We start from the raw sequence: 71,778 nt of genomic DNA, 5'->3' as shown, positions 1-71,778 counted from the left end.
TTCTCCACTTCCTTGCTGTGAGCTATCTTCGATCTCTTCATCATCATCTTCCTCATCCACAAAACCTGCTTCCCTATTGCGTGATTCTCCATTGACAGAGTCAAAGCACAGGGTTGGGGTAGTGGTGGCTGTGCCCCCTAGCATGGCATGCAGCTCAACATAGAAGCGGCATGTTTGGGGCTCTGATCCAGAGCAGCTGTTTGCCTCTCTGGTTTTTACGTAGGCTTGCCTTAGCTCCTTAATTTTCATGCGGCACTGCTGTGCGTCCCTGTTATGGCCTCCATCCTTCATGCCCTTTGAAACTTTTTCTAATGTTTTGGCATTTCGTTTACTGGAATGGAGTTCAGTTAGCAAAGATTCGTCTCCCCATATGGTGAGCAGATCCTGTACCTCCTGTTTGGTCCATGCTGGAGCTCTTTTGTGATCCTGGGACTCCATCATGGTCACCTTTGCTGATAAGATCTGCACTCACCTGCACCTTGCCACGTTGGCCAAACAGGAAATGAGATTCAAAAGTTTGCCAGCCTTTTCTTGTCTTCCTGGCCAGTGCATCTGAGCTGAGAGCGCTGTCCAGAGCGGTCATAATGGAGCACTCTGGGATAGCTCCCGGAGGCCAATACCATCGAATTGCGTCCACACTACCCCAAATTCACCCGGGAAGGCCGATTTCAGCGCTAATCCCCTTGTCGGAGGTGGAATAAAGAAATTGATTTAAAGAGCCCTTTAAGTCGAAAAAAAGGATTTCGTCGTGTGGACGGGTCCAGGCTTAAATCGAGGTAACGCTGCTAAATTCAACCTAAAGTCGCAGTGTAGACCAGGCCTCAGAAAGTAAGATGTCGAAATTACATCAGTTGACCTACAGTGATTTGCACCTATAGTCAGGGAGACCTGATTAAGGCTGGGCTGAAAAGCAAACCTGATGGGCCAGATCCCCAATACATGTAAATCATCATAACACCATTGAAAGATGGTTCATCTCAGCAGTGGATCTGGTCCGCTGTGTATACTTTCTGTGCATCTGTTTGTTGTTTCCTTTTCTTTCAGCTATGTGCAGTGTGCATATGTTTGCATTTATTTTGTGTTTATCCTCATCACCAGTGGTGTTCTGATCTCACTAGCCCATCTCATGGTTTTGTGTCATTCATATTAAGAATCACTAAGCAAGCCTTTAATTTAAGGAATTTAATAATAAAGACATGCCCTAGTGGTTTATAATTTCAAGTCACCAAAGGTTAACTTCTCTGTGTCTGACAGGGTAGAACCTGCCCTGCTTCTGTTTAAAACTATGGATTATTTTATTCACTAATTCATTGTGTGTCTATTTCTTATAGAACATAGGTTGCATGTTACAGATTAAAATGCTATCAGACATTAAATCAAACCATCCCCAATAGCCAAGGTAAGCAGTCCTCTTTTCTGTATCCCTATCTATCTACCTACCATGAGGCTGTTCAAAAGAGTTGCATAGCTGTGGCTGCCATGGCAAAGGGGACCAAATTTTCAGTGTCGAGCTGGGCATGGCAAATTTAAGACACACTAGTAATATCTAGAGGTGGGATCCACAAAGGGACTTAGGAGTTGCAAATCTGAGCATCACAGAGCCTAACTTCCAGTCCCCTAGAAAATCACAGGAACAGTTCTGAGATTCACACCTATACAATCAATGGGGAGAGATAGGGGAAATGTGTTCCACAAAACCAGCACATGAAGTGGGGAGCTGCCTAAGCTAGCCAATGGGAAAGGCCAACAAGGGGCAGGGTGTGCTTAATCCAGCCATATAGTTGGATCTGTAGATTATAGATATATCGATTACTTAAGAACCCCAGTTATCACTTTGAGGGTTGACAGGTTCTTGTCCCAAGATCAGGCCCAGTATTATTTAAATTATTATATAGTTGGGAACCCCAGTGTGCCCAGTTGCAACACTCACACTATAGGAGCTCTTCTATCTTTACAAATAGTTTATTAACACATTTAGCATAGTCACAAACATCCCAGCTCAGGAAGGTAGATAGTGTGACACCGTGACAGCCCAATATTCACCACTGTCATGTAATTAGGATATGTTTTGTACAAAGTATGTCTGAAGAGGTATCATTCTAAAAGTCTTTATCTGTTGAACATTAATATCTCATTGGATTGTATGTGCTATTGGTGTGTGTGAAGTTATGAAATTTGGCTATGTGTGTTAAGCTCAGTTTGCAGTTTTGTTTATTTACTAAGGTAATCTGCTTTGATCTGTTTGCTATCCCTTATAATCACTTAGTTATCTGTTGTAGTTAATAAACTTGTTTTGTTTTGGCTAAAACCAGTGTGTGGAAATTATAACTTGGGGCAGAAAGCCATTGCATATCTCTCTCCACAATAAGGGAAGGGGCGATCTTTATGAGCTTACACTGCACAGTTCTCTGTGCAGCGCACAAGACAGTATAATTTAGGGTTTACACTCCAGAAGGAGGTGTGTACTTAAGTATTAGGCAGTTCCTTAGCTGAGCCTTCCCATGCAGAGCTGATCTCAGCATCTGTGTGTATAGCTGCAGCTGGGTGTGTTTCCACCTGTATGCATGCTGGTTAAGTGCAGTCTGAAGCCTGAGGGGGACTTGGCTGGCTTGCCTCAGCAATACGGTGTAAAAAGAGACCAGGGTGGTGGGTTAGGCATGCTCAGTGGTACCCCAGTTCCAAGTGGCACCCTGGAGGGATCCCATCACAGATAATACAAAATGTATATCTGAACATCTATATACTCACACCATCCCTTGTAGAATAACCTGAAATGTTAGCCATCATGTTCCTCATCACCATTACCTTCTCCCTCATCACCAGTGGCCATCATTCTAGCACCTCCCAATGACTACATCTCCTTCTACCCCGCCCCTAGGCTGGGATGCAACTTTTATAATATGTTCCATTGAGCTATGTTTGATGCATATTCAGTAGGGGATTTTCCCCTTTTCCTTATTTGTATTTCCTCACCTTACTAATGTTGGAGTGTCTTTCTTCTATAGGTTAGTATATCAGTGATCTCAACTTATTATCATATACGTCCAGCTCATGAGCCGCATGTGACTCTGTATCTATTGGGTTCCTGGGAAGTGGGCGGGCTTCCACTGCTAAAGGATCCCCCCCAGCCTAAGGGGAGGACCCACAGGACCGCAGAAGCCCACTGATTACGGGGGACAACTAATAAAAGAACAGGGACGGGAGTGTGGTCAGAGGGTCATAAGAAGGGACCCTGACGGGGACACCGAGCAGAGAACCCCGGACAGTGCCCACTGCTCCTCAAAGGCGTCAAGGGAGCCAGTGGACGCCGCCCAGAGGAACTCTGCCTGGATACGTGAACGGACCATGGACCGGAAACAAGCCCCACAGTCACCGGAGTCTCCATTGGCCAACCTCCTCTCCCTCATGTGACTCTGTAGCAGGGTGAGCACCTGCTCCAGCCCTGAAGGGGTTGGAAAAGCCCTGCAGAGGGCTGGGGAAGAGAGCAAAACCCCAGCTGATTGGCGGAAGTGGTTGCAGCTGGGGCCACGCCCCAAACAGATCAACCAGGCCTTATAAGAAGGCCAGGGCAGCCAAAAGCTTGGGAGTCTCTCTCTGCTTGTAGAGGGAGAAGGTCCTGGCTCCTAGGGAGCTGAGCAGGGTACTGGGAGTTGAGCAGCGCTGGGGGAAGGCTAAGGGAGCTGGGGAGCTCCAGCCTGGAAAACCCCCAGGCTGTGGGCCTAGCTGAGAGCCTAAGACCAGTACCGGGACTGCAGAGGGGCAGCCCAGCTATAGTGAGAGATCCAGCAAGTCCAACCCAACCTTGCCTATGATGAATGGCATATACTGCAGTCTGCCCCAGGGAGTGGGCTAGATGGTGACCGGCAGTAGGCTTACACTGAGGTGAGGTGGGGGTTCCCCTAGGAGGGGGAGACCCAGAACTGTGGGGGTACTGCTGGGGGGCAGCACCCAGTTAAAGGGGCACTGGGGTCCTGGGAGGGACATGGGGGGCAAGCTGTGGCAGATCACTGGCCTACAGAGGGTGCTCTGGGCTGGAAATCAAGCTAATTCCTTGAGAGACCAGCAGGAGGGGCTGCAGGGGTGAGTCCACACCCTTACAGGCTCTTTTACAGTTAAAGTGTAGTTCACAGAGCTCCCTACACTCCCCCGGCTCCATTCTACACCTACCAGACAATGTGGGGGGAACTTGAGTCTTCTACCCTGTGGCAGGGTAGTGGGCTAGGGGCTTCTGACTGGTGCCTGCTGGGGGAAGGCACAATTTAAAGGTTTGCCCCATCAACAGCTTGAGTCATGCCCCCCCCCCCTTGTCCTTAGTGGCCCTTGCCTACAGCTCCCAGCTCTCAGCTCCATGTAGAGAGGCAGTGGCAAACAGCTGGGAGCTGCAGGGAGGGGTCTGCTGCTTTAGCGCCACAAGGAGAGGCAAAAGCAGCGGCTCTCCATGCTGTTCCAAGCTCTTTGCCATTGCCTCTCCCCCTGGCCACAGCTCCCAGCTTGCTGGCTCCAGCAGCTGCTGTGCAGGGAGGAGGCCCCAACACCATCATATGACCAAGCGGGCCCAGCAAACCCTGGCAAAAATCTGGGGGTGGACCTTTGACTCCATGTGACCTACACACATGTTGCCTCTGGCTCCTGCCCAGTGGGGGGAAAAGTCTCAGTCTTTCAGCCACATAAGGTGCATCTGCCAGGGCTTTGAGCTTCAGCAGGAGTGGGGCTGAAGCCCTGAGCCCCGCAGGCACGCCCCAGCTCTTGAACTTTTGAAGATTCTTGTATGCAGCTCAGAGGGTCAGTAAGCTTGGCCACCCTGATATACGTCAAGCCCTTTTGTGGTTGGGTATCTGCAGATGTAGCTCATGTACTTGTTTATATGCATCAATTCATTGCCATGACACTCTTGTGGTGGGGCATGTTGCTGTGGTCAGAACTTCCCTTTACATGTTCTATTTTCAGTTCTTCCTTACTTAGGGTTTCTGATGTCTATTTATCTGTCTGTTCAATGGTTATAGGTAGAGCCCTGCAACGGATATACAAATGTATATCTGCAGTCGATCTGCTACCTGCAAAAATTATCTGCGGATGTGGAAATCCGCAGATATCTGCGGATTTGCAGGGCTCTACACTGGTGGCTGGGCTGAGGCTCCGAAGCATCCCCCTGCTGGAGCCCGATCGGGGAGAGCCATGGGCAGTTGTGGGGAGCCCGCATGAAGTCACGGACCCTCCACCTGCCCTCAGCCAGGCTGCTCTCACCCTCCCCACCCCCTGCACCGTGGGCAGATGGAGGGTCCGCTGTGGCTCCCCACAGCTGCCCGCCCAGCTCTTACCGTGGCCAGGCTGTAGGTCCCAGCTACCCCCCTCCCCAGCTAGAGTAGGATTGTGGAGAGCTATGCTGGCAGCTGTGGGGAGCCCCAGAGGATCCTCCATCTGCCCTGGGCAGGGGATCCAAGCAGTCCCTGCCCAGTGTCCCTGCTCCCCAGCCTCCCACCAAATGTCTCAGCCCCCCGCAGTGTCCTACCCCCCAGCCTGCCACCAAATGTTTCAGTCCCTCTGCCCAGTGTCCCTTCCCCCCCAGCCCCTCCACCCAGGCCAGTTGGAGGGACCCAGACTCCCCATAGCTGCCAGCTCCCCGACCCGGCTTTGGAGGAGGGGGTAGCTCAGAGCTGCAGCCTAGCCATGGTACGGTCCAGGTGGGCTGCTGTGGGAGCTGCGGTGGACCCTCCACCTGCCCTAGGTGTGGGGCCCAAGCAGCACCCCGCCCTCACCCAGTGTCCCTGCCCCTCAGGCCCCCTGCCCAGGTGTCATAAGTAGATAGGTAAGGTAAGGGTTAAGTTTCTTTTACCTGGAAAGGGTAACCAAACACCTGACCAGAGGACCAATCAGAGAACTGGATTGTTTAAAGTCAGGGGCGGGAATTTGTATAACTAGGGTCCTTTGCGTGTTTCCTCGCTATGGTAAACAATTCCTTCTATTCCTCTATTCTCAAATATTCAACTAAACATCTGGAAGTACAGAAGAAAGCAAAGTAATCGGCTATGAAGAGCTTTTGTGTTGTATTTACAGATGTGGATTGCCTGTGTCTGGTGTTTCCTCGGGCATGTAGGACAAGCTTCTCTCCTACTCCATCTTATCTCAACGGTTCTCCTAAACTTCTGTGAGACACAAAGAAAGCAAAGTAATTCAGCTAGAGTGAGCTTTGTGTTGTATTTACAGGTATGTTAATTTGTTGACTGGTTTAACGGGCTAACCTTGCTAATCCAGACGTTTATTCATATTTCTTATCAGCAAAGCCTGTATTGAGTTTCTTAATGCAAGATTGTTGTTTTAATATGTTCTTCTTTTCTAATAAATTTTCTTTTTAAACTGGTTGAAGTTCCCCCCCCCCCCCTTGTTCCCTAGTGAGGCAGAGTGGGGAGGAAAAGCCCAAACTCTGGTCTCACCTTCCTATTGTCCCAGGGCGGATATATGGCTGCAGGGACAAAGGAAGGGGGAATCTCTGGTGAGCTACTAGGTGAATGCTAGCTGGGGAAGCTAGATTGCCTCTCCGGTGATTCAAGAGTGAATATAGCATTGCACTGTAACCCAGAAGGGGAACTGGGAGAGGAGAGAGATATGAGACCCAGGGGTCTGTCTGGGTCCCCCATGAGATCTGCCACGTATTCGCAGGCAAAAAAAATGCAGGCCTGTTATTTACCAGGCTGCCGTGCAACGGACTATAAGTAAGAGATGCCAAGGAAGTATGGGTCACGAGCAGACTGCAGATCACCACACACAAACTAAAATCACATCAATTAAAAATTTATGAGATAGTTACAAGGGAGGGAGCAGCTATGATTATCTATTAGAGTTAACAAAACGCTAAAAACACAATGCAAAATATCTACTAACAAATTAAACAAAATGCAGGCAGTTGTAATTAACTGATACTTACAAATACAACACACATCACGATCGCGCAAAACGTAGAAGCTCGATTTGAGAACAACGTGAGCTGAGAGAGAGGCTTCGAGCCGATCAAGCTCGGGTTACGCATACACGGCATACACGGGATACACGGGACACGTTTATTCCTCCTCTCTTCGGCCGGCACATGGCAGGCGAAGCCCTAAAGTACCCTACTAGACTCCAGATATCATAGTGGACAACCCCAAAACCTGTGGGTCGCCTCTGATTGGCACAAGCATGTTTACACCAAATAGCGGAGCAGGTGCCAAAATCCTGCTTCGCCCCAAAAGGGAGGTAATGCCATATGTTGTAGAATGCGTTCAACACGGAATGACAAAGGAAGAAGCCAGGCAATGCGCGTATGAAGTGATAACAGACAGACAGGAAACCCATTCGAACACGTCCAAGGAAGGGTTGGGGACACCAGAGAGAGGAAAGGGGGGTCAGGCCCTATAATTCCTGACCTGGTGGCAGCAAGAATATCCAAGCTGGTAGTGAGCTTGGGGGAGTTTCAGGTAAGCACCCAGGTCTTGGACGCTAAAGTCCAGATCTGGGGCAGGAGGCTATTACCACACCAGGGCATGTGGAGAATCTGTGCTGTGGTTCTTCACAGCTGGCTACCCGGCTGTTACTGTCAGAGCTCTGCGCAGATACAAATTTATATCCGTATCCGCACTGCTGTCCGCAGAAATGGTCTATAGATGCAGATATCTGTGACTATAAAGCAGATACCCATGGATTTGCAGGGCTCTAGTTATAGGCCTCAAGCATTATGCTAACTTGCTGCAGCTAATGTCTTACTGGATATAGACCTGTGGCTATGGGTTCCTTGCATTCAGGGCCAGCTCCAGGCACCAGTGCAGCAAGCAGGTGCCTGGGACAGCTAACGGAAAGGGGTGGCACGTCTTCGGCAGCAATTTGGCAGCAGGTCCTTCAGTCCCTCTTGGAGGGAAGGACCTGCCGCCGAAGAATGAAACGGCGGCAGTAGAAGTGCTGCCAATCATGGCTTTTTTTTTTTTGGGGGCCACTTGGGGAGGCAAAAATGCTGGAGCCAGCCCTGCTTGCCTTACTGCTGAATATAATGCAAAGCAGTGAATATAATGAAGGCACGCTAGCCTACTGGGCTACAGCCCCTCTTTCCAAGATAGATGCTTAAGCCTGGGCTGCAAGGAGGCAACTGTCTCTGCTGAGAGATCCACAAACAGGAACCAGCAGCCTGGAGTCAGGGGGTTCAGGTATCTCTTGAAGGAATAAGTTAGGTGCCTGCCTCATCACACAAAGCAGTGGGAAAAGGTGGAGGAGCCCATTTTATAACTTTTACCCCAATGGTTAGAGTGCTTACCCACCTGGCCCTGTACCTGAGGGCTGCCACCTTGACTCCGGGCACTAGGCCTCGCTGCCCTGAACTTAAGGGAAGCTGTATTGACCTTGATCTTTGGACCTCACCATGTAAACAGTAAGTGCAGTGTCCACACACCCACTATTCTTTCCTCTCCCTGTAGTGAGGCGGCCTGGCTCCCAGCCACCCCAGAGGACGAAGAGCCCAGCCGGACTAGGCGGAGCTAAAGAGCTCTGACCCCGCCCCGCAAAGGCTCAGGTGGCGACCCAGAACTATAAAGGCGGGCTCTCAGAGCTCAGTCAAGCCCCAGCAGCTGGAGTGAGCAGACATCGCTCCGGGAGCTCGGGACTGGGAGACTCCTGTGACCCAGGGTAGCTGCCCAGAGTGGCCCAAACTCCCCCACGCCTGCTACCTGGAAGAGCCACCGGAGCTACCTTGGGCTGGCTTTCTGGAGGAATTGCCGGACCTACCACCCAGCCCCAGCCGGGATGAACCCATGCACCTGGACCCTGCGGAGGACGACCCCAGGATCCAGGTAAGCCCCGAGGGGGAGTCTGGAAGTAGCCTGGGGGCAGCTGACCCTAGTCTGGCTGCAGCACTACCAGAGCCAATGTCAGGGTGTTGCGGCCAGGATTCCCCACTGACACAGCAGCAGGCTGCCTGCTGCTCTTAGGGCCCTGGGCTGGGACGCAGAGGAGTGGGTGGGCCTGCATCCCCCCGCCACCGCACTCACGGGTGGCAGTCTCCCCCTTGCCCCAACACTCAGGCCTAGGAGCCTGGGCTTCTTACCTTGCAGAACTGTTTGCTCAGCCCCTGCCTGAGGGTCTGAGCCCCTGAACTATTGTCGGTTGCCCCGTCCTGACCCAGGGCCTGGGCTTAATAAACTGCACTGTTTGCTCAGTCCCTGCCTGAGGGTCTGAGCCCTGCATTGTTGTTTGCAGCCCCGTCCTGACCGAGGGCCTGGACCTAATAGACTGAACTGGTTGCTCAGCCCCTGTCTGAGGGTCGTAGCCCTGAGCTGTCGTCGTTGCCCCAGGTAGTGAGACGGCCTGGCTCCCAGTCGCCCCAGAGGGAAGTGAACCCCAACAGTGGATGTCTACACTCCCACACCTGCCTCCTCCCCCCAGACGGGAGAGCGGATGTGCATACACCCCAATACCATACAATTTTTGTACAAGATCTGGTAATCTGGATGGCTGCTTCATATCAATGGCACCCAATATATTTCCTTTATCTTGTAATAGCCATAATTACTGTGCTTCTAAACATTTTTTTCTTTATAGTCCTACTATAGGTGTCAAAGTTCACAATAAGGCTAGATGCCTTCTAAGTAGGGATTCCTTCTGGGACCTTATTTACTCAGGATTATGTCAGGGTGGCTTCTGAGACCTCATCCACTTGGTTCTCAAGAACTCAGCTCAACTTCAGACTGATCACTGAGGTTTCTGTATTGGCACACAATCAAACTACACTTGAGTTGATCAGGCTTAAGTATAGGAATTGGGAACAGGGCACACCATACCTCCAAAATTCAGGGCCACTCAGAGGATTCAGGGGGCCTGGGGTCTTCAGCAGCAGGGGGCCTCCACTTTGGTGGTAATTCGGCAGCAGGGGGGGTCCTTCCACCCCAGGACCGCTGCCAAAGTGCCCCGAAGACCCGTGGCAGGGGGCCCCCACCGCCGAATTGCCGCTGAAGACCCAGCACTTTGGTGGCGGGTCCCAGGGCGGAAGGACTCCTGCTGTGGGTCTTCAGGGCACTTTGGCGGCAGGTCCCAGAGCAGAAGGACTCCCCGCCACCGAATTGCTGCCGAAGACCCAGAGCAGAAGAAGCTCCGAGGGCTCAGGCCCTGCAAGAGTTTTCCGGGGCCCCTGGAGTGAGTGAAGGACCCCGCTCCAGGGGCCCTGAAAAACTCTCGTGGGGGCCCCTGCAGGGCCCAGGGCCTGGGGCAAATTGCCCCACTTGCCCCCCCTCTGGGCGACCCTGCCAAAATTACACAGCAAACATCTTCCTTTATATACATTTACACATTACGTTGCATTTACTATACATTGCATCACACGTTTCAGGATTGGTTTGGTCATTTTGTAGGAACCAATCCCTATCCAGCATGCTTTGTCCATGCATGATTTACTCTTTACATTATCTTGTGTTCCAGGCTTATTTTATCAGTTGGTATCTTGTCCCCCTTTATTTTAGCTAGTACACTCATTCCATTTCCAGCCTGCTGATCCATTTAACTCCCTATTCCTGTCTCCCAAGAAACGAGACCTCACCCATGTCCAATTATTCTTGTCAAAGCAAGCCTACAGTAGATAGCTAATCTAATCCAATACATACAGCTAATTTTTCTAGGGTTTGCAAGATTAATTGCACAGAAATGCTGCAGAAGGAAGTTTGCAGGTAACAAATTGAGCTATTAGGAAACAGGTGAATTTAGCCAGCTTCAGTTCACATTGGTTTCTACAATCTTCCTTTATTTTTGCTTCCAGCCTCTGGAATATTTTTCCCCAGTTCAACTTCTTGATTCATTCAAACCCAATATGCTGGGAACTCTAGAGTGGCTTATGTGGTGCCTAGCCCTTACTGTTAGGCCTTTGCATGGGAGGAAATTGCACCCTTCCATTCCTACCAGGTGTATAAGTGGTACTATTCAGAAGGAGAGGAGTCTGTGCCCCAGAGTTATCAGTTAAAAATGGGTAACCACTGTAGGGACCAGCAAATGCCACTTGACTGGCAGAAACAATCTTTAAATAAAAAGGCTAAAATTGGACTTGAAACTCTGGGAATATTTTAAAGTGCTCACGTAAGAGGGGACTGGCTAGTGATCCTTAGTGCAACTTTCATTGCATTAGAGAATTTCATATTCAGCACTCTTTATCTTACACAGTTTTGAACAATGGATGAAACATCTAAATCAGAGCAGGTCTGTATAGCTCTGGCAACCTTGCACTGTAGCCCTTTATCAAAATCCAAGCTGTAGCAAACTTTTCCCAGAATCTCATATCAGAGATTCAGTAGCAGCTGAGTGCAAAGTTCACCTCAGTGCAGAGCACCAGCTCATGGCCTAGCACCACAAAAGGGTTACTTATTATGGATGTAAATAGTGCATGGGGATTCTACAGATAGGGAAATATCACACTGAAAACTCTGCAAAAGTGGCAATCCGCTGATTCTCTATACATAGTGGTCTGGTAGATTGAGTCCCCAAATCTTGACAGAGTGACTTGCCCTTTAACAGACCTGATAAGAATATTTCTTGAAAGGTAACTTGAAATACTGCTTCTCCTCTCACTAATATTAGTATTTACTCTGCAACATAAATGTGCAGAAAAGGACATAATCAATGCCACAAAATATTTAGCAGACTAAATATTTAAATCTTCTGTCCTGACTGGCTGGAAAGCAGCTTGTGATATTGACCATCATTCAGGGGTGAAAGTGGGCCGTTTCAGCGCCCGGCGGTCCTGCTGGTAGGGACCCTACTGCCAGGGCCTCTGACTGGGGGCGGTGGGGGAGTGTAAAAGAAGCAGCTGTCCTGGGGCCCAGCCATTTAAAAGGGCCCAGGACTCCCGGCCGCTGCTACTGCGGCAGCAGCTGGAGCTCTGGGCCCTTCTAAATTGCTGCCGGAGCCCCAGGCAGGGTGCACCAGGCAGTGCAGATGGGCTGGCTGGGACAGGCTGATCCCCCCCGTCTTGCCTCTTCCACCTGAGGTCCCGCCCCTTCTGGGGGCCCAGAGCTGGGCCCCGTACCAGGAACTCTTCTGTGTTACTTTCACCCCTGCCATCATTACACGAAAAAAAAAAAAGATCCTTTAGCTTTGAAAAGCCATGCAAAAGTGGAAAAAATCATAAGTGCTGATTTAGATCAATGAGCTGGTTTCATTGATGCTGGCACTCAACTCAAGCTTTCAGGAATTTCAGGTGTACTCTGACTCTTCAAAACAGGTTTATTGATTGCCATGACCACTGTAATGACTGGGAGAGTGAGGAACCTTAAGGAATAGTACCTTTCTCCTGGCATGTCGTCGTCTTTCCTACCTCCTTGTAATAAGCCTCCTGTCCCAAATCTGGACCTTAGCGTCCAAAATCTGGGTGCTTAGCATGAACCTCCAAGCTTAATTACCAGCTTGGATCTTATCTCGCTGCCACCAATCAGGATTCTGAGTACTGAAAACTCTCCCGGTCTCCCCAAACCTTCCCTGGGGACCCCCAAGACCAAAGCTCTGAGTCTTACCAGCAAGGGAATACTCACTTCCCTTCCCCTCCTTCTCACCGACTTTCCTCTCTGGGCTACCTGAGAGTATTAGCAATCTCTTTACATCCAATACCCAGAAGCATGTCTCCTTTATTCCAAACGAGCAACCCAAATACAAGAAACAGAGCATCCTATCTCTTCCCCTCCCACAACTCTCTGGTGCGCAGTTTACCCTCCGTGATCTAACACAAAGAGAATCCCCTCGCCCTTGTTACTTGACCTACCCAGAGAGAAACTCAAACAAGTCTTAAAAGAAAACTTATATAAAAGAAAAAATACATAAGAATAAAACTCTGCATTCAAGAGACATAACAGGCTATTGCTTATAGAAAATAGGATAAACAGTCTGATTCAAAAGATATCCAATTAAAATTCAGCAAATTCCACACATGTAATACAAACAAACATATAAAAGCTATTGTTTTGCTCCTTTGTACTTACAACTGGAACAGAAGGGTAGAAAAAGCTTGGAGATAGAAAAAAAAAAACTCTTCCTCATAGCGAGAGAAAACAAACAGAGCGAACAAAGCCAAACACACCCAGAAGTTCCCTCCCTCACTTTGAAAAATCCGGTTTCCTAATTGGTCCTCTGGTCAGGTGTTTGGTTCCCTTTGTTAACCCTTTACAGGTAAAAGAAACATTAACCCTTAGCTATCTATTATGACACTCCCAATCTCCTGTCTTGCATATTTTGAATGCCTTTGGCCAACATCAGTGTTCTATTAGCAAACTATGTGAACCTCTGGTTAACATTTTGATACCCAACTAAAGGGAAAATTGGAATGATTGAACTGTCTTGGATGTTTGCCTACTTAGATTATTGTTTGAATTACAGTAGCACTTGCCTCTCTCCATGTGTGCTGAGGCTCCGCATGGCTTCCAGAAGCAGTGCCATGTCCCCACTCCGGCTCCTACATGTAGGGGCAGCCAGGGGAATCTGCATGCTCCCCCGTCCCAAGCATGGCCCCCACAGCTCCCATTGGCCAGGAACCATGGCCAATGGGAGCTGGAGGGGTGGTGCCTGCAGATGGGGCAGTGCGCAGAGCCCCCTGGCCATGCCTCTGCGTAGGTGTCACAGAGGGGACATGCTGCTGCTTCTGGGAGCTGCTTGAGGTAAGTGCTGCCTGGAGCCTGCACCTCTGACACCCTCCCGCACCCCTGCCCCAGCCCTGATCCCCCTCCCGCCCTCCAAACCCCTTGGTCCCAGCCCAGAGCACCCTTCTGCACCCACAACCGCTCATCCCCAGAGCCCGCACCCCCAGCCAGAGCCCTCACCCCCTTCCACACCAGAACCCCCCAATTTCGTAAGCATTCATGTCCCACCAGACAATTTCCATACCCAGATGTGGCACTCGGGCCAAAAAGTTTGCCCGCCCCTGACTTAGGGTATGTCTACACTGGAATAAAAGACCCGCACCACAACCACAACTGGCATTGGTCAGCTGACTTGGGCTCACGGGACTCAGGCTACAGGGCTAAAAATTGCTATGTAGACATTCGAGCTTAGACTTGAGACCTGAGTTCTGGGAATGTCCTCCCTCATAAAGTCCCATAGTCTGAGCTCCAGCCCAAGCCTGAATGTCTACATGGCAATTTTACAGCCCTGCAACCGGGCCAGCTGCAGGTGTTTAATTGCTGTGTAGACATAGCTTTAGTGTATCTACACAGCCTGTCCAGGCCAACAGACTCAGGCTAGTGGGGCTCCTGTCCAGGCCAACAGACTCAGGCTAGTGGGGCTCATGCTCAAAAAGTAGCTGTGTATACAAAGTTTTGAAGTTGTGATTCAGGTTCTGAAGCCTCTAGGGGTGGGCTTCAAAGCTGCAACTTCAAAGCACTGTCTGCATAGCTAGCACAAGCCCCACTGACCTGTGTCTGTTGACCCAGACTGGGAGGCTCACTGCTACAGGCTCTGCAGATATACCTTTAGAGGCTTCAGAGCTGCACTGTAATGAGTGTTGTGTATATGTGTAAAGACAGTCCCTGCTTGCAATGCAAAGAGATCAGACAAAAGATGAGGGAACAAAGAATATTATTTCTGTTCAATAGATGTGAAAATGAGGGACAGACTCTGGGTACATCTATATTGCAAATAAAAAAATTCACAGCACTGAGTCTCAGAGCTCTCAATTGACTTGGTGTCCCATAGCTAGGCTAAAAATAGCAGTGCAGACATTCAGGCTCAGGCTGGAGCCTGATCTCTGAGACCCACCCTCCTTGCAGGGCCCTTCACTGCAGCATAGATGTAGTCTGAATGACTTGCCCAAGGTTATTAGAGAGACAAGGTGGGTGAGGGAATATCTTTTATTGGACCAATTTCTGATGATGAGAGACAAGCTCTCGAGCCACACACAGCTGCTGCTGCTTCAGGTCTGGGAAAGTTACTCCCATCATCATGGCAAAATGGCAGGTATGCTGCTGGGAGCACCTTTCCCAGACCTGAAGATGAGCTCGGTGTAGCTCAAGATCTTATCTCTCTCACCAGCAGAAGTTGGTTCAATAAAAGAGATTCCCTCACCCACCTTGTCTCTCTCATATCCTGGGACCAACAGGGCTACAACTACATTGCCCAAGGTTACATAGGTAGTCTGTGGAAGAGCTGGGAAGTGAATGCAGACCACCTAAATCCCAGATCAATCCCTTAACCCACAAGATCCTGCTTGGATACTACTAATTCACCTCTTCCAGAGATCACACATCTCTGGGTTCTGAGGAATCTTTTTTTGCTTCTTCTGAATACTCTGAAACTTGGTACAATCTAATCATCTATATCAGGGGTCAGCAACCTTTCAGAAGTGCTGTGCCGAGTCTTCATTTATTCACTTTAATTTAAAGTTTTGCGTGCCAGTAATACATTTTAACGTTTTTAGAAGGTCTCTTCCTAGAAGTCTATAATATATAACTAAACTATTGTTGTATGTAAAGTTAATAAGGTTTCAAAATGTATAAGAAGCTTCATTTAAAATTAAATTAAAATGCAGAGGCCCCCAGACCAGTGGCCAGGACCCAGGCAGTGTTAGTGCCATTGAAAATCAGCTCGCGTGCCGCCTTTGGCACCTATGCCATAGGTTGCCTACCCCTGATTTATATATATATATATATATCACACCCCTGAATCCCTTTCAAGATCTTTATGTCCATTTCATGTTACATGACCTGAAAACTGCTCAATCAATATTCTTTTTTTCCTTCCTTTTCTGTTGTTCCTAAAAAGAATTTCCAATTAAGCCTTTTTTAACCCATGTCTGCCCAGTGATATTGCTCCCTCCTCTATCATGGTTCTAAGGAAGCAGTTGGCTGTGTGTAAACGAGAAACTGAATGAATAGATTCCCCCAGACCATCACTCTGCCCTCCTGTGAGCACAGGTGCTCAGGACTTATCACAAGTTAACTGGGGGAGAATTTGACGGAGCCCCTTAAGAAAATATTGGCAGCCCATTATGAGCTGAACTATGACCTGAAACATCTGATCTGCTGGGCGGGGGTTGGGTCCCAGAATAGCAATGTATTTTCAGATGCCTCTTTGTTTGTGAGGGACTCCAACCCTTGGAATCCTACCCTTTTTGGATTAGTGTTGGGATGCAATAATCTTTACATAGCAAGCGGGGAGGGCTAAACACTGGGTATAGGCTGTTCCTCCCACTGCAGTTCAGGAGGGAAACTTTGTAAGATGAACATTTTCACATTTAACCCTCTTGTGACACTTCATTTCCTTGACTCATTATGAAACAGTACACAAGATTTATCAACACCCTACCCGGTGGTGCAAGTAGAAATCATTTCTTACTGGTACTGCACTCATGGTAGGGACACAAGAGGGGGCCCAGGACCTCCCCACGTGACCTTCCATGTGACTCCTCCCTGCCCCCAACCCAGGACCCCCACACTCTCCTCATCCCCTCTGACACTCCTTCTTACCTGTGTTTCTTAGCTGCTTCTAGAAGTTTTGTAGCTTCAGTGGGAGCAGCTGAATTTTTGTGTTCGTTAATGTTTTTCAAAGTGATGTGAGCTGTGTTTTTCTGTTTTCCGCAAAAGATGAGATCTGATATTCAGCCCACTGAGAAGCGATATTCATGCATCAAGCTGAGAAAAGCTTTAAATTGGAAATGTGCCTACATGTTCTACACCCTAGCTTTCCACTGGACACAAACAACCAATCATTTTTTCCTTTGGAATTCATCAAATGGAGCCCTCGACTACACAGTTGGATATTGCTTTTCATCAGTAGGGTTATCCCGCGAATTATGCTGTAGATTTGGCCTGTCTATGGCTTTGTGCGGTGTTGGTGACTCATTTGTCATCTTTTTAGAGGCCATACGTTCTCCATATCCATCCTCTGCTTTACGCTTGAACATTTTTATTAACGTTTGTTGCACTGACATTGTGATCAACCCATACTAACCCAACAACCACTTAATAAAAACCTAACTAGCTAGCTAAGTTTGGTTTCTCAATTTGACTGTCATCAATTTCACTATCTGCCCAAATTTTTTATTTTTGTGCCATGCAACAGCAGCATATGACTGAAGTTTAGTTTCGTAGGTTTAGAGTGATATTTGTTGCAGAGCTACCTAGTGGAAATGCAGTTGCTTTATCTTTCTGGAGGCAGGCTTAGAGTTCAAGTCCTGGAATTATGAATTCAGTTCTTGGATCAGGTTTGTAGCAGTGATGGCTTAACTCAAGTCTTCGGTTGCTTCCAAATCATTAGCAACTACTCAGTTCCTTAGTTAGAATGCTCCCATTAGGGTATATTCATAGTCCAGAGGCAGGAGCAGGAAAGAGGCAAAATGGAGGTGTTTCCAGGCCAGTGCCTTTTAGCTTGTGCCAAGTGAAGGGAAATCTGTTCTCACTGGGAAAGATGGTATTTGGAGTCACATGGGAAAGTTACATGTCCATCACCTCCACTCATCTTCTGGTTAGAATGTTTATAGGAAAAATCCATTAAGTGTAGACAGGCATTTTCCAGGGTCCATTGTGAGCTAAGTGTTCCTTAATGGGCCATTCAACTTGACTTGACCCTTCATGTGCTGGCTAAATACCTTGTGGGCATTACCACAGAAGCAAACATGCAGTAAGCATACCAAGATACCAAGATGAATATACATAGAATATGCATAGAAATAGCATAATCATAAGTACCAACTATTTCACCTACATGACTATTCCCAAAAGAGATTCTGAAAACTCACACCACATACCTGAGACCCTATGTGCCAGCACCATGCACCACTGGAGTTTTGTTATCTGTTATGTAACAACAGAGATGGAGCCAGTGACATGACTCTGTTTAACCTAAAAGGGCAAAGTTAATTTTTAATTGTTCAGGTGTGTAGTGGGGTGTGACTTACTGCCACTGCGCCTCCTGCTGGTCTTTCAGGGAATTAGCTTTTCCAGCCTCCAGAGCACCCTCTGCAGGCTGATGCCCTGCTTGCCGCTGGCCCCCATGTCCGTCCTGGACCCCAGTACCCCTTACTCTGGGGTTCTGCCCCCGGGTAGTACCCCCATACTCTGGGTCTCCCCTCCATGGGGCACCCCCAACCCTCTATCCCCATCTTGCCTCAGGCTAGGTCTACATTGGGGGGGTGGGGGTGTTGACCTAAGATATGCAACTTCAGCTACGCATAGCTTAGGTTGATTTACCTGGCCGTGAGTTCCCCGGGGCAGACTGCAGTGTAAAAGCACTCATCATTGGCAAGGGGGGGTGGGGGAGGGTTGAACCTGCTGCCTTTGCCTAAACTCTGGAGTGCACCTCTGCAGCCCCAGTGCCGCCTTTAGGCCCTGCTCAAGGCCTGGAGCCTGGGAAGTTGCCAAGCTGGAGCTCCCCAGCCCCTCTTGCCTTTCCCCAACCCTGCTTTGTGTCCTGCACCCTTAGTTCCCAGGCAGCTAGGTCCTTCTCCCTCTTAAGCTGGAGAGAGACTTTGACCCAGCTCCTCCCTAAGCCCTGATAACAGGGCCAGGTGTGGCTGCTTCCCCAATCAGCCTATTCTTACTGGCTCTTAGCCCCAGCCCTTCCGAAGGGCTGGTTTTTAACCTTTTCAGGACAAGAGAAGGGTGACCCCCCCGCTACCAGGTGTAACTGCGCCTTTAGTCAGTGAGGCCATATTGGCTGGCACACATTCAGGTTAATGGGCTTCAGTGTTTCTTTGTAGTTACCAGGTTTATGAACATTAAAAAGTTATGTGCTGAGGTGGCTAAAAGCATAACACGGGTTTTTAGGTTTGCAAACCTGTGAACCTCTGCTTCTTTGAGATTTTATTATTATTTTACTTATTGCTGGTTATAATGTGGGAGGGTATCCTCTCCATCCTCTGCTCATGATATTATGTATGTGTCTTGTAGCACTATTCTGAATACCAGTTGGAAGGAATTTTTTTTTTTTCCAGTAAGTGTGGACTGATTCTTTTCTCTTAGAAGGCCTGTAATTTTTTCAGGTACACACTGATTTACACAAAATAATTGGGGCTGTTAAACTTTCTTCAAATTTTATAGAACTATATTTTCCAGTACAGTGATGAAATGGGTGTTTGTATATACTTTCCCCCCAAATATGTAGTATTTCAGTCTGTTTATATGGGAGTTGGGTGAGGAGCCATTTCAACATATATATTTAAAAGACAACTTTTAAGTAGACCTGTATCTTAAATTGCATTATGGTATTGTACCCAAATATTGCATTTCATTCAACTTCCTTTATAGGAATAGACTCCTGAAACGCTTACCACGAAAGTGGTCCATTGTCATGCAAATAGTCCCATTGTCTTCAACAGGATCGATAAAATGATTACAGGGATTAGGTTCCAAGTTTGTAAATTGTTCTGGATGAAAATTGACAATGCCTGAGCTGACATCAGAATCCAAACATCCTCTGGTCAGTGCAAGCAGAGGCATTCCTCTAATGATTTGGACTTGATGTGATGTAGTATGAATGTCATGGATAATTCAGACCAATGGGGAGAAATAGAATTAAACCACTGTTTTGAAATACCTTCCGTCCCCTCCCCCCGTTTCTCCCCTCTTGAGGACTCCAGTCCTGACCAATGTAAAACAGCACAATACATATGATAACAAACTTAAGCAAAGCCTCCTTAGCCATGTTCTGCTCCTTTAAGGAGCAGAGCACAGCTCCATCGCCAATGGGATGGGGCCCTAGCCCCACGTCTTTCTGGTACCCCATACCAGCTAGAAAATCTTGCTAGTACTGGGGAGTACGACCCTACTTTCACTCCTGACCCTACCCCAACTTGGATGTCTATGGACTTGGTGTCTTTGAGCCATTATGGCAGTGTAACATAATTATCTGCTGTTTGGCTTATGTTGTCATTTACCATCACGTAGCTAGCCAACGTTCCCCAGGGGAAATGACAAGTGGCCAGAAAAAGCTGCCGATGAAGAAAAGACTCTTCCAATGGTCCATTTAGTCTGAGGGGGTGGGAGTGGGGGAATGATCTAAGAGGCAAAACTCAAGCCATGTGGGAGGAGTGGCTAAAGTGGCTTTAAGCCATTTTGGCACCTTCCTGATTCTGGGCTGCTGTTGGAGCTGGTGTGGCCTCTGGAGTAATTGAGGAAGCCTGTCCCAGCAGCACCCCTGGCATGCCAACTGTGCCAGTGCTCGCAGTGCAGGGCTCACAAGGAAGTGTAAGGTACTTTGTGCAAACCCTGCACTAGGGGAATACTCCTCTGGTCAGCTGTGGGACTCTAAGAGCAGCTACACAAGAGAGCTATGGTGGAGAAGAATATCCCTCCCCTGGAATCTATTTTCAATTTACTTCATGTAGGCCAAAATTCTGTTCTTAAGACTCAGAATTTGGATTAAAAATCATGATTTCTGAGGACTTCACAGGACTTTTTTAAATGTTTGGGGCTGCCAATAGTATTTAAATATGTGCTCAACTTTAAATGTTCCACTACCTTCAGCAGAACTAAAGTTGAAACATATTTAAGCATGTGTTTAAGTGTGTAAGTCAAAGCTTTGGAGACAAAAACACTTGTAGGAATCTCTCCAGTCAAATCCCTCAGAAGTTTTGATCCTGCACCATGCAGAGTGTGAATAAACACAAAGTAAAATGGGATGAGGTAGACAGAAAATGCAGGTGAGGCCAATCTGGCATTAACAGCAGTACACACTGATACCGCCACATTACCCTGCTGAATGGTCAGTTTCCATTGCATGATAAGTAAACTTGGAAGGATTAGGCTTTGTCTGTAAATGTTTGTTCCACCATTAGAACACAAACAGACAAAAGCATATTTCTATCAATAAAAAAGTACAGATAGGCAAAGTAAGAAAAATGCTGCTTGAGAACTTAGTTTGATTTAAGGACCTTTATTCCTTATATTTTGACATGTGATCTTGACAATTTGTTTTTTAATGATCACAAAGCTTTAACTTTTTGAATTCAACATCTACTGTCATTAAATAATTAAACATTTAAAAAGTGTAGCTATACTTTTGTAACTGCATGAGGGAGTAAAATAAAGACCAGCCCTTTTTACCCTTGTTATCTGAAGAAACATATCCCATTTTTTATTTAACCTCCCCTCCACCAGCATTGATCATCAATGAGTGAGATGAAAACACAGTAACATAAAAAGACCTGTCTTTACAGTCTAGTAGATGTTTTGTAGAGCTTTAGTGAAATAAAAATGTTTAAGATGCACTGCCCTATCCTTTCAAAAATAGCGTTAGCTTATTTTGAAAGTAATGACTACAGAAATTCTTAACCTAACAAAAACTGTTCTTATGCACTGTAAAGAAAGCTTTACATGACAGCGTATACTATAAAAATCCTCAGCTGAGGGGGCTTCCAAAAATTTTTACTTAACACAGTGGAAAATGTCACTATAGATAACCCATATGTAAATGTGTGTTTCAATTAAAAACATAAAGCTTAAAAAAGACAAAAGCCATACGTCAACATGAATGATTGTGTAACTACTAAGGAGAGAAACGAGCATGTGGCATATTTCAATCAGCATGTTTCCCCACATCCCTTTTTTGCTTTTTAAAATACTGCTAACTTTTCCAGTGAAAGAATTTTTCACCACTGGATTAAAAACTAATAAAATGAGTATTGAAATAAAGTGAAAAGCTATATTGTCAAATTTTAAAAAATAATGTAAGCATGCTTTGACATCTGAAAGAAATTCCAAGAGCAGGAAAAGATAAAGCTCACTTAATTTCCATAACTAAATATCTAAGTTGGGTCACAGGGATTATAAAGATTTTTAGTAATTTTTTTTGTCAAAATGACTTGCATAGTAAGAAAAAAAATGCTGTAAAAATAGTTTGCAAGAATGTAAACTGTGAAGAAAAGTTCCTGGAGAAAAAGCAATATTATACAAAATCCTCACGTAAACCAGAGTTTTTAAAATTAAAGATAAAAGTAAAAAGACATGTCATAGCTTTCTAAATGTTTAAAAGGTAGCACTAGTTTGCTTTTTAGAGTTTTGCCTAAGTGAATTGACCAGAACATGAGAAAAGCTAATCAAACAAAAACTGCTCTAAAGACTAATCATTTGTAAAGAAAGCTTTAAAAATTAGGGTACAGTATAAAATCCACAATTGATAATATAATATACACCTCATAGAACTGGAAGGGACCCCAGAAGGTCATCGAGTCCAGCCCCCTGGCTTCACTAGAGGACCAAGTACTGATTTTTGCCCCAGATCCCTAAGTGGCCCCCTCAAGGATTCAACTCACAACGCTGGGTTTAGCAGGCCAATGCTCAAACCACTGAACGAGTTTTTACAATAAAAAAAATTAAGACAAAAGCCATAGCTTTGTGATCACACAAAATTCAGAGCTAAGGCTATACAGCTGTGAAAGTAAAATTAATTATATTGTAAAAATAAGAATGGATTAAAGAAATGTTGTATGTACCTTTAAGCAGAAATAAGATATGTTGAAATACAGGTGTGAGGAAAAGAAACATTAGGCATAAACAAGGGTGCTAATGGCGAAACATTAACAGAAGATCAGTAAACATTAGTAAGGAAATAAGATATGCATGCCTAGCCCAGATAAACTTATCAGATTCTGCTTCCTCTGTTGTCTTGTTAAGTGCTCACCCTTTTATCTGTATAAATAAGATTGTTTCTGTCTTGCATGGGGCTCACATTTGTATATTGCCACATATTCGCAAGGGCGAAAGGAAATGCAGGCCTGTTATTTACCAGGCTGCACGTGGCAACAGACTATATAGGTAAGGGATGCAAGGAGAGTATGGGTCACGATGCAAATGCGGGACACAACACACACAACTAAAGATTAATCAATTCTAAAAGGTTTATTGGGATAGTTACAAGCGGTTAAAGGAGCAAGCATATATTAGCTAATAGGGTTATAAACTTAATACACAATGACTAAAATATCTTACTAACAATATATAATGAAACAAAGAGCAGCATTTAGTAATAAACTGATACTCTACAATAACAAGACCAACGCTAACGACCGGCAAACGTAGAGACTCTGTTTGAAACACGTGAGCTGAGAGAAAGGCTTTGAGGTGATCAGGCTCCGGTTTAGTGTACACAGGATACACAGGATTCTTTTTTCTTTCTCCTCTCCCTGCCTGCCATTTGGCAGGCGACCTAAAGTACCCTTATTGACATCACAGAAGTTCATAGGGATTGGAGACCAAAACCTTGTGTGTTCGTTTACTGATTGGCACAAGCAAAGTTTACACCAAGTGAGGGAGAGGTGCTAAAAGTCGGGATTCGCCCAAAAGGGAGGTGATGCGTATTGTTTAGAATGCGTTCAACACTGGAATGACCAAAAGAAGAGGCCAGGGCAATACCGGTATGGCAAGTTCTACAGGATGCAGACAGGAACTCATCTTAACGCATATCTGGTGTATTAGCAAGCGTTGTGCTAAATAAAACAGAGTGGTCTGACAAACTGTGAGTCCTGAGTCTAACTTTGACAATTTGGAGTTCCACCAAAATGGCAACCGTCTTCACTGGGGCTGTGTGATTCCTGACCATTTTTGTAGGATGACCGTTGGCAGCCCACGGTCTCCACTAGAACGGAAGGCGCCACAACCACAGTGAAGTCGACGCCACCGAACCTGTTGGTTCCACTCTGTTCTGTAGGGATCCCAGGATCTGACATGCAGGAATCTGGCAGGTAATTATTTCTGTGTTTTGTCCGGACTGAGCGACTGTCCTGTCTCTGTGTCTATCCTCCTTTGTGGGTGTTTGAGTCTGGGTGCCGTCTCCATCTGGGGAGGAGGTCAACCAAGGGTTCTTGTGCCCCCGGTCCAGGTATGGGTGAATCTGCCACAATAGCAGCCGCCGCACTTGGGGTAAAACCCCGGGGGTGTAAAGCAAGCGCGATTAAGGTCCAGCCTAGCGGCCCGTGTGCACTGCAGGCATCGCTTTCTGACGAACACCCATTCCTTTCTTGTGTGACTGGTGGTGAAGTCCTCCTGTAGGGAGTAACCAGACGTCTAAGTCGGGACAGTTCCCTAATGAACGCCGTCTTTTTTATGTATTGGATGGGTCCGGACTCCTTGAAAAGGGTCCAGGACTTCCCGTAAATTTCTGGAAAAATGTCGTAGGCTTAACCCAGGGGGATCCAAAACTCAGTGGCACTGTTAAATTCTTGGGAACCAAGACGATGGACGTTCTAAAGGACAAACGCGGCCAACCTAAAACTAAATTTGGCTAGAGAGTAACTGTTTTCATGCAGTGTGGAAGATGCAAATCCGTATGCTGGACAAAATCAAAACTTGCCTCTCTCAATTATTTAATAATGTAAGTTAAAAGTTATTAAAAGCCTCCTCTCCACCACCAGACTGAGGGCTCCCCTTTACTCCGTTCTCCAAACCCCGGATCGATCCAACCCTTCATACTCCCATCTATTGTAAAAAGACAAAAAGCCCCTTGTTCTTTCCCCTTTGTCTGTCTGCCTCCAAAAAACTGATCTTAGTGTTTCACTACCATTCAGCAGGGGAGGGTGGGCTCTTCAACTAGCCCCACCCTTCCTGTCCCTTTCCTTTGAAATTCTTTCAAAATGTTGAAGTGACCAAAGCACTCACAAACGATTCTTGGAAAAAAGCAGGATTTGGGCCCAGCACAAGCAGGAAAGCAACAGATAAAGAAACTGAAAACGGACACTAGGGAATAGTGTCAGGAGTAAGAAAAGCAGTAAGTGCAGGCAGAACCCCTGGAACAATCTTAAAATGTGAAATCTGAGGTGATAAAGGTGTCATTTTGGCAAAACAAGTGATTTAAAGAAAAGAAAATGTATATGTATCTATTTGTCTTGTGAAATTGTTAAGTTCTAAAGAACTTAAAACCAACACATCTGGTTTTGTAAACTCCTGTTTTCTAGGTGTGAGATAAATTGGTTTGTTTTTGTTTTAATTGCCACTAAAAATTCATTTACTCTTTAATTGCAAAGTTGCAAAACTGACAGACCTTTTGCAAGACACATGTAATTAGTTGCTGTTTGGCTTGGGAATTTAGCCATTTACCTTAAGGGGGTAACTGGATTCTTTAAAAAATTAAAATGTTTTTAAAGAAAGACCAATCATGGCTGCATGGGCAGTCAAAATCAGGAGAATAGGGTAGAGGATTCTGGAGTCGTGTTTGTTTAACCAGTTCCCTTTGTTTCCCTTCCACCATCCTGTGGAGTTAGACTCAATCCCTTGGATTCCAAAACAAGGAAAAATCAATCAGGTTCTTAAAAAGAAAGCTTTTAATTAAAGAAAGAAAAAGTAAAAATTATCTCTGTAAAATCAGGATGGTAAATGCTTACAGGGTACTCAGATTCATAGAGACTAGAGGGACTCCCCTCCCCCCTCAGCCTGAGATTCAAAGTTACAGCAAACAGAGGTAAAAACCCTTCCAGCAAAATACACATTCACGTGTTAAGAAAACAAACATAAGACTAATCCGCCTTTCCTGGCTAGTACTTACTATTTTGAAACATGAGAGACTGATTCAGAAAGATTCTCGTAGCTGAAATTGCGTATCTAAAATTGATTTTCGCGCGTAGTGTAGACGTGGCCTAAATAAGATAATGTGAGCCCCATGCAAGACACAAACTATCTGGGTGTATTAGCAGAGCGCTGTGCTAATAAAACAGAGTGGTCTGACAAACTGAGTCCTGAGTCTAACTTTGACAATCACACAAAATTCAGAGCTAAGGCTATACAGCCTATGACTCCGTTATCTGAAGTAACCGCCCCACCATACCTACCCACTCTCTGCTTCTTTTTTATAATTTAAAACTGTCATCTGTTCATGTTCTTTTGCTAAACGTAGAGTTTATAATCATATCAAAGTTTTAAAAGAAACCTTACAAAGGCTTAACATGTAAAACAGGATGGGGGGGATGAGAGTGCTGCCCAGGATTTTAGGGGAATATTGATAACTGTCTGAAGTGTAGGTAGCCACTTCACCACTTTGTAAGGCTTAGACAAAGAACATTTTTTTTTTATCACAGTTCATTTCTTCCAAATGAAGTTTCAATGAGCTAGGGTTAATTTTAAGATGCCTGTCAATCTCTTTACTTTTCTACAAGCCTCAGGCTGAAGAAATTAGCTCACTGGATGGGTTTCTGCCATACTGTCCACAGATGTAAACAGTGGGCTGAGAAAAGAGGAACTAGATCTGTGCTCATCTGAAAGATTTCACCATCATGGGTTTAACAGAAAAAAATTGAGGCAAGCATAATGCTGTGTAGGCTAATTGTTTTCTGTCTGCACAGCACCTTGCTTAATGAGGCTCTAGCCCTTATCAACAGGCACTATTGTAATAATAATCAAATGTGTTAACCAAAAAAAAAGCTGATGGGAAAGCTGAATAATATAATGGAGTGGAGGTGGAATTATAGTGGCTTGAAACTAGAGGCTTTAAAACTAGTAAGTTAATATAACAGTGTACCCATAGGTTATGGGTCTGCTTTTTTCAGAAGTGGCTAGTGATTTGGGGAACTTAAATTTGTAGGTGACCAGCTTGAGATAACTTAAAATGCTGAGCACCTGCTCTCTGAAAAGTAGGCCTCCATAAGTTGTCTGAAGTTGGGACACCTAAAAACAGAGGCTTGTAAAATCACTGGTCACTCTTGAAAATTCAGGTCATGTGTATCACTAGGAAACTAGTGAGCCAAAAGTTTGATTACATATGGAAAAAAAAATAAAGGATCAGCTATAAGAAGGGACTGGAAAAAGCTTCAAAATAGAACGAAAGAAGTAAAACTCACCCTAAAACTAAGGTAGAGAATGAAAGGTGACACTTTTAATAAGCTGTTACATTTGTAAAATATCCTAAATACTGAAACAATAGATTTGTCTCCAGAACAAATGCAGAGGGTAATTCTGAAAGACAAGCTGTGCTGGAGCAGCTCAGAGAAAAATGATATTATGATCAAATATTCTAGAGTTGCCCAAGAACAAATACATTATTAATATATTAATAAAAATCATATATTCCAACCCTATCTATCTAGAAAAATCCAATGACTAGACAGTTCACATACAGAGGCTAAATTGTCTTTGGCTGCAAAAGATTGTATTTAAACATGCTAAGTAGTGTATATGCCAGGGCCATCAGCGAAAGAGCAGACATCAGATCTACTCTAATCATGAGCTATTACAGAGACACAGCAGTATGGTTTGGAGAGGTGATTGCCCCTATAAAACGCTAATGTAAGCGGTTGCTGGAATGTTTAATGCTCACTTTTACATGTGTGGTTGTTTCATTACAATGTGGGACAGATCTCTGGCTGATATAAAGTGGTATAGTTCCAGAGACTGCAGTGGAGTTACAACTTACACCAGCTCAAGATCTAGTCCTAGGCTTTGTCTACACTTACAGTTTTGCAGCGCTGGCCGTTACAGCTGTGGTCGTACAGCTGTGTACGGCCAGCGCTGCAGTGTGTCCACACTGACAGCGACCACATTGCATGATGTCCAACTTGCACCATTAAGAGCAAGCGCTGTGTGAGTGGTCAAAAATTCTGGGCAGCTATCCCCACAGAGCAGCCATCAGCTCACCATTATAATTAGTCGCTGGTGTGGGAAGTGGGACGGAAGGAAATGCGAGTCATTCCGCTCCTATTCCAACAAGACCCGTGATGCCGGATCAGACCACCCATGCCTAAAGAGGAGGCCCCGCCGAAAGCACCTAGACACTTTTAAAAAAAAAATCAAAAAAAACAAAAAAACAAACAAACAAACAAAACAAACACTTACCGTCCCCAGCTTCGTCTGCTCCATGGTCCCACTCCATGAGTGAACCGCCGGCGGTGAGCCGCGGCATTGGCCCGCTCTACCAGCTAGAGCTACCACACCGGCGCGGTGGCTGAACGTGGCGCTCCGCCGAAAAAGGCTCCAGCCATGAAGTGGCGACGTGGGACTTTTCGCGCTCAGTGAGCCCCAGGAGTACGAGGCGGGGCTTTGACCGCGCTCCGGCTCTAAGCACGCAGAACCCACGCGAACCGACCGCGGACTCTGGCCAGAGCACGGCAAGACCCGCGACGCACCCTGGAGTCTTCTGCGCCCTTAAATACGCACTACTACCCCTGAGCTCCTGGGCATGGAGGGGAGTATTAAAAGTCTCTGGGTGCTGCCAGGCTGACCTCTGCTCACCATTGAGTTATTACGAGCTATCATTTTGCCGTCCTTTCAAGTAGCCGCTGGAGCCCTGCCTTCCCTCTGCATCCCCAGCGCTCCCGCGGCTTTTAAAAAGGTCTCCGGAGTATGAAGGTGAGTTGGAGAGGAGCTACTTAAGAGAGCGGGTCATTCTTCAGTTTCCGGTCTGCGCACACCTTCATCCGACATGCCCACCTACACAGTAAGCATTCAGCCGCCCACCGTCTGCCTGCAGCCAGCTCTGCACCCGTGCCCACGAGCCACCCCTCTGGCCAAAGCAACCTTGCTGTCCTGTCTCCTAGCACACCCCTTGTCACACCCAGGGGCATCTCAGAGCCAGCCACCATCCCGGCCACACGCAACGTACGCTGCCACCACCACTCTAGCACACTCCCTGCCACAGCCCGCCACCCCTCTTGCCCTGTATATCTCAGTGCAAACACTGCTAGCACACCACTGCCTGAAGACAAGTCGCCGCCCAACATCCCCTTGTCTCCAACCAGCCCTCCCTTGACCCTGCTGCCAGCCAGACCCTATCCGCCAGTCGAGCCCCTGCCCTGCTTCAGCCAGCCCGCAGTCCACTGCTGCCCCTGCAGTTTATCCACAGTGCAATAACGCCTGCAGGGAGCAGCAAATGAACCAACCATGTGCACACCTCCCAGGATGGCGGGGACCAACTCACACATGTGAAACAGCAGTCATTTAACCAATCAACAGCATATATGAACATGCAATGATATAATTATTTTTATTCATTATAGTTAAGGAAAGTAAATAATACATGAAAGAAATAAAAGGCTTTTTTCCTCAGCACTTTTTTTTAAGTCATCCCTGCCGATCTGTACTTCTTCTGGTGTCAATTTCTTCTCTTGGAGCCACTTCTTCCCTTTATCTTTGAGCAGCCTGTTCGCTTTTCATGGTTCCGTATCGCCCTCCAGGACTGCAACTTTTTATTTCTGTGAATAATCAGATTCACTAACTGCTTTCCACCATCTCTTCTTAGTTTCCTATTGTTTTTTTTTACTTTAGGTCTTCCTTTCAGAAGTCGCACCTGATAGCAGCAGTAATTCAGAGGTCACATTTAAAAAAAAAACACAGAGATTAAAACGTGTTAAATACAGAGTCCTGCATTGTTTTAGAGAGGTTGTTTTGTAGCATATTTACACATTTCGAGCATAGCACAAGAGGCCGCAGTGCAGATAGAGAGGCATAGCTTTCCGCCACAACGACGGCTCACAGTAGAAGGGGGGCTGCTACGTGCTACCCTGGGAAGGGGTGGGGAGTGGGGGTTTGCTTCACTCTGGACAATGGCGTTTCCTGTGCTTGTGAAAGCAATAGAGCAACTAACAGGGGAAATAACACTGAACCTAACACACCACATCTGCACAGCAGCTACCTCAGAGCCATCTTGCACAGCATAAAAGCAAAAAAGCAGGCTCACTTGGGAAGGGGCAGGGTGGGGTTGCCCTTCAACTGTGGGAAGCCATGGGTTTCTGTGACTTGATGGAAAGCAAAGAGTCAAGCTACAGGGAAATAAAACTGAAGACCCTACACCCACATTGCAACACACAGTTTATTCTACTACTCAGAGCCATCTTGCACACCGCAGCTCACCTGGGATAGGGGGGTGGGGTTGCTTCCCACTGCTGGAAACACATGGGGTTTCCTGGTGGCTGTGAAAGCCAAAGAGCAGCTACAGCGGAAATCAATGTGTTATCCACATCTAGGCATCTGACAGGCAGCCATAAGCCCTGCTCCCAAAACATTTGCATCCTTATAAATTAAAAGCTTCTGTACCAGACAGGCTTCCCTGCTGGTTCGCTCCACTAACCAAAGTCCCAGCAGGCTGCGACTGCTAGCTTTCTTCCTACTGGAAATAGCTCCTCCTGCCATGAACCCTGGAGTCTCCAAACACCTCTGACTCTCCCATCAGGTTCCTCTACAAAACCTCCCCCTCCTCTCCAGGCTCTGAGCCCAGGCAAGTGAGTGCGAAGTTGATGACCAGAGAGGCTGAAGAGAAGCTGGATAAATCTATAACTGGAAAGGCCAATCAAAACGCTGGTGAGTGTACCACACCTGATGACCAAAGCCGCTGCATCATCTACCACGGCTGGTCTCACGCTACACCGAAAAGCAACCAGGTGTACAGCCACGCTGCAAACGGAGTGCAGCGCTGGCTGAGCTTTTAAGTGTAGACACCTGCTAAGTTGCAGCGCTGTAACCCCCTCACCAGCGCTGCAACTTGCAAGTGTAGACAAGGCCCTAGTGTATAAATGTGTTGGAAATACATTTTAAATGCTTGGGATCAGATTCTGCTCTCAGATAAGTATGTGACACTTCTTAAAGTTAATGGAACATCTGAAATGTATCTCATACTAAATTTAAAATGCAGAGGAACTGTGTGGCTTTTTTCTGCTGACAGCTATCTTCAGTGCAGTGGTATTGTGAAAGCATTAGCTGCCAAAGGAAGGAAGCAGTGGTCAGATGTTAATTATGATAGGTTGACATTTTTTCAAATGGAGATGAAATTCTTCAGTGCTTTCTTCCTTTTCACCTTAGGGAAAACCAGAATATAGACTGCAGTGGGTAAGGATTAATCAGTCTATGGCAGCAACCAACCTTCATTTTTCTCAAAATACATGTTGGGAAGGCAGACAGAGTTCCTACCTGCATCTTAGCTACTGATCTTGATGTCCACCAAACGTGCAAGAAATCCTCATGACTCCATGTAGCAAAATCAAGAGACAGTGGATTAGATAGCTTGTTTCCTAGCTGCCAGTTCATCATTCTTACGCAGCACTTTTCTAGGGGTGTTAAGAAAGCTAGTGAATGCCTTCAGGGCTGTCCTTAGCCATAGGCAGAACAGGCAGCTGCCTACGGCACCACTAGGTCTGGGGGCACTGCTCTGCTGGGAGCCCGTACAGATGGGAAGCAGTGGAACATGTAAGAGCAGGGTCCTAGAGAGAGAGGAACGCAGCACAGTCTGAGGGAGGGGATTGGCTGCTGGGGTCTCTGGGAAGGGGTGGAGGAAGGAACTCACCTGCAGGGTGACCAGATGACCCGATTTTATAGAGACAGTCCTGATTTTTGGGTCTTTTTCTTATATAGGCTCCTATTTCCCTCCCACCCCCGTCCCGGTTTTTCACACTTGGTGTCTGGTCACCCTAGGTGAGGGTAATTGGTACCTATATAAGACAAAGCCCCAAATATTGGGACTGGGCCTATAAAATCAGGATATCTGGATCTGGTCACCCTAGCTGGGAAGCACGTCTCTCCCCCGGGCTGGCAGTGATCCATCTCATCCGGGGGAAGCTGCACAGGGCAGGATGAGCTGCTGTGGCATCATAGGTGCCCCGTCCCTGAGATCAGATGCTGTGCTAACTTCACCATGGTCCTTTGGGCTGGTGGTGGTGCCCATAGGCATGTGATCAGACCTGAGGGTTTGCTGCTGCTGCTGCCACTCTGCACCTCAAGAGGTGGATTTTGGGGTCCTGCAGTTTTCCACCTATCTCCTCCTCTACTGCAACTGTTGGACTAGCAGGCTGCGGGGTGAGCCAAGCATGAAAGCAGTGCTGCGTTGCCATTTAGATTGTCACTTAACAAATTTGGTCGCCAAAAATGCTTGCTAACAATCCTGAATTCAATTTCAGTATTTTTTTTTAAATCAATATCTTAGCCAAAAACAGAAAATTAAGTTGTTGACAATTATTTGTGACAAGTTTGGTATGGGGAAGGGAGTGGGCCAGACTTCATCACAGAAACAAAAAATGTTGACTGACTTTCCTATAACCCTGTTACTGCTAAATAGAGCCCTCCAACAACTGTAATATGCTCCTCTCCTTACTCATGTATAGAGCAGGGGTCAGCAACCTACAGCACACGTGCCAAAGGTGGCACGCGAGCTGATTTTTGATGGCATGCAGCAGCAGGCTGAGCAGCTCAGCCTGCCGCTTGCCGCTGCTCTAGTTCCAGCTGCTGCCCCATTGCCACCCGGGGTCCTGGCCACTGGCCCCACTCAGCACCCACTGCTGGCCTGGGGACCCCCAAGGAACCCCAGGCTGCCAGTGGGCTGAGCAGGCCGGCGGCTGATACCCTGGCTGAGCCACTCAACCCGCTGTCGGCCTGGGGTTCCATTCACTCAGCTAGTAGCGGGCTGAGCAGGACTAAATTCAACTAAATATGAAAATAAGAGCAATTAATAACAAAATGCAAGAACCTAGAGCAGTGGTCCCCAATATTTTTTGTCTGGTGGGCACCAGACGAAGGACCGTGGCGGTGGACGAGCATCCACCAAAATGCTGCCGAAATTCGGTGGCATTTCAGCAGCAACGTGTCTGGATGATGCTGCTTATCGGCGGCAAGCAGCGTCATCCAGAGGCTTTACCGCTGAAATGCCACCGAATTTCGCTGACATTTCAGCGGATGCTTGTCCGCTGGCCAGTATGCAGGCCCCTGCGGGCGCCATGGCACCCACCTGACCTAGAGAGCCTCCTGAAGCATGGCGATCATTTTGATTTAAATGGACTTGAACTGTATGAAGAATTGAGTACACTGTCATCAGTGTTGCCACATGCAGAATCGATGATGGACATTGTACAGTTTACTCATATCAGCAAACTTGCTGACATATATCCTAATGCGTGTTTTGCCACTCATATTCTACTGACAATTCCTGTAACAGTAGCATCAGGAGAACGGAGTTTCTCAGAACTAAAGCTCATTAAAAACTATCTCCATTCTATGAGTGAGGAACACTTTACTGGTCTTGCTATTCTTGCAGTAGAACAAGACATCATTTTGTCTTTATCATACGATGACATTATTCCTGATTTTGCAGCCAAAAAAGCCAGAAAGATTGCTTTTAATTAAAAACTAATCCTTGTTTCAATACCTCTTCATATAAATTTCCAATAAAATGTTGACGAATTAAAAAAAATTATATTATTCACATCATTCTGTCAAATCAGAATTTTTTCTATAGAGCTACTTCTTTAGTGCTAGTCCATCAGCAATACAGTGGCTTAACTATGTTAAACTGGTTTTAATAACACGCATGTGGCAAGTTTTCCAATAGTGTAAGTGTAGTAGAGCGGGACTGGGGCTCAACCCTCCTTGAGGGCGGAGGGGAGCCACACCGGCTCACCGCACTCCTTCGGCCTCGGGCCCATCCTCTGCTGCGGGGCTAAGCGAACCGACAGCAGTTAGTAAGTGGCTCAGGCCTTCAGGTGCAGGGCTGAGTAAAAGACTGGCCTCTAGACGCCCCGGCCCCGGGGTCAAGGTGGGGCCGTAAGCCCTTTCAATCGGGCTGGGCACTAAGCCAGGAGTCTATAAGCCCAGGCCCTTGGGCAGGGCGGGCCAACACACACATTCTAGGCTCAGGCCTTTCAGCAGCGCTGAGCACAAGGTAACAGTATATATCTAAGCCCAGGCCCTTGGGCAGGGCGGGGCAACACACACAGTCTAGGCTCAGGCCTTTCAGCAGGGCTGAGCACAAGAGACCGTGGATGGCCTCCTCAGGCCAGGGGAGGGGGAGTCTGCCACCCTTGGAGGGGTGGCAGGGGGAACGCAGGCCCTCCCACTCCACTGCGTTCCAGCCTGAGGCCCTAGCAGTGGTCAACGCCGCTGACGGTCAGTGGGGATCCTGACCGAAACACACTGACATTGGCTCAGGTGCGTCTGCAGCCTGACTGGGGCTGGCTGCCCCCGGGCCACTTCCAACCTCCCCCTCACTGGGTACCTGCCCTTCGCCAGCGTCATCCGGGGGGTCCCAAACCATGGGCTCCTCAGGGTGTCCAGCGTCGGGAGGTCCAGTCCACTCCTCGGGGTACTGGGCGTCGGGAGGTCCAGACAGCTCCTCCACAGGCCGAGCATCGGACAGCTCAGTTGGCTCCTCTGAGTACTGGCCCCAGGGGAGGTCAGGCCAGTACCCCTCTGGATACCAAGCACGGGTAGGCCGGGCCCAGTGGGAGCTCAGGCCCCAGCATCTGCCTTCTCCAGCAGCCTCCTCCTAACTGAGCGCTGGGGCCGGGCTTTTGTACTTCCTGTCCCGCCCCTTGACTTCCGGGGGGGCGGGGACTGGCGGTGGGGGCCTTGGACTTCCTGACCCGCCCCTTGACTTCCGGGGGAGCGGGGACAGGCGGCGGGGCCTCCGCCCATGGCAGCAGCTTCTCTGGCCTATTCCCCTCAGGAGCGCGGCGGAGTGGGGCCCCCTCACTACAGTAAGCTTATGTTTGTGTTGCTAAGAGCAAGATAGGCTCAGGGGCACCAGTTTAATAATCCCGCCTAGGGCACAATAAATCCTAAGGACGGCCCTGAATGCCTTGCTAGTGTCATTCTGACAAATACCAGTGTTAAAGAACCTTTGGCAAAATATAAGGCCTATCATATCTTTGGTCTTACTACAATAATCTTTACAACCAGTTTGTTACCCATACATTCACTTGGTTATTCAATACTATCAAACAAAAATTAGCTGTATGGACAATAATCAATCTCAGAATGGCTGCCTACAGTTATCAGACCCAGAAACGTGTGAGGATAAGGGACAAGAAGCCATTCAAAAGAGCTACAAACTTAAGTTGAGAGAAAAATGACCCAAGTTGCCAGAAAGTGAAGGTACGAGTGGAGTATAAGGAATACAGAGAGCTCATAGTTATCCTCACCTTAAATTTTTCATGTGAACGCATTTCAGGAAAAATGGTTTCAGGAGAACCAAAATGGAATTTGTCAGATTCCTATCTGCCTGCCTGGAAAACTCTTGTTAGTTTCATTTTCTGCCTCTCTGTCCCATTTCAGGATGAAAGCTTTTTCAAAAATGCAAACTTTTTCTCAGGAGAGGACTTCCATTTTTCAGCCAGCTCCAGTCACATTGTTTATTCACCCAAACTGCACGAGCAGTGAAACTCATATAAGTGTTCCTACTACTGTAGACACAATAAGAGGCTTGCTGCAGGGACTATCTTTCATGTGTGACTTGGATGGAATTTACTCCTGGACAGAGGGCCAGCACAAGATATAGGCACCGCTTAAGCAGGGGTGACTTCAGGCACCAGCACACCAAGCGCATGCTTGGGGCAGCAAGCCGCGGGGGGCACTCTGCCAGATGCTGCGAGGGCGGCAGGCAGGCTGCCGAAGGCAGCCTGCCTGCAGAGGGTCCGCTGGTCCCACAGCTTCAGCAGACCTCTCGCAGGTGTGCCGCCAAATCCGCAGGACCGGGGACCTCCCGCAGACAAGCCACTGAAGGCAGCCTGCCTGCCATGGTTGGGGCGGCAAAGTGCCTAGAGCCGCCCATGCACTTGAGTTCCATTTTGAGAACTGAAGCGTCGTGTGTATATCTTGTACTAGGGCTCTGCACAGGAATAAATTTCATCCTTAAGGCATTTTGCGGCTAGGGAATGGAGATACATGCAATCTTTATTGTGGTATGTCCTAATTTGAATGCTGAACTGTGCAACCATGGTAGCATCTTAATGTCACTTTTGGTATAGAATAATTTGTTTAGAACTCATAAGGCGGGCTAACTTATTCTGTGGGGAGAGCCAAATTACATTTTCAGTGATGATCTGTAGGCTGGGTCTATAAAATTAAGGCAATATATTAGCCTACTTCACAGATCTCCTTCTAGAAAGGTTACTTACAACTTATGAGGAAATCTTTTTAATATTCTCATGCTCAAAATAGTTGAATCATTTTTGCTCAAATTCATACAAATAATTCATCTTCAGATAGAAACAAATCATGGAAAATTTCAGCTCAAAAAGAGTTTCAGAAAACAAGTGAATGAAAATTGGGCTTGCCACTTATGAACTCCCCCCAAATCCACCCAACTTTTGGTCTCACGTATGTCTTTGATCACAAGAGATGACTGGAAAACTGTCCTCTCATCCCACTAATATGTGAGAGTTTGATCTCCCTATCTGAATGGGACAAAAAAATAAAATAAAATCAATCTTGAAAATATTCATGAACTAAACAAAACGAAATTTTGTTTGGGATCAATGGAAACATTTTGTTTCAATTTTTATTTCAACTTTTTTCAGTCTATTTAGCTGAAAATTTCTAAATAAACAATCATTTTGATCCAGAGAACTGAAATTTTATTTTGAAAATACCAAAACATTTCAACAATTTAAACTTTTTTCTCAATACTTTTTTATTTGGGAAATTTGTTTAACTGACCCAGTTTTATGAACAGTTTTGATGTGTGACTAATCAGTATTTTTCAATGAAAAATTACTTGTTTAAAAAATCTGGACCAACTCTAGTGGTCACCTACCTTTCAAAGATGTCATATACACTACGGATTTGTCCCTGGAGAAGTCTGTTGTGAGGGTGCTGAATTCAAATTTAGCATGGCACATCAAGACTCACTCCAAGTCTATACTGAGCCTAACTTGCACCTCCTTCTTAGATACATCCTCCCAAAGGCCTAATTCAGGTTCAGTTTTATATTATGAATAGAAAGTGGCCTGTTAATCATAAATAGGTGCTGTGGACAACCTGGCCTAGAAGACAACTAGAATCCTGATTAGTTGTCGCACAAGTTCCTTTGGAATTCAGTCAATATGCTTGTATTACTATGACTTTGGAGAACAGTCTTTATAATTTAAGTTCTATCTTAAATAATTAAGGTTAAGTTCCAGGTTAAGGCTCCTTTTCTCAGTCACTCATACCTGCCTCAAAGATTCCTTTTGGGCTGAAATTTTCCAAGCTTGGTTTCAGGCAAAAGGTGAATGTTTCTGGAAAGTTTAACTAACACTTATTCAGCTGTCTGTTATTCAGATATGAAAATACTTTCCCCTCTATATTCCTCCAGTTCAGCAGGTAAATTCCTACAGCTGCAAAATGGCACATCTCCCCACTCTCTCACTTTTCAAGTACGCAGCTAAGTTTTAATCTTTTCTGCTGTGCACGCTTAACCCTGCATTTTCAAACCTTTGTTATATGTATATTTTTTTAAAAAATCTGTATTCAGACATTTCCTGCTCTCTATCATGTTACAGGTTTCTAAGTTCAGCCTTTCTGAGGTACAACCAGGACCGGCGCTAGGGTTTTGAGCGCCCTTGGCGGAGGCAATTTCGCCGCCCCGCGCACTGGTCTCACGGCTTGGGTGGAGCTGCTGCAGTGGTGCCTGCAGAGGGTCTGGTGCTCCAAGGCTACGGTGGAGCTGCCGCAGTCGTGCCTGTGGGAGGTCCACCGGAGCTGTGCAAGCAGCCGACCGTCCGCAGGCATGACGGCAGCAGCTCCACCCGAGCCGCGGACCAGGAGACCGCCCGCAGGCACCACTGCGGCAGCTCCATGGGAGCTGCCTGCCGCCCCCTCCGGCGGCGCCCTGACCCAGGGGACATCCTGGGCTGCCGCTGCTGCGGGCGGCACCCTGACCCACGGTCAAGGAGTGCCCTGGGCTGCCGGCTGCCGCGGCGGTGCACTGACCCATAGGGGCCCCTGGGCTACTGGCTCCCGCAGCGGCGTGCTGACCCAGGGGACACCCTGGGCTGCCGGCTGCTGCCGGCAGCTCAGACTCCCTCTCTGTCCCAGCAGTAGCAGCTGCTCAACCATTTAAAAAAAATTGGGGGGCACTTTTTGGCGCCCCCAAATCTCGGTGCCCTAGGCAACCGCCTAGTCCGCCTAAATGGTTGCACCAGCCCTGGGTATAACCCCTGGGGGAAGGAGGCAGGAACAGTTTGAAGCAGAAAAAACTGAACTCTCAAAAATGTCTAAAATCCCTCTTTGAGCAGACAGCACAGAACGCGGAATTTCAGCCTTAAGGGCCACGTGAAACTGCACGTGAAGCAGGGGCTTGGGCTTGAAACTGAACAGGTACAGCGCCAAGCACCCGGTCCCGCGCCCAACCAGTAACTAGAGGTCAGATTAGCGGGCTGAGCCCTGTGTTTGGCAGGAACGATCATCAGCCGCGGCTAAGTGCCTGCATCCGATCCCGCTGGTTTCGCTTCACGCTGCCTCTGATTTCATGGGCGATGGCGCTGTCAGAGTAGGGCAATAGCATCCCGCCAGCCGTGGGGCAGCTTTGCAGGACATGGCTCCCGCACTGGGGATCGGGGCCTTACCAGCTAATAGGCCACGGGTTCCAGAACAAGGGGTGGGGGAAAAAAATTGCAGTCTCCCCGTCGGGGAATCGAACCCCGGTCTCCCGCGTGACAGGCGGGGATACTTACCACTATACTAACGAGGAGGGACATGACAATAGCTCCCTGTCCAACCCCTAAGTCCTTCAGTACTGTCCCCTGTTGGGCAGAGTCTCAATTTTTCCCACAGGGTGTTAGGCGTGGCTTCCCGCAATGCATCATGGGCATCGTTGCCCTCCTGGTCCCTTCTTCAGCCCAGTGTCCACCAGTGCGGAACTACCCTTCCCAGGGGCCCCCGCGCAGCCCTCCCCCCCGCCGCTGCGCCCTATGAGCCGGCGCTGCCCAGGCGCCATAGCGAGTTCGAGCCTGAGCCATGGCGGAGTCGGACCCGAGCTCTTTCGCCTCCGCCGCCGACCACCTCACGCAGCACCTCTACCTGCGTTGCCGCGTGGACTTCGGCAGCCAGGCGCTTCGGGGCACCGCGGCCCTCACCGTGCGGGCCGAGCGGGACGGGCTGCGTTGCCTGGTAACGGCCCGGCCCTGGGTCCTGCTGCCGGACCCCCCGGGAATGGGGGTGGGGGGGAATCTCCTGCATGGGAGGGGGCAGGGCCTGGGGGGCTGCGGGACGTTGACCCTCACGGCCACTGACTCAGGGGCATCCGGGAGGCGTCACCGCAGCGTTGGCTGGGACGGCCGGGTCCGGACTCACCCCTTTCCCAACTGTCCTGGGAGCCGGAGGTGTCAGCAACCCCCCTGCCCCTCCCCCCATTGACACCCCGGGGCTGGGAGCCGGGGGGGGGGTCCAGCCCCCGCCCCGCTGGGCTTTGAGCGGGGGGTTGTGAGTCAAGGCAGCGCTCCCCTCCCTGTGTAGCCATCTCCCCCCTCCCCCACCACGGCGGGGCCCGCTGCAGGCGGCGCTTCGCCCCCAGTGCCCCGCTCTCCTGTCCGGGCGGCGCAGGTCCGCGTTCCCTGGGCGCGCCCGGATCCTGGTGCGCTCGCTCCTGCCTTGTAAGCGCCCTCAGGGGCCGCTGTACTTTGGGCTCTTGGGGCTGATAACGCTCTCTCGGGCTGAGGGATCACCACTAGGTGGGTAGGATTCTGGGTGCGGAGGTGAGACTGAGTGAACGTGCAGTGAGAACCATTGTTAGCAGAGTGGATAAATATCACTGATTTAAAAAGACATGAAGGTTTTTTTAATTTACATTGGATTTTTAAAGCGTTTTTTAGGAAAGCCTTTTATCTAAAAAGATAGTTTTAATTAAGATACTTTATAGCACCAAGCAATCTCATCATGGAATAGGGATTATAAATTCTGATTCTAGAGGATGAGACTATATTCATGTAATGCTTAAGAAAAGTTTTGTAAATGAGTGCCAATAAGTCTTGTAAATGAGTTCTGTAAAAGAGACCCAGTTTGGGAATGGCACCATAGAGTAAGGGCTATATTTTTTTTTTTTGCTCAAACATGAGAATTCAAGAATAGTCCGGAAGGAAGACAGGCAGTCCTTAAAGTATGAAATAATAATAAAAAAAAAAGTTTACCAACCTGAAGCTCCTGCATGTTCAGAAATGTTCCTTTTATCATTTTCAACAGGGGCCTTGCATTTCTTTGTTGCACTGTTTGCATTTTGCACACATGCCTGTTGTACCCACAGGTAGAGGAACTTCATTAAAATATTCCCAAACTGGGTCTCTATGGCCTGCTACCATTATAGGTTTTCCTTTCTAGTGAGTGAATGGTATGATACATCTCAAATCAATGAAGGCTACACTCAGAAAGCCTTCAAGACTCCTGGAATATACTGCTGGAACAGTTTCACTTTGTTTCCACTACCTGTCCCTCCCTTCTCACATTTTTCCTCCAGATTTCTTCTCCTTATCCAAATCCATTCTGCCCCCAACAATCTTCTATTCATTGAACTTTTTGAAACTTTGCACTTCTAGAGAGTTAAGGGATTGACTCTGTGTACACAAATTTGCAGAGGGACAATAGGGTTGAAGTCTGTCATTTCTCACCTCAATATATTTATTTAAAAACATTTTTGCTGTTAACCAGCATGATCTCTGGAGACACAAATCCACAGTTTGAGAACTGCAAAACTAAGCATCTCTGATTGTATCTTCTAGACTGAGTCCCATTGGATAGATAGAAAGATTAACCTAAATCTGTACAGAAGCCCCTGGAACCCCATAAGATTGGGTCCCTAATCCATGAACTATTGGAACTCATTTACAAAACGTTACATGAATATATTGTCTCATAGTATAGATTTAAAAGTTATAATCCCTATTCCATGATGAGATACTTTGAGCTATCATGTATCTTAATTAAAACAATCTTTAGATAGGAAAAAGCCTTTTATCAAAAAGCCTGATTTTAAATAATTGATTTTTAAAAACCATTGATTTTTATCCATCCCAATTAAATCAAGGCTTCCTGATTAGTGATTTAAATCAAATTGATTTAAATCAAATCCACCCTGATTGTTGGTGCACATTTTATGCAGTATAAGCCATACACTCATAGGTTAGCATCCCTTAACTAGCATATGATGGCAACCATTATTTCAGACATTGTCTTTGAGTACCTTGAGAACAAGAGAGAGAAAAATGTAGGTCCTAGCATGGGAGGTGAGCTGATGACCTCAATGTATGGCTGAGGTGTTTAATGCCTGTTTTCTTTGTCTTCCCTAAAGAGGTTAGTGACCAGATGCTCAACACGATATTAACAGGGTGGGAGGGAAAGAAATGCAAGCCAAAATAAAGAAGTTATAGACTATTTGGATAAGCTAGATTTAGAGCTGTCCCTAGGGTATGGAGAATCAGGGTTCCGTCTACCAAACCCCCGCTCCACACACACACACACAATGTGCCCCCTGCCAGTCAGCGTCCCCCTGTTCCTCTCAGTGTTTAACGCTTTGCTGTGTCTGGAGGCTTTGGGAAGGAGGAGGAGTGGCAATGCAGTGGGCTCAGGGGAGGGGCAAAACTGGGCAGGGAAGAACTAGGATGGGGGCCCTTGGGGCAAGGGGTAGAATGGGGGCAGGGCCTGAGCAGAGCAAGGGGAAGCAGCCCCCTGGTGGATAGAAACTCAGCATCTGTGCCCCAAGCCCCGTACCCTCCTAGGGCCAGCCCTGGCTAGATGTACTGAAGTCAAAAGGGCATGATGAAATTAATCCTATGTTACTTACAGACTAGCTGAAGCCATTTAAGAACCATTAGCAATGATATTTGAGAACTTCTAGAGGGCTGGTGAAGTTCCAGCAACCTGAAGAAGGGCAAATATAGAACCTGGATTTAAAAAGGGGAACAGAGGACCCAGGGAATTATAGGTCAGTCACCTAACTTTGATACCTGGAAAGATACTGGAACAAGCTAATAAATCATGAATTTGTAAGTACCTAGAGGCTACTAGGGATATAAGAAATAGCCAGCGAAGATTTGTCAAAAAACTTATGTCAAACCAACCTAATTTTCTTTCTTGATAGGGTTACTGGCCTAGTGGATGAGGAAAGCAATAGATGAGCTATATCTTGATTTTAGTAAGGCTTTTGACACAGACCCACATGATATTCTCATAAGCAAACTAGAGAAATGTGGCCTAGTTAGAACTACTATAAAGGTGGGTGCACAACTCATTGAAAGACCATAGTGAGAGTATTTAACAGTGGATTACTGTCAAAGTGGGAGGGTGTATCCAGTGGGGTTCCATAGGAGTCAGTCCTGAGTCTCATGCTAGTCAATATTTTCATTACTGATTTGGATAAAGGAGTGGATAGTATGCTTATAAAATTTGCCAATGACACCTAGGTGGGAAGGGTTTCAAGCACTTTGAATACCAGGATTAAAATTCAAAATTATCTTGAACAATTAGAGAACTGGTCGGATATCAGCCAGAGGAAATTCAGTAAAGATAAGGGCAAAGTACTGCTCTTAAGGTGAAAAAAAATCAAATGCACAACTGTAAAATGGGAAATAACTGGCTAGGTGGCAGTACTGCTGGAAAGGATCTGGGAGGTTATAGTGGATCACACACTAACTAGGCATCAATGTGATACAGTGGAGGAAAAGCCTAATATTCAGAGGTATATTAAGAGGAGGGTTGTATGTAAGATATGGGACGTAATTCTGCTCTGCACTGATGGGTCCTCTGCTGGTTATGTCTACACTGCAGTGTCTAGTGTGACAAAGTTCCCTCTCTACCTTGGTGAGTCCTATACTTATTGGCAGATTTGCTCACCTCACACATTCACCCTGTGAGTCAGGAAACAGCCCAGAGACCTTCTCCTCTGGTAGAAACCACAGTCCAGGTCAATTCTTCCTGTGTCTGATTAGGAGGTTTGGGGGGAACCCAGGCCCACGATCTACTCTGAGTTCCAGCCCAGGGCCTTGTGGACTACAGCTGTCCAGAGTGCCTCCTGGTAGAGCAGCACAACAGCTACAACTCCCTGGGCTACTTCCCCATGGCCTCCTCCCAACACCTTCTTTATCCTCACCACAGGACCTTTCTCCTGGTGCCTGATAATGCTTGTACACCTCAGGCTTCCAGCATTATGTCTTCTCACTCTCAGCTCCTCTTGCACCTAGCTCCTCACATGCATGCCACAAACTGCAGTGAGGTCCTTTTTAAACTCAGGTGCCCTGATTAGCTAGCCTGTCCTAATTGATTCTAGCAATTTCTTATTTGGCTCCAGGTGTCTTAATTATCCTGCCTGCCTTAATTGGTTCTAGCAGGTTCCTGATTACTCTAGTTCAGCCCCTGCTCTGGTTACTTAGGGAACAGAAAACTACTCATCCAGTGACCAGTATATTTGCCCTCTACCAGACTCCTGTATCTCCCCTTAGGCTGGGGGGAGGTCCTTTAGAAGTGGGCGGGCTTCACCCGCCCACCCCTGGGATGCCAATAGGACCAGACTCCTGTACCACACTGGTCTGGGTCTATCACATTAGCCATACACATAGTCTCTCAATCACAGATAGAGTGAAATTAAATTAATGAATTGAAAAAAACCAGGAACAGTGTTAAATGTAGATTTGAGAAACAATGCTGTTGACCTCGACAATTCCTTTTGCACTCTAGATGTAACATAGTTACTAGATGTTTGACCTAATTCACTAGGCAAAAATATTTTCCAGGGCAGCTCTGAGTTCTTGAAAGATACATTTCATATATATGTTTAAAGTATTACTTAGGTATTTTGCAGTCAGAAGGTGACATTTGTTTGTTTACAGGTTTTGGATACAAAGGATCTTCAAATACATAAAGTGGTTGTTAATGAACAGGAGGCAAAATTTGCTCTTGGACAAAGACATAGTTTCAAAGGGACACCCTTGGAAATCACTCTTCCTTTTGAACTGAGAAGGTATGTGTCCCTGTTTGCATCCTCCTCTCTTTGTACAGACCTGCTAGGGATAGTCTACAAAAGTGGCATGCTGAAGTATTTACTTAAAAAGTGCCAAGTATTTCACAAACATTTTAGCACTTCCCGTAAGTGATCACATTTGTACTCCTGCTTATTTGTGCAAGTTTGCTTTTGCTCAGAATTGTGCTGATGGGTTTCTTTTATAGTTAACCCTAACCCTGAGGGCTTGGCTACACTTGCAGCTGTAGAGTGCTTTGGGTTAAACCAGCCCTCGAAAAGCACTCCAGTCTGCCCACACTGGATTGGCTACATTTGCAGCGGCATTGGGAGCGGTGGATTATGGGCAGCTATCCCATTGTTCAAGTGGTTGCAACGTGCTTTTCAAATGAGGGGGGTGGGATAGAGTGTGTTGTTGGTATGTGGGGGTGGGAGAGAGAGAGCGGGTTTTTGGCGTGCTAAGAGTGTGTCAGCACACTATCTTGTAAGTTCAGATCCCCCTATAACCTCTGCCTCTCTCTCACTACTCAATAAACGTTTGCTTTGCCCCGTTGCAGATAAGCAGCTGCTGTCTGAAACGGAGCTCTGAAAAGGCACTTTGGCATTCCTCAGCCAATTTCGCAACAAATTGGAGAGGCCACTTAACTTAAGGGGATTATGGGTAACGTTACTCCTTGTTCACACCGGCCCTGGGGCGTCTCAGCCAATACGCAACAGCCCTTATCCTTCATGGAGGTGGAGTACCAGAAGCAGGTAGCGTAGCTAGCCGAGGAGCAGGGGGCGCCGTTGCGCCCCCTGAGGACATTTTCCAAAAGCTGCGCCTTTCGGAGTCCAGAGCTGGGTTTTGTATGCGGCTGCTGGCTGGCTCTCCGCTCCTCACCGACCCATTGCATCCCCAGCCCAGCTGGCTTGCTCCGGGGCTGCAGGCAGCATCGGCTGGTTGCCTGGCTCCCCGGCGAGAAGAAGGAGGAGGCTCCCGCCCACCCGCAGCTGCCCAGCTCACTAAGCTGAGCCCTATTTGGCACATGCCGCCCAGGCAGGGGTGGGCTCTGCTGGGAGGGGAAGGGGCTGCAGCACAGGGGGCAGAGAGAGTGATCCCGTGGACTCCCCTGCTGGCCCCCACCCGCTGCCTCTTCCCCGGGGGCTCCCGGGACCAGCCCAGGTAGCAGCCGGGCAATCAGAACTGCCCTGCTTGCCTGCCTGTCTGGGTTAGGCTCGTCCCGCGCAGAGCTAGTTCCCTCCTGTGCCGCTTGCTGCTGCATCTGTCCTGGCTTGGGGCTGCAGCCCCACGGGCTCCATAGTTTGTATTTTTAATTGAACGAGGAGTTTGTTTGATCCTTTTCCCACTCAGGAGATGCGTCTGGGAAGCTTCGGGCAGGTACAGCTGATGCTCAGCAGTGGTTCACATTTTTACCACATAATCTTCGTGCTGCCCGTTGCTGAGACATCAAAGCACCCTGCGGCGCTGAACATTCTTCTCTGATCGAGTTTTTAGTTGGAATTGTTCATGTGCCCCACAAAGAGTGAGATGATAACCCTGGTCATGAATGGCAGCTCAGCGTGCTGGCAGTACCGTGCATCGCACCCCTGGCTGGGTTAGTGCCTGGGAACAAGATTTATCTTCATGGCTTCTTAAGCTTGTTACTTCAGGGCGTTACACAAATCGTTGCACGTAGCCATGTGTGGGAGGAAAGACTAACTCATACTTAACCGTATGCCTCATACCACTCCCTTGCAGCAGAAGGTGTTCACAAAAATGTCCATAGTGGTGGTGGTTTTTGTTTTTTTCTATTTATTTAAATGTGAAGTGTATTGCAAACAGGGGGAATGGGCTGGAATCTCTGTGACATACTTAAATTTCAAAAGTCCAGCTCTCCCCCTTTGAACCTTAGTACTGGTTTAAATTGATTGGAATCACTACAAATAAATTAAAATCTCAGTAAATGCGTCAGTGGTAGTGCAGAGACCACATAATTCATTAGATGAGTTATGTCATTAAGATGCTGCCCTTGGCTGACTCAGACTGGTTTTAACTGATACTTTCTATTTCATGGTTCTTAGTCAGTGTTTCACATTTCACCATTAAACGTTGTGCTCATTTTTTAAAAAAGCAGTCTTTTTCCAAAATTGTTTTAAAATTCATCAAGTGAGAATAGTCTGTTAGAGTTAGGGACAATCTAAATTTGTTCCTTATAGTGAACTTGTGGAAAAAATTCAGGAGGAAATTTGAGAAAGAAAACAGACTTCTTAACAAAGCTACTGTCTCCTCCTACTGCTGTCTCTGCATGCATGTGACATCGTAGAAATCATTTTCATTACTGAAGGATTTAAAAATTATATATGAGAAGCATAAACATGGGTTTCCATTCTTGGGAAAAAAAAAACTTGCTTCCCACCCTTACCCCTGCTGTCAATGTGAATTGATCAAATTCTTTGGCCAAGTTGAAAAAATGCAGAGTATTGATATGTCACGTTGAGTAGACACAGTCACATCACTGCAGCTGTCTGACTATGCAGGCTGACATATAGAAGCTGCTCCATGCTAATAACGTCTCCATAGCATAAAACTTATGGTGCCACTGCTCGTCTTTTATCATATTTGACAGCTGCTCCCATTCCTCTCTGGGTTCTTCTGGAGAAAAATGTCTATATACAGTATGGAGGTGGCTCCTGGAGAGCCAGTTTGCAACAGTAGGAGGGCCCAGATGGGAATAGTACCTCAAGGAGACACAGTTTCAGCAGCATTTTTTCCTCACATTGTGTTGAACTTAATTCTGGGGTTAGAGTTCCATCCGGGATGAGTTTGCTTTAGTCCCTGCATAAACTTACAGTACCCCATTGGCTTCACAAACAGCCTAACTGCACCAGGGCAACATTGGAAGTGAATATCCACTTTCCTAGCCTTTTTAAAGGAGCTACTTTCTATAAAGAGGAATCCTATTAAGCTGCAAAATCATTACAGTGAATGACGCTAACCTCCAAGAACTTCCTTCCTTCCATTTTGACTTCACTAAGTTGGGAGTTATACACCAAATTGCATGCAAAATTCTAATCAGACCTGTTGACTTGCATGCAGCCTGCAGATGAGTTAGGTATGTGGGGAACACACAGACCGACCTAAAGCTCCTAGTCGGGCGTTGATTTCCAAGGCTCCACTACAAGAATAACCAATTAACTCTTCTCCAGCGTAGTACTGAAGTGGGCATGAGTGAGGGCTGACTGGTTGAAGCTCAATCAATATAAGACGTTACATTGGTAGGTAGGTGAATCAACTGGAAGCAATGGCAGTGATTACATCATCCCCCTTGATTAAAGGTGTGCATTTTCTATTTGATAATTAAGTTTCCAATTTTGCAGTCTATGATCTGCACTGGTTAATTACTGGCTTCAAGGTGAAGTTTAAGGTGTTTCTGCCTGCCGGGAAGACCCTTGTTTCCTCCAGCAGTACAACTACAGCTATGATCAGCTACCCGCTGCAGTGCTTTTATTTTACTCACTCGCTGGCGCTCCAGGTCTTCGGTGGCACTTTGGCAGTGGGGCTTTCACTTGCTCTGTGCGTCTTCGACGCCATTTTGGCAACAGGTCTTTCAGTGCCACTGAATACATCCGGAGCGAGTGAAGGACCTGCTGCCGAAGTGCTGCTGAAGACCCAGAGTGCCGCCGGGGGAGTTAAAGTGCCGCAGCGGGTGGTGACTTTTTTTTTTTTTTTTTTNAGCTTCCTAAGCAAGGAGATTGCTCAAGATCTTCTGCCAACTTCACTAATGCCTAAAGTAGTGTATAGAGTTGCAATCTTTGTATTCTTTGCTCTTTATAGGGGCCTCTTGCTTTATTCCTGGCAAACCTCAAATTGCCATTGTAGTCAGTTGGGAATATGAGTGTACAAAGAATGCAAGTTCAGCTCACCAGTTACAGCTCTGCAAATGTAAAACCCTAAGAGTCTGAACTCAGGTTTTGGCAGCTCAGCTGAGAATGAATTAATTTTCAGCAAGCTTCTTTAAAAAGTCAAAAAGCCACTGCTAAACAACTACTGCAATATCTTTAACAATTGAGACCCTGCCATATTTGCTGTGTGAGGTACCCAAGCTGAAAGCTGTTTATTGTATATTGGACTTGCCTTGTTTGAATTAGACTGGTGACTGAAGTTGTCTGTTTTACATCATCAAAACTGGCCACTATTTCTGGAAATGCAAGTTTGGGTCATGGTAATCACTAGGGCTATTGATTAATCAAAGTTAACTCACGCGATTAACTCAAAAAAATTAATCACAATTAAAAAATTAATCACGATTAATTGCACTGTTAAGCAATAGAATACCAGTTTAAATTTATTAAATATTTTGGATTTTTTTGTCTTCTTCAAATATATTGAGTTCAGTTACAACACAGAATATGAAGTGTACAGTGCTCACTTTATATTAATTTTGGTTACAAATATTTGCTTTGTAAAAATGATAAAAGAAATAGTATATTTCAGTTCACCTCACGCAAGTACTGTAATGCAATTTCTTTATCATGAAACAAGTGTAGGGTTTTTTTGTTACATAACTGCACTCAAACAAAACAATGTAAAACCTTAGAGTGTACAAGTCCACTCAGTCCTACTTCTTGTTCAGCGAATCACTAAGAGAAACAATTTTTTTTTACATTTACGAGAGAGAATGCTGCCCACTTCTTATTTACAGTGTCTCCTGAAAGTGAGAACAGGCATTTGCATGGCACTGTTTTAGGTGGTGTCACAAGCTTTTTACGTGCCAGATGCGCTAAAGATTCATATGCCACTTCATGCTTTGGCTATAGTTCCAGGGAGCATGCTTCCATGCTGATGGCACTAGTCTAAAAAGAAAAGTGTGTTAATTAAATTAGTGTCTGAACTCCTTAGGGGAGAATTGTCTGTCTCCTGCTCCGTTTTACCCTCATTCTGCCATATATTTCATGTTATAGCAGTCTTGAATAATGACCCAGCACATGTTGTTTGTTTTAAGAACACTTTCACTGCAAATTTGACAAAATGCAAAGAAGATACCAGTGTGAAATTTCTCAAGGAAGCTACAGCACTCGACCCAAAATTTTAGAATCTGGAGTGTCTTCCAAAATCTGAGGGATGAGGCATGGGGCATACTTTCAGAAGTCTTAAAAGAGCAGCACTCTGATGTGGAAATTACAGAACCCAAACCACCAAAAAAGAAAATCAACCTTCTGCTGGTGGCATCTGACTCAGATGATGAAAATGAACATGTGTCGGTCTGCACTGCTTTGGATCGTTACTGAGCCGAAGCCGTCATCAGCATGGACGCATATCCTCTGGAATAGTGGTTGAAGCATGAAGGGAAATATGAATCTTTAGTGCATCTGACATGTAAATATCTTGCAATGCTGGATACAACAGTGCCATGCAAACGCCTGTTCTCACTTTCAAGGGACAATGTAAACAAGAAACAGGCAGCATTATTTTCTGCAAATGTAAACAAATTTGTTTGTCTGAGTGATTGACTGAACAAGGATTTGTAGGCTCTAAAGTCCTTTAGTACTCGTAGTAGGTGAATTAAATACTATTTCTTTTGCTATTTTTGTTTTCTTTTTTTTATAGTGCACATATTTGTAATAACAATTATAAAGTGAACACTGTACACTTTGTATTCTGTGTTGTAATTTAAATCAAAATATTGGAAAATGTAGAAAACATCCAAAATATTTAAATGGTATTCTATTATTGTTTAACAGTGCTATTAATCATGTAATTTTTTTAAATTGCCCAGTTAATTTTTTTGACAGCCTTAGTAATCACCTCTCACTCTCTGAGCCAATGGGTACTGAGCAGATTGTGGAAGTAATGGTCTCATTTCTATTTGTATTGGTAAAATGGGAGAGAAAGGAGAGTTGCACAGCAGTGATTCCTCTGGCTAAACATAAACATTACTAGTGGGCTTTGAAGAAAGTCTCCTCTGGCTCTTACTTCTTGAAAAGCTGGTAGCTGTGACTTTGGGCTAGGCTTTTTTATAAGAGAAACAAGCGACTGTTCCACCCCAGCTATGCACTTTACAGCACCTATAGAGAGAAATTGGTTTTAGATGCAACCCAGTGTGCGTGTGTGGGAGATGAGGTGTAACAAAACAGTGTTATGGAGGAATGAGCTATAGCTATAAGCAGAAGCACTTAGTCGTAAGCATATGTACAATATAATGATTCAAATGAATATTTAGATTACTAAATAATAGTCATCTATGTGTTTTAATGATACTGAAAACTGCTTGGCTGATCTATCTAAAACGTTTGACTAGTTGCTTCAACTTCTCTGAGTTTAACTACCATTAATTTTAACTTATGTTTAGGATTGATTCCAAAGAGAGATTCACGTTTGTGAATCTAGGAACTTTCATAAAAGGAGGTAAAGATCAAATACTTCAATATAACCACTAACAGCAGTGATTTTTTTTTTAAACTGTCATGTAGAAATTGTCCTTTGTGTCTTAGATCTCTTGTTAGTGGATGAGGCAAATGCTGATTTACTGCTCTTTGCCTTCATTGAATATGAACTGTTGAATCATGAGTTCTGAATAAAATTGGGGTGTGTCATATATTCTTTTTAATGGCAATAAATAGGATTGTTCATGTGCCAGTCTTGCTTCCTCAACCATTCTTTTGCTTATATTTAGTAAATAGGATGTCCAATCTAATTCCAGTGGGCGTACAATATTTTTCATTCCAAAGTACACAAAGCCTACATTTTTAAGATAGGTACTACTTGAATGTGTGTCTATACATAAAGGGTTTAATTAACTTCTGCCTGGCTCACTATTGTGTTTCCATACTGAAATGGTAAGTAGCTTTAGATGGTATGCCGTTGAACAGTTGTGGAAACCTTTGTGAGATTTCTTGAAGGAAAATCCAATTTCTAGCTCCTTTTCGGTTGGGGAGAGGAGAAATTTCTCATTAGAGGATGAAAAAGAACTTCTCCTGGGAGGGTATTAACATTTGAAACACAATGGGTAGTTGTTGGTACATTTGTACCCTAGTCACAAGCAAAAAGTGGCTTGGGTACACAACTTGTTGATATCTTCACTTCAGCTGAGAAACTCTCAGTATTATTGTATCTCCTGGAAGTCTCTGCCGTACAATTCACCTCTCTGACATGCAGGGCATGTAAGAAAATACTTAACTGTTTAATTTGTGCAGGGGACAAGATGTGATTGTGGAAACTTCTTTTGAAACCTCTCCAAAATCTTCAGCTCTCCAGTGGCTTACTCCAGAACAGACTTCAGGAAAGAAACATCCATTTCTCTTCAGCCAATGTCAGGTTAGGAGGACTTTCTGAAATTAGATGTTATCTATATACCTTAATAATCCTTCATACTTTAAAAAAGGGCAATAGAGGGGAAAGCAGAAATTGTAGGTTTATTTAGTATAGGCTCTAACTAATTGTATAGCTCTGCCACGTTTGTTCCTAGATCACATTTGTTATCTAAAGGGTAGTAAGTGAAAGTACAGCAGTCCACGATTTTTACCCTTGGCCTTTGGCAATAATTAAAACGCTATAAAAATGAAGGCATTATTAGTGCTGAGGCTATAAAACTTAATAATGGCAAACTTACTTTAATATCTCCAAACTGCTTTCATAATTCAATTCTTGCAATCGGTACATCATGGCAGTTAACTTTTTTTCTATAGCATTATGTCTTCTAGAAAGTCTTTAGCTATGAAAACTAGCTTAGACCATCAAAAAGTAGGAAGTATGGATTCCTATTACAGTTAAACAAGCTACCCCATAAGGAGTGTAAACAGTGGAAGAAGTGTGCTTTAAAATATTAGGGTGCGGAGGAGTCAAACCCTCTTGTACTGGGAGCTATAGTCCAGAGGAACAGTTTTAACTGAAAGCTAGAATGGTAGAACCACACACAGTATACAGCAGGATGATGATATCAAGATACACATCTGAGAACCATCCTGCAGAACTTGTGGCAGAATTTGGCCATTGGATAATAAAACTAAAATAGCACAAAACAGTTCACCCCAAAACAGTTTACAACACTTGTATTATTTTGGCTTTGAACTATGTTTTAATTTTTTAAAACATCTCAAACTAGCTTTGGGGTGGCACTGAGCATTCTCTCTCTGTCTCTCTCTTGGGTGCTTGCGTGAATGGTTCTTATTCACATGGTCAGGCTCTAACTGATTGTCATATGTGTTGTCGGGAAGAAGTTTTCTCCTGCGTCTGATTGGCAATGACCTTGGAATTTTTTCACCTTCCTCTGCAGCATGTGGGTATGGTCACTTATCAGGATTATCTGGATAGATCTCACTTAATCATTTCCCTTGACATTTTTGGGGCACTGGTGCACCTCAATTACTTATATACTCTGCCTGTTGCATGAAATCATCTAGTCTTCTGTGTGCTGTAATACTTTGGTTTAATTTTGGTTGTTGGGTTCACTGTGTGGGTTGTGGTAGTGTTACAGGTCAGATTAGATGATCTGGTGGTCCCTTCTGGCCTTAAATTATAAGACTGAGAAATTATACTTCCTTCCTTTCTCACTGAGAGTTTTTCTGTAATGCTGAAGATGCATTGATAGCACATGTGTAGTTCAAAACATACTAATTTCCCGGTATATCCTCCCATATCACTTGATGCTTCTGCAGTTGCAGTGAAAGTTGCCTTATACCTAGAAACACTTTTTAGACAGATTTCCTTTTCTGTATGGGAAAGGAGCAGAACTGGCCCGTTAGGAAGAAACTGTGCTGTCAGGACTTTGACAGCAGGCTGACATGCAACGTTACAGTTTTGCTAGTGATATTACATTGCCCTTCTGTTTGCCTCCTACTCTTTGTCACTGTGCACCATATGTTTGTGTAATGTTTTGCAAAAGCTGCATATAAGAAATATTCGTAATTTGTGTTTTTCCAGGCTATCCACTGCAGAGCCATCCTTCCTTGCCAGGACACACCTTCTGTGAAACTAACCTACTATGCAGAGGTAGATGAACACAAATTATGCATATCTGAATGAAGAGCACAACTAGAATGGGGAAGCCTCTTCTAGCTGGCAAGCTTTTCTGTGAACAAGACTGCTTGCAAGGAATTTATTGGAGCATTCAGATTTCACTGCCAGATAGCAACTTGCTAATGTAAATTTTCACTCTACCCTGCAATTAAAAAAGCCAGTCAATTAAAAGCTTTACCTGATGGGCAGCCTCTAGTAAGGGATGTGGAAATAGTGTGAGAATTCAACCTGTAGGTATATTGGCAGGCAGAGATTTCTTTGAGGGATTTCATATACAAACTGCAGAATATGGTCCATTATGAAACCACTGAATGGGGTTTTACCTTAGTATAACTCAGAACTGCCTGTGTCCCTGGTTGCATTTCTCTAACTTGTAAGGGGAAGGGATGTCCCTCCTGAGGCACAAGCAGCACTGTGCTGAATCCCCCTCATATGAAAAGTAAACCATGTTGTTCAGATCAGTGGGGTTCCTGATTAATATGCACAGTAATCTGTTGAGGCTGAAGTGGGAGGACAGGTTTTCAAAGACCACAGATCAGCAGTCATTTTATCTGAAGTTGGGTTGGGAAGGAGGAAGAGGATGATGCTGCAGCCACAGAAATTTCATTTTATGTGAGATGTTGAAAATGGGCTCTTTGCTCTCAGACCATCTGGGGAACTCTGAATATGGAGATCAAGCTACATATTTTGTTTATACACAGAAACCTGTCATAAGCCTGCCTACTCCCTAGGACAAAGGTTTTCAAACTTTCTTTCTGGCAACCCACTTGAAGAAAATTGTTGATGTCCACCACTCAGCGGAGCTGGGGATGAGGGGTTTGCAGTGTGGAGGAGGGGCTCAGGGCTGGGGCAGAGGGTTGGGGTGAGGACTGCAGGGTGTGGGAGGGGTTCCGGGCTGGGGTAGGGGGTTGGGGAGCAGGAGGGGGTCAGGGCTCTGGAGTGGGGTCGAGGATGATGAGTTTGGGGTACAGGAGGGGGCTCTCGGTGAAGGGGGCTTAGGGCTGGGGCAGGGGATTGGGGCACGGACTTCTCTCCGGCAGCTCCCAATCAGCAGTGTAGCCTGGGTGCAGAGGCAGGCTTCCTGCTTGTCCTCGGACTGTGCTGCACCATGGAAGCGGCCAGCAGCAGGTCCGGCTCCTGCACAGTGGTGCACAAGCGGCTTTGCTTGGCTCTCGCCTGGAGGCACTGCTCCCTCCCCAGCTCCCATGGGCTGGGAATCAGCCAATGGGAGTTCAGAGCCGGTGCTCGGGATGGAGGCAGCGCGTGGAGCCCCATGGCTCCCCTGCCTCAGAGCCGGACCTGTTGGTGGCCGCTTCTGGGGCACAGCATGGTGTCATAACAGGTAAGGACTAGCCTGCCTTAATCGGGCAGCACCGCCAACTGGACTTTTAATGGCCCAGTCAGTGGTGCTGACCAGAGTCGCCACGACCCAGTGGCTTCCATTCCATGACCCAGTTCTGGGTCGTGACACATGATTTGAAAACCACTGCCATAGGAGACTGAGAAATTAATAGAGCTGGCCTACTGATAAAGATGAAGCAGAATTGTACTCTGGGAGAGACATTGGGGGAGATTCTGAAACACTCACTCACTCACTCATACCCGTCACCCCAGTCGGGATATGGGCCGCCAACCACAGATCCCCAGAGTCCTCTATCCTGGGCCATTCGCTCTAGCTGGTTCCAGGTATAGCCCATTTTTTTGCTATCAGCCTGAAGGTCTCGTCGCCAGGTGTTTCTTGGACGGCCTCTTTTCCGCTTGCCTTGGGGGTTCCACTGCAGTGCCTGTCTGGTGATGTAAGGTTACTGAATAAAGGTGGTCATGCAGGCTTCCTGATGATCTTTTTCTAAGCAGTAGTTTTACCTGCTTAGTCTGTCACTTGTACACAAAGCATTCCATTTTGAATCTGAGTTTACTCTCTAGATAAACTTCCCTTTGGTTTTCCATAAGAGTCTCTTGATTTAGGTAGACAGCTGAACAATATGGGAAGTATTTAATCAGTATAAACTTCTTCAATGACTTGTCAAACTCTCAAAAAGAAATAAAGAGGTAGTAAGGGCTTTTTGAAATAAACACAATTATGAAGTCTTCATAGCCTAACAAATCCTGTGCAACAAGGAAGATTTGTTCAAGTTTGGTCTATGGTACAGAGTGATTGCTGAGTAATAATACTAAATTAAAAATGTGGGAATGTTTCAAAATATGGGAATGTTTAAAGCTATAGAGTCAACCTAAAGTCACATTGTGAAAAATCTGTTTACAAGTAATGCCTAAGATTACCATACCTGAAATGTTGAAATAATATGTTCATCCGTTGATTTCAACTGGCTTATTTGTGCATTTGACAGCACTCTGTGTACAGTTTTGCAATCTTTCCCTGTATATTCAGTCATTTCCCTCTGTTCCTGCTATTTTTTTTTTTTAATTTTTGCATAGGAACAGGAGGGAGACTATTGAAATCAGGAAAATCTGATTGTAATACCACAAAAATTGGCATGGAGGAGATATTTGAAACTACTCTTAACTCGTTTTACAGAGGGATTAAATTTTCAGTTAACTATGTCCTGACTAATTCATTAATCCTTTCTTAAAACAAAAAAAAAAAGCCAACATCAGAACAAATGATCCTGGTGTGCTGGTTGTGTTGTTCCCCCCCACCCCCTTCTCCTTTTTGAGGTAGTAAAAGCTGGGAGTGCATTGAGACAGTGAGTTGGGACTCTAAAAAGGGATAAGAAACACGCATCATCTAAAGCAATCCTTCTGGCTGATGAAGCATTGCCTGTTTTAGAGGGAGGGCAAACTGTCTATTTCTACTTGACGTGAGATTCTAGTTGTGGTAGATATGAGGTGGGGGAGAGGTTAAATGTAAAATATTAGCATAACCTAAATATAGTGGGGTCTACTTGCTGTAGCAGCTCCCAGCACGTGGTATAATGTTTGAGGGCGGCTAATGCTTTCCAGAGATGACTGATATGATCTCAGTTGTGCTGACTTAGACTCCCTCACAATTGGATATTTCCTCTCTCATTATTTAGGTATCTGTTCCTAAAGAACTGGTGGCTCTCATGAGTGCCAATCGTGATGGAGAGATGCCTGACCCAGAAGACTGCAATAGGAAGATATATCGTTTCAGTCAAAAGGTATTACCCATGGTCTTTTAAACAAAAACTAGAAAACTATGAAGCCAGGCACAGATTTGTATTAGTTTAAAGTATTGTGTGCATGAAACCTACCTAGACTTGTGTATGTACTGTAATTTGTAATATTTAGGTTCATGGAAACTTTACTGCACATGTGAACAAGATGAGATTTGTTTTATTTTTAAAAAAAGCAACAAATTCCATAAAACAAATCGTAGTCTGGTGTATTTTTTGTCATTGGCCCTAACCAGTAGGCTTGCCAAACTTACCAGAATTTTTTCTATAGCACGCACTTGTCCTTAGCCATGAGGGTAAGAGGTGCAACGAGGAACAGCCTTTCTAAAAAAAGTTCATATTCTGTTATCCATTTAGATATGAAGCTTTAAACCATTGGTAACTTACCAACCTGTAGTTTGAAGACCTGTTAGAACACAAATAAATGGATTTGAGCATCTGCTCTTGAATCTTTTGCAGTGAACATATAAAATACATCCCTCAAAATCATGTGGTGATGTGATCCTTTCAATGCGATCACAAATTGATTTTATTTAATAACAATTATAATTAGTTTGATAATAAATGAAGGACATTATCACACCATGGGAGTTTTTCCACAAGAAGAGGAACAAGAATTACAGCAGTTCATATTGATCCCAAATACAGAAATTAAATTTGTTTCTGTATTTATCTTCTATATCAGTGGTCCCCAACCTTTTTTGTCTGGCGGGCGCCAGACAATGAGCCATGGGGGACCGTGGCGGCGGACGAGCATCCGCCGAAATTCCACTGACAAGCGGCAGCGTCAATAGGCGTCCCTACCGAAATGCCCCCGACAAGTAGCGTCATCCAGAGGCGTTGCCGCCGAAATACCACTGAAATTTTGCAGCATTTCGGCTGCGATGCCTCTGGATGATGCATTTTGGCGGATGCTCATCCGCTGGCCAGTACATGGGCGCACTTAAACGCCCCAGTGGGCACCATGGCACCCACGGGCACCACGTTGGGAACCCCTGTTATATATTTTTAAATCCCTTTCCTGCCTATGTGTTGTTTTATAAAGCCAGCGGGTAGACTAATCTCTCTAGTGTTGCTCAATGTACAAGATACCGTACACGGAACAAAATACATCTCTGAGGCTCCCTGGTGTATCTGGTATATAACTTTAAACTGCTATGTTGCCATGAAACAGTGGCACTTAAAAATGAATTGTTAGAGCAGTGAAGTATCCTAGCATGTGACTAACATGAATTAATGCAAATGTGCAACCAGACTTTGCACGAAATTATAGATTTTGTATTTGTCAATATTGAATAGTGTGTATTCAGTTTCAGAGACAGTGCTCTTAGGTACGAATGTGGAAGAGGCAGGGGATATAGGCTTGAAAAACTGAGTGAAGGTGTTTGCATCTTTTTGGAGTGGTTAGTTTGGGAAGGAAGAGTGTCCTGGGCAAGACGTACAGGAGGAGAGAGGAGGCTGGAAGGATTGTTTCATGTTGGAAGATGGAAGGAGACTGTTGACCCAGCCCCATGGTATGGTTGGGGATTTGTGCCGGCATCTTTTGCAGTCCTGTTTTTTTGGTACTCTTGTTTCAGCAACTGTCCCATCTTCTCAGCTACTGCAGTGCAGTTTTCAAAGTGACAACACTGCCATACCCTGAACTGTGAAAGCCTGAGCTTTTATACTCCTGGGGGAATTCTGTGCCCAAAAAAAAATAAAAATTCTGCACATAATATTTTAAAATTCTGTATATTTTGTCAAATTGACGTAATATAATCATTCCAGTTTCAATTTTGGTTATTTCAAAGTACTTGTCAGCAAATTTGTCTGTAACAATACAGATAACAAAATAGATTCAGGAAATGCTGACTCCTAGCCTCTCCCATTCAGTCAGGCACATCTGTCCCTGTCCGCGTGTGTCCCTTCACCCTCTGTCCACCATGCATCCCTGCACCCCCATGTGGCAGTGGCAAAGAGTTCTGTGGCACCTTATGGAGTAACAAACGTATTGGAGCATGAGCTTTCGTGGGTGAATACTCATTTCGTCGGATGCATGTAGTGGAAATTTCCTTTATAGACTGACAAATGTATTGGAGCAAATGAGGACTGCTTCTTACTACCACTGGCTGATAAATCTGTTCCCCCATGTCAGGCAGAAGAAAAACAAGGTCGGGGGCTAATGCAGGGCAGAAGGTTGTGAAGAAAATGAATGTACAGTACAACTATGCTTATATAACTTTTCCCTTTGATTAACTCGGTGAGTGATAGTTCTGATATTACAACTAGGATTTTAAATAGATGATTTTAATATCTTCCATTAGGTTCCAATACCTTGCTACTTGATTGCATTCGTGGTTGGGGCTTTGGAAAGCAGGTAAGTGTGTATGGTACACATTGGCTAAATTTTATCAATTACAGAAGGTTTGAGAGTCTTTACATTACTTGGACTCCTGATCCTAATTTGAAAAACCCTCTTGGTTAGTGGAAGGGTGTTAGGATGCTCCTGCATATAACATTCAAGTATGTACTCCCCCAGCCCGGAACACTGCTGAGCGTATTAGCTATTCTTTAAGTCTTCATTTATTATTCTCACCTCTAGGAGTATCTAGCCACAACACAAGAGAGAAGGCTACTGAGCCCATTTTCTCACTGTAAGGGAAAGAAATGGAACAGAATCCAGCCACTGAGTCTTTGTTCCTCTCTTCTCAGCCTTTTAGTCCTAAGAATAACTAGAAACTATTCACTCACTAGATGAGCCTTTGTCCCCTCCATAAGTCATAATATACTAGCTTCAGCCCGATCACTCATTTGCACAATGGTATGTTTTAATCTGGCCCAGAATGTTGGTGGTGGTGGTGCTGTATTAACACCATACAATATTTTAAAAAGCATGGACTTCAGTTTATCCCCCATCTAGATAGTCAATACAAAAAACATAATTTCCTGTGATTTGATTTTATCTGATTTATTTTTTTTTAACTGCACTTGCATCTCTTTCCTACCTGTCCTCCTGTGGAGGACTAGAACATTAAGTCTATAAGCAAAGAAGTGTGTCTAAAATTAAATTAAATTAGTCATTCCTTCTCTCCTCTCTCCAATCCCCATTCCAACACATACAATAGCAGTGAAATGAGGGTGGCGGGGGTTTCTCCAGAGCCTCTCCTCAGTAATATGAACTACTGTGAGTATACTGAACCCATCCTCCACTATGCGTTGGCTTCCCATATAACATCAATTCAAGTTCAGTGTCTAACTGAAATCTGTACTTCTACAGACAGATTGGCCCCAGGACGCTGGTGTGGGCTGAGAAGGAGCTGGTGGATAAATCTGCATATGAATTTGCAGAGGTTAGTTACAAAGATTTTGCTCACTATTCACTCACTTTACATAGTATTAAGAATAAACAGCCAACACTACAATTGTTCTTATTTTAATTTTTTCCCCTCTCTTGACTTCCACCAAAGAAAGTGTTTTGTTCTTCTAAAGGAACATCAAATAACTGCTGATCTTGCTACGCAAGTGACAAGACACAATCTTGCCATTGGTCTGCATGTGGAACTTCTCAAACTGTCTGAGAAACTTGTGTGTGGAGCATTAGGATCATACTTATAGCCTGTATTTACTAATTGTAATTACAAATCTCATTAAAAATCAATGTGAACTTTTGTTTCAGACTGAAGCCATGTTGAAAACAGCAGAAGATCTGGCAGGGCCTTATGTGTGGGGACAGTATGACTTGCTAGTCTTGCCTCCCTCTTTTCCTTATGGTGGTATGGAGAACCCCTGCCTTACTTTTGTGACTCCTACTTTATTGGTAAGTGTGAAATTTATGCACTTTATTCTTCTGCTTTCCATCAGAACCTATTCCAAAATCTGTCCAGGTGTGCATAGAACTCTGGTTTTATGTCCCTTAAAGAACAATAAAATGATCCTTAGACTACCAAAGCTGTAGAACTTCCATGAAACAGATGTTTATAGTGCATGAATTTTGAGTTTAACTTGTACCAATGAGGTAATTTCATTTGTTTGTCTATTCTAGGCAGGTGACAGATCGCTGTCAAATGTAAGTATAAACTTTATTCAGGTCTTCAAACCAAATACTGTGTAACTTTTTAAGTTACATCTTAAATCATTCCTGGCAGAGAAGATATGAAGTATATTTCTAAATCTTAAGTCTTCATTTAGACATTCTATATATTTTCTGTTAATTAGTTACAAAATGGAAAAATATATAGCAGGTCTGTTTAATACCAAGCTGTATTGCAAAAATTTCAGGTGCAGGAAAACCTTGTCCCTATCATTTTTGCAGAACAATATCATCTTTATAGGAGGAATCTCCTGCTTCCCATTTAACTATATTGACAAATGAAATGACCCTCTAAAACAGTGTTTCTCAAATGCGGCCACCAGGGGCTTTTCTTGTGCCCATAGCGTCCTGAGGGCTATGTGTGTGTGTCCAGACTAGTAGCTCCTCCCCTTTTCTGTTGCTCCTAGATGCACTGCCTTGTTGGTTGCTGGGGCCGCCAGCAGAGACTGGGCCCTGCTCCCTTCTGGAGACACCTGGGGCACAATACTGGAGGAACAGGCAGCTGATGAGTTTCCCACTTTCCCAGGGCTGGTGGGGCTCAGGCTTTGGCTTTCAGACCTGGAGTGGTGGGAGTGGCAGGCTCTGGCCATGGAGTTTCAGGCTCTATCCCCAACCCCGCTCCCACTGTCTCCCCCAGCCTCCCATCCAGGGCTTAATTTGTCCCCAGGCTTGGCAGAGCTGAGCAAGTCTGCTGTAAAACATGATACTTGTATGTTTGTTGTTAAATCTGTGAAATGTGATATTAGGTAGGAATAAATAAATTAATTAAATAAATAAATTACAATGATATGGATGTGCATATGTACATATTTATTTGTTTTTCCTAAAACTAATTTAAGTATTTTTCAGAAAAAGTGTGAGAGCTGCCGCCAGCAAGAGTTGGTGGCTGCACTCTGAGGCCACCAAAAATATGTCCTGAGAACCCTTGAATAAAATCTACAGCTCAGCCATTTAAAGCCTTTGAAAGTTCACAGCCACAATAACACTACATCTTCTGAGAAATCTACATTACTACTATACTGAACTCCCAGCCACTGTTCTAAGTTGGTCTTCTTTCTGGGCCACACTAACATGTATGCTTCTATTGATACAGTTTAGTCAGATATGAGGCAGAAAAGTTGAAAGCTTCTGTCTCTGACCCCATTTAAGAATTGTGGGCTACAGATAATTAATCACAAGAATGTTAAAGGGGAGCAGTTTTAGTTCTAAATAAATCCCACATATTTGAGTTAGGAATAGCCAACCCACTGGTAAAGCCATGTTAAAAAGTGTAGCTAAATTGATTCTGGAGGAAAAGGTGGGATTCTTCAGGGTCCTATGCTAACACTATTTATTGGTGACCTTTTTCTCTGGTATCTAGCCACTAAAACTGGTTGCAATAAGTTGGTGCACAATTTTTTAATTGGAAATTGTACTTCAGTGCGTGTCCTAGTTATATTTTAATGTTTGTCTGGAGAGAGGAGTCGTCTGGTTGGGATTTCATCTAATTATTAAATCTTTCCAGTAGAGTAATATAGTCCCTTAAATGAACATAATATTGTAATGCCTTGCAACAGCAGTTCTAAAATTTTCAAAGTGGACCACATTTTTAGTATCTCGTATGCTTCCCCATTCTATTCATGATCTCATGAATCATATCTCCTCCCATTTGTAATGAAATAACATCCCTGCAGTACAGCATTTGCTTATCTGGAAAAGTATTATCAGGAAAGCACTAAACACCTTAAATAATCTTTCTTTTAATGTGATTTAGCAGTTGAAAACAAGAAGAGCTGGCACTGTGTGACCAACCAGATCAGTGCGGTCAACCAGGGAAGGCTCTTTTGTTCACAGACCACAATTTGAAAACTACTTTTTCACAGGATGCGTGGTGTGGGATATTGTAACACCAGAGTGAATCTGATATCCAGAGGCTTACTTACAATAAATGGCAATCCGCTTTGAATGTATAATAGTTAACTCATTGTGATTCCTGCTGCTGCCTCTCTTACCTTCCGCCCCCTCTCCACCCCTTGGGATTTGACAGTATATTCTCTGGGGTAATCTAATTAAATCTACTTCTGACATGGGATGGGTTATTTTGTTTGTTTGTTTGTTTTAGGTTATTGCCCATGAAATCTCTCATAGCTGGACAGGAAACTTGGTGACAAACAAAACATGGGAGCATTTTTGGTAGGTGTAATACTGAGTGCACTACAAAAAATTGGCTCTTATCTACCATATAGAAGTTCTGAGGAAATGATTTTGCCATCTCACATGAATTAATATTCTTGATAATTCTCTAGGCTAAATGAGGGACACACAGTTTACTTGGAACGTAGAATTGGGGGACGGCTGTTTGGTGAACAGTTCAGGCACTTCCAAGCTTTGGGAGGTTGGAGAGAATTGCAAAATACGGTAAACTAGTTTTGGTAGAAGTTTTTTGTATGTTTATGTTTAAACATGACTCATAAAAATTAAGTTGTCGTAATGTTTCCCTGAAATATGCAGCAGAAAACGATAATAGTAATACTCCTGAAAATCTTTGCATTGGTAGTTGAGTACCAATGTTCTCTCAGGTTTGTTTATGAACCAACAAGTTATATTGTTCAATATAAACATGACTCTGCTAGATTACAGATGATGGTAACATTTTCAAAAAGTCCTTAAGTCTCAGGGATCTTTTAAAGATTGCAGGATCTTCTGAAAGGCTGAATTTCATCCTGAACTACTCCTGAATATTGCAACAGCTAGTGAATAACAGTGAACCCTTAATGTACAGGACATATTGCAAGAGTGTATGCTTTTTAAAACCCTTTAAAGCAATTAGCGTACCACTGAGCAGCTAAAAGTTGCCTTTTTGTGATAGCCATAGCCAAGACCACCCTTCTCAAATTTCAGACGTTCCAAAGTGTGATACAAGCAACTGAAATGTCTGAGAACTGAAATACACAACAAAGCCTAGGTGTTCCACACTGTACCAAACTGAGTGTTGAAGATCAGGAATCCTGATACTTGGTTTCTGTCTCTAGGAGGAGAATTTAAATAGTCATGGTAGTTGCATTTTCAAAGACTTTTTAAGAAGTTAAGCCAGAGACAAATTGTCTATTTTTCCCCTTCCTCCAGAGTCTCCCAAAAGAAATGTCTCACCCCTTTAGGATTAATAGTTTTGTTGTTCATCCTGTCAGTGGTAACTTCTGTTTTTTTGAAGCACTAAATAAACTGTGTATGATTTCAGTATGGGGAAAGAGGCTGTTGCCATGTGAACAAACAAAACATGGGAGCATGATCAAAAGGCCAGCATAGCTATGTCAGTTAAGAATGTTACTATCCCACCCCCAACTAACACAGCTATGCAGACAGTTTAGCATATGATGTTCAGGGAGATGGGTTAGCTGTACTGGCAAAAGGACTCTTTTTTTTTTTTTTTAACTAGTATAAGCTGAGTTTTCACTAGGGGACTTTGCCAGTATAGCTATACCGACAAAGCCTTTTGTAGTGTAGACCAGCCCTAAGGTGAAAAAGTGGGCTGGTAGTCTGTACTAATTCAGGAACTTCAGCAAGTGGGATGAGCTAGAGCAGGGGTGGGCAAACTACATCTTGCAGGCTTTGGATCCAGCCCCTCGGGGCTTTGGATCCAGCCCGCAGTATTCCCCCCTGTGGCGCCGCGGGCCCTGTGCCACTTTCAGCAGCGGTTTGCCCAACGTCCCTGCGGCCCCTGGGCCCTTGCCTCCAGCCACCACCCCCCACAGCTCCCATTGGCCAGGAACGGGCAACCATGGCCAATGGGAGCTTTGGGGGAGGTACTTGGAGGCGTGGCAAGGGCAGCGCATGCAGAGCCCTTGCCATCCTCCTCCCTGGGGGCTGCAGTGCTTCCAGGAGCGGCGCAGGGTCGGGGACAGGGCAGGCATGCAGGGAGCCTGTACCCTGCCTCCCAACTCCCTTCCCTAAGCCCCCTGCCTGCACTGTGCACCCCTCCTGTACCCCAACTCCCTGCCCTGAGCCCCCTTGTACACCCTGCACCCCAACCCCCTGCCCTGACCTCCCTGCTGCACCTTGCACCCCTCCTTTGCCCCAATCCTTTACCCTGAGCCCCTTCCTGCACACCGCACCGCAACCGCCTGCCCTGGCCCTGCATACAATTTCCCCACCCAGATGTGGCCCTCAGCCCAGAAAGTTTGCCCACCCCTGAGCTAGAGCCATGTGCACCAAAGCATGGTAATCTTGGTCTTGGATGGAAGATAACTGTATAAGATGGCTGCAAATCAGTGTGAATTATGGAGCCTTTCTGGGTGAGTATTTATGTATAATATTGTTACAGATAAATACACTTGGAGACACAAGCCCTTTCACTAACCTGATCCCAAAGCTAAATGAAGTAGACCCTGATGTTGCATATTCTACTGTTCCATATGAGAAAGGCTTTGCTTTGCTTTTCCACCTTGAACAGCTTCTTGGAGGACCAGGTGAGCATTAATAGTTCTATTTTAAATAGGATTTTTATTTTGCTTTCAAACTTTGGCTTTGTTAATTGATATACTTTTTTTAACTTAGATGTCTTCATTGGCTTCTTGAAGGCTTATATTCAGCAGTTTGCCTATAAGAGTGCTGTGACTGAAGATTGGAAGAAGTTCTTGTATTCCTACTTCAAGGATAAGGTTGGATGGTGCTTTAGGCTAATTGAGATCCTACAATTGTGTGAAACTGGCAGAATGTATTCTACTTGTGGCATAGCTCAGGAAGCTGAAGATACTCCATATGGTCAGAGTAAAATAAGCTGATAAAGTATTACTGCCTTTTTAAAAGAGAGGTCTTATATGCCTCTTCACCCTCATTCCTATACAGAGAATATTATCAAGATGTAGCATAAAATCTTACAAACATAGGTTTGGGTTACAGTGCATGTGTTCAAAATACAGGTATTCAAAAGTAAACTACACAGGAATCAGCACTTTAGATAAAGCTGTTCTTACAAACCAAAACAAAAGATTTGAACTAACTTTCAAATTTCAAACTCTTTAGAGAAGAAACATGTAGATGGTAAACTGAATAAAAATCTGTGTTGTTTGTAGGTGGATGTTCTCAACAAAGTTGACTGGAATGCATGGATGCACACCCCTGGCATGCCACCAGTAAAACCAACGTAATTGTGCTTTCTTCTCTTGTCTGTCTTGCCTAAAATTTGTGTGTTTATTCCCAAACATCAATTAACTATTTGAAAAACTTGTACTAGAGCTGGTCAGAAAACTTCTACAAAACCTTATTTTCTGAAAATGTTTGGAAGTCAGGGGGTGTAGGAGGAGGAATATGAATTCTGATAATTTTCCAAACTGAGAAGTTGGGGGAAGGCATTTTTTGTTTGGAAAATTGCCACAGAAAATGGAAAAAATTCTAAATGTAATTCCCCCGGTGGAAATCTCTGCAAGAAACAGCCCTTTTCTCTCCTCCCCCCACACCCCCCACTATCCAACCAGCTGGAGAGTGTACGACTTCTGAATGTGTTTACATTCTGAGATTGACTACAAGATATTACTCCATCTGCAGTTAGTACTGTATGAGACTATCAATGAGCAATAGCAATATTCACAACACAAGTCGCATACCGTGATGAGTGGAGTTACTGTGAAAAAGGAGAGCATGGAAATGCATTTCTGTGTCGACTCTCATTGTAGCAGATTTTCCACATATTGCATTGCACACCTACGTTATAAATAGGCTTTGCAGAATTTTAATTTTATTTTTTATAACTTCAACAGATAATATTGATGGGTTTGTTTTTAGATTTTTAAATTTTCAGTTGTGGAAAGTTGAGTTTTAAGCATTTTTTTTCAATTTTTATTGATTTATATTTTCACAGTTGTGGGAAATTATGGGAGGAATCAGACAATTATTTAGTGACACTTTGAGATTCTCAAAGTTAAAGCCTTATAAACTGTTATATGCAAATTATCAACATCACATGTCAAAATAAAATATTCCTAAATCTACAAATCATACCATACTACTCATTTGCTAGTCCATTTGTAACAAGCCTCATTCAAAAATCTGAATCACCAGTTTTAACTCTAATAAGTTCTCAAACACCATTTTGCATACTTGGCCTATCTGTAAGTTTCAATTGTTATTGATGGAAATTATTTCCATTGGTTTGTTCGTGTATGGTGAAATCTGTTTACCAACACTTACCCATAAAAATCTAATCCTTCTAAGCCCAATTATAGGTTATCTTGCCACTTTACACAGCCTGTGCTACAGTGCCCATCAAATGCACTTGGAGTTATTCACATTTCAAAAATGTAATCCTTTGTTTTTCATCTTTATTAGATACGATATGACACTATCAAATGCTTGTGTTGCCTTGAGCCAAAGATGGATCAAAGTGAGTTGTTAAAAAATTCTGCAGACATCTTACAGATTTTTTTTTAACTATGACAAGTTGTTTGCCCTATATAATAAGGGAAGGGCTCACATCATCCTCACTGGCCAAAGACAGTAGTGTCTGGTGAGGGAAATGCTGCCATGAATTTTTGCATTATTTCGTAGGCTAAACTTTCCAAAAGAGTCTGTAGAGGTGTTGCAACTTCTTGAAATATGAGAATGCATTGTACATGTAAACTAAGTACTTACACAGCTACTATCTAGTGCATGCAGATAATGTGCAAATGGGGAGTCCCATTGTGCATATTTTACCCTATGCCTTAGGACTGCAATTTCAAAATTTGTTTTGATAAGGCACAGATGTGAAAGTAAGTCTCCTTTACCGATTAATATGTTCATACTAACACTGCCCCTCCTTTATAAAGCAGGCAGTATGTACTCCTTGGTAAAATTAAGCAACTCCAATTACAACAAATCATTGATCATTCATAGTAACTTCATTTTAGTTTTTCCAGGGACTGTAGCATCCTTATTTTTGCCAACTTGGTGTGTTTTGGCCCTACTGCGCATTTGCTTCAACCTAGTTCTCCTCATGCCAAAGATTCTTTTTATGAAAAAGTACACTTTGCAATTGTTGTACTCAACTTTTTAAATTTTTTAATAAGAACCTCTTCAACTTATTTTTCACTTTATTTCATTATCTTTAATAGGAAATTAAAAGTCGTAAACAAAAAAAACACTCAACCCCCATAGCTTTCCCATTTTTGGATTCTTTTTTGTTTTCTGTAACCTCATAACTTAAACCCTAAAAGCAGTATTTTTACATGAAGTAGCTTGAAATTAAATGTAGGTGTCCATAAACAAAAGCAGACAGATGATGTCTTTGCTGAAAAAGCCAATTATAAAGTGTTTGTTGTGTTTATTTGCTTGTTTAGGCCAAAGAAGGTGATTTGGGCTCATTCAGCTCAGCAGATCTAAAGGATTTGTCATCCCATCAGTTGATTGAGTTCCTGGCACTGTTGCTGCTGGAGGTAAGTGCAGGCTAGGAGTCTTATGACCTAAGAATGCAAGCAAAGGCACAAATCTATTTTGTAAAACCAGGGAGCTCATAACGTTGCCCAACACTTCTGAAGATCCTTATTCATCCTACTTAAATCATTTTGCTTTCTTTGGGAAAGCTAGTAAGAGGTCTCCAAAACCCATTCTTCCTTGATTATTCACTTGATGAGTAACATCAGGAGACTTTCAGTCAAGGAGGCATAAACAAAATTTGAGAAGTGATTGTGTGTGTTTGAATTTAGCTTTTATGTATTGTGTGATACAGCTTTGAATAAAATTGTAACCAGTTTGGAGTGCTTCAGTGATACTGGGTCTGTACTGAAGTTTCACAGACTTAGGCTATGTCTATCCTACAGACCTTGGTCTCCTGTGTAGCCGCTCTATATTTTAAACCACCCCCACCGAGCAGTGAGAGTGTCTCCCACCAACAAAGTGCTGTCCAGACCAGCACTTTTGTCAGTGAAACTTAGGTTGGTCAGGGGAGTGGTTATTTTTCACCCCCTGGCTGACAAAAGTTTAGCCAACAAAAGTGCTAGTGTAGACAGAGCCTTAATAACTACCATATTATCCCTTGCCCCTTCCTTAATTAGGTGGAGTGGAGCAAAGGGAGAGAATATGCAAGCACTTACCAGTAGCCTTTGGTTTTTTGTTAAATATTCTCTCCCTTGTAGTGAAAGTCTTCTTTCTAGGTCTTGCCTCCTCTCAGAGAACATCAGTTGAAATATACCTCTTACTCATTCTTCTAATTTTGCAACTCTCTTTTTAGGCACCACTTCCAGTGTCACATGTAAAGCAAATGCAGGAAGTTTATAACTTCAATGCTGTAAACAATTCTGAAATAAGATTCAGGTTAGTAATAGTATGGAAATTGCTTCATGAAAAGTGTTTGATAAAGGAAAATCCTACCTTATACACAATCTGAGAAGTTCTGTTTTACAAAAATGTAATAGGACACACGTGAATAGTAATGACTCCTAGTAAATGTAATTTTTACATGTGCAGTGTTCCTATGTACTAATTAATGATGAAATGGGAAAATGTATTTCAGTCTGAGCATCCACAATTAACGATAACACCTAGATCATCTAGTCTGTTCCCCTGCCAGTGTGATTGTTCCCTGTAGTAAAAGTCCTAATACTTTGTCCACTTAACTTTAGAAGTGCCTTTCCTCACAGAGTTCATGCTGTCTTTAAAGTAAAGAATTATTAAAACTTAAATGGAAATTTAAGAAAAATATGAGAGGAAAATATTCCTTTCCTCCCATTAATTCTAGTTTACGCCTATTACCATAAATTCCTTTATGTCTTGTATTTATACACCCTTAAAAGATGTCTGTACCCCAAATTATGTTGTTGGAACTCTAAAAGCATATTTATTATTGGGAGGTATTATATTATAACTTATAAAAACTTGCAGAATTGCCTAGTTCGTCATTGTAATAAACTTGCCACAAAGTGTTTTAATGGTTAGGGATTTTTGTCTTGTCTCAATGTACAGTAATCCTTTGCTATTTACCATTGACAAAACCTTATTGTTTACGTTGCTAGTGTAGTTCCCAGTTCACATAATGATATGGAGTTCTATTTCTTTTGCTTTATTTTTACATTTATAACAAAATAGATGAGCTTGTGCAAATAGACACTTACTACTATGTAGTGACTTCCCCCAAACATACAGCACCCTAATCAACGGTGCCCTTTGGGCATTATCATAGTACTAATCTGTACATCGTTATAAGAGAAATAATTGCAAAAGTCAGTGTGGGGAAACCCAGAAATCCAGTTCAGCTTCATTATGAGCTTAAAGTACTTAGTATCTGAATGTCATGTTGCACGTATGGTAGCATGACCTCTTCATTCTTAAGATGGAAGTAGGGAACACCATATTGGATATTAGTAGTGGAAGATCACAGATTTTGAAAACCGCTACAAACAAAAATTGGCAGCCAACTTGGAGGTGAAATTCATCTTTAACTACATTTTTCAGATGGTTACGCCTCTGCATCCAAGCCAAGTGGGAAGAAGCCATTCCTCTGGCTCTAAAAATGGCTACAGAACAAGGCAGGATGAAGTTTACTCGTCCCTTGTTTAGGTAAGTCTCACCTGCAGAACTTACAAATGAACTTTCTTTTTTTTTTTTAAATTGTGGACACTCGTGTATAACACAGGCCATAGGACTCCTTTGAATTAATTCCTCTTTGAACTAGAGCAGACTTGTTAGAAAAATAATCAAATCTGCATCCTTCTAAAGGAAGTGACTAACTATAGAACTTCCAGAGCACTTTGAACATGAATATTTCTATATTTATAGGATAAATTGAAGTTCTTATTGTATCAATTTTTTAACATAAAAACCTAGCAAACATAGATTGCAGAGTGGAAAGCCATTATATAAAGGATAATCTTAATATAAAATCTTCAGTATAAAAATAAAACTTTCAGGTGAAAATCCATATTTAGACTAGTTTCTTATTTCTGCTTATATTGTGGAATTTTTTGCAGGGATCTCTACAACTTTGAGAAATCTCGTGATCAAGCTGTCAGCTCGTTCATGCAGCACAGAGTGCGCATGCACCCAGTGGCTGCAATGCTGGTGGCCAAAGACTTGAAAGTGGATCAAGGACAGACTGTTTAATTTCTTTAAAAAGTTATGGCAGACTACTAAAACAGAACTGTAACTGCACATGGTGCTAACATGCATGCTTGATTATCTACCTGACTTTGTTTTCTGCTACTGTGGCATGAATTTGGCTTAAATGGATCTTCAAGATGAAGTTTAAAAACTTCAGTCTTGTACATCGAATGAAATTTTGGAAAACTGATAAATCTTTGGGAGATGAATGAATGGCTCTAGTACAACCAAATTATGAAGTACTTAAAGGAAAAGATGTCTTTTCTGAGATGCATTTGTGTTTGTCAGTCGTGTGGGCTTTTTTACAAATTTTGGATGAGTTTTTTTTTTTTTTTTTCATACAAGCTTTCACGCAGCAACACACAGTTGAAGTCCTGAGTCTTTAAATACTTGGAAAAAAAATCTTTTTAATAAAACAGCCAACTTGTCAGGTCTTGTACAATCAACAAGTCTAGAAAGTAACAATAAAAATGTCATAATAAATAGCTTTTCCTTGCTGACTTCAAATATTCTGATTTCTAGAATAAATCATGTTGTAGAAACCTATGTTTTTACTTGTGTGGCCTACATTACTTTAGTAGCCTAACAATTTTGTTTTCTCATTCCACCCCTGATATTTGGATGGTTTTATTAACATGAGTTAAAGTATGACATGAGTTATAGTACATACATTACAACAGTTACATACAGTAACAGCTGGAGCTGCTTGTCAAAATTCAGTTTTTTGACAAAAAGGTCACAATATTTCAAGCTGAAATTTCAGAACTAAATTTTTCGGCATTGTGGCCAGCTTCATAGATGGTTTAAAAAAATTTTTTGAAACACATCAAAATGCTGAAAACAATTTAAATTAAAAAAAAAAATTTGTCCTGTGTTCTGTTGGTTCACTGTATTTTATGTAAACAGTCTTGATATGGGTCCTTAATCAGTTAGGGATTTAAGCACATGAGTAGCCCCATTGACTTTACTTGGCTGGCTCAGGGAGTGTTTGATAGCAGCATTCAACTACGTGAAGAGGGGTACCAAAGAGGGTGGAGCTCAGCTGTTTTCAGTGGTGGCAGATAACAGAACAAGGAGTGATGGTTTCAAGTTGCAGTCGATGAAGTCTAGGGGCACTCTGCTTGATACCGGCTTCCAACTAGCCATCGAGCCATTGATCACTACCTGCTGAGCCTGACAATCTAGCTTGCTTTCTATCCACCTTATAGTCCATTCATCCAGCCCATACTTATTTAACTTGCTAGCAAGAATACTGTGGGAGACTGTATCAAAAGCTTTGCTAAAGTCAAGGTATATCACATCCACTGCTTTCCCCATTTCCTCAGAGCCAGTTATCTCATCATAGAAGGTAATCAGATTGGTCAGGCATGACTTGCCCTTGGTGAATACATGTTTACTGTTCCTGATCATCTATTCAAGTCCTAGTTAGAAACTTTTGAATTAACTTGATAGAAGGCACTCAAACTGAAAGCGCTTCCTTTGGAGGGAACTGCACTAAATCATTATAGTCTTCTGTGGATAAAGCCTTAATGAGCCACTCTTTCCCATCTTACTACTCAGCATAGAGTATTAATGTCTGATTGAGACCATACCATTTGGAAAAGGATTCTTCCTTTTCCAGTGTATACTCTAACCTATTAGGGGAAGGAGTCTGTCTTTAGGGTAACACTGGAAAGGTAAGCTTAAGACTTGCAGATGCTATATTCCAGGTGACTAATAAATGCTATCTTGATTTGAGAAGTCTGCCTTACCTCACTGCAGATACCTGCTGTTTGCGTTGCTGTCTAAAAAGTAAAAGCTTCTCTCTCTCGAGTGATCTCAGTTGTTTAGAGAATCACCACTGGCTTTGGGAAGTTTGCCCAAACTGTTGTTCCAACTAGTAAACTCAAGTGTGTTGTATCTCCATGCTTCTTTAACTTAGAAAATGGGTATAGAAAGTA

At 44.5% G+C, this 71,778-nt stretch overlaps 2 protein-coding genes and 1 non-coding gene across 3 annotated transcripts in view; 1 reads left to right on the top strand and 2 right to left on the bottom strand.

Moving 5' to 3' along the window:
* LOC142047007 (zinc finger and SCAN domain-containing protein 29-like) overlaps positions 1-666 on the bottom strand; it is an 837-nt gene extending 171 nt beyond the window's left edge. The window contains exon 1 of the mRNA XM_075067521.1: positions 1-666. This exon is cut by the window's left edge and continues 171 nt beyond it. Within this exon, the coding sequence (XP_074923622.1) occupies positions 1-441 (441 nt within the window). The 5' untranslated portion in view covers positions 442-666.
* Positions 667-38,250: 37,584 nt separating this feature from the next.
* Positions 38,251-38,322, bottom strand: TRNAD-GUC (transfer RNA aspartic acid (anticodon GUC)). The gene has a single exon. It is a non-coding gene; the product is annotated as a tRNA-Asp (tRNA).
* A 105-nt stretch (positions 38,323-38,427) lies between these two features.
* On the top strand, positions 38,428-70,386 carry LTA4H (leukotriene A4 hydrolase). Its single transcript, XM_032788529.2, has 19 exons — positions 38,428-38,741; positions 43,445-43,575; positions 50,746-50,866; positions 52,472-52,540; positions 55,603-55,707; positions 58,026-58,078; positions 58,979-59,051; positions 59,378-59,518; positions 59,744-59,767; positions 61,893-61,963; positions 62,077-62,188; positions 64,092-64,236; positions 64,325-64,428; positions 64,843-64,913; positions 66,095-66,149; positions 67,084-67,179; positions 67,974-68,056; positions 69,194-69,298; positions 69,709-70,386. Exons 1-19 carry the CDS (start codon positions 38,589-38,591, stop codon positions 69,839-69,841), a joined length of 1,845 nt encoding a protein of 614 aa, XP_032644420.1. The 5' UTR covers positions 38,428-38,588; the 3' UTR covers positions 69,842-70,386.
* Positions 70,387-71,778: the final 1,392 nt, after the last annotated feature.

This window comes from Chelonoidis abingdonii, chromosome 1 (assembly GCF_003597395.2).
Source record: "Chelonoidis abingdonii isolate Lonesome George chromosome 1, CheloAbing_2.0, whole genome shotgun sequence".
Taxonomy (NCBI): domain Eukaryota; kingdom Metazoa; phylum Chordata; order Testudines; family Testudinidae; genus Chelonoidis; species Chelonoidis abingdonii.
Note: the sequence above shows the minus strand (reverse complement) of the source record. Positions and strands in the feature narration are given on the sequence as shown.

Coding starts and splice junctions, on each gene's coding strand:
- LTA4H (XM_032788529.2), top strand. CDS start 38,589: ATGGCGGAGTCGGACCCGAGCTCTTTCGCCTCCGCCGCCGACCACCTC. Junction 61,964..62,076: donor AAAACATGGGAGCATTTTTG/GTAGGTGTAATA, acceptor ATAATTCTCTAG/GCTAAATGAGGGACACACAG. Junction 66,150..67,083: donor TGAGCCAAAGATGGATCAAA/GTGAGTTGTTAA, acceptor TTGCTTGTTTAG/GCCAAAGAAGGTGATTTGGG.